Below are 72,089 nucleotides of genomic sequence, written 5' to 3' on the forward strand. Positions count from 1 at the left end.
TGCTTGGTCTTCCTTAGCATTTTGATTTTATAATCTTGAGCTATTTACAGGCTTAGATTTTTGTTTTGCTTATGTAGGCCATCATGGCATTAGAGCCACATTAATCTAATGGTTTCCTTGTTTAATTAATTTCACACATCACCATGAAAAATAAATTATAAAAACAATCTTTTCTGTGAGGAAAGGTGGAATATGAGCTAGATAGTTTCAGACTCACAATAAAAATATTATGGAGACAAATTTGAATAATGGTATTTTTATAAGTGAAACTATTGGTATGTAATTTAGGCATTTGGGTAAATTCTGTCAGGGTAAACTTGAGTCATGATATACAGCGTTTTAGGCAGTGTAAAAGATTTGAGTTTTCTGCCTGTGATGGCAGTGAATGAAGAATTTTACACAGGGACAAAACCGTACGGTTTTACCCTCCCCTTGGATTCCTGTTACCAGTTTCTTTGGATGATTCTTTCCTCACTTAAGACATGCTCTCTCTCATCAGCACAGCAAGAAAGACCAAGCAATAGTCTTCATAACTAAATACACAGAACTCATGAAACTCTCTCCATCTCTCCAGTGGCTCAATTACCAGCCTAGTAGACCTGTTCCTTTAGAAATATGTATCCATTACTTCTTACACATTGATTCCCATACTTCAGCATATCACTTTTCTTTCCTTTTTTTTTTTTTTTTTTTTTTGGCCTTTTTAGGGCTGCACCCTCGGCATATGGAGAGGTTCCCAGGCTAGCGGTTAAATCGGAGCTATAGCCTGCTGGCCAACACCACAGCCACAGCAACGCCAGATCCGAACTGCGTTTGCAACCTATATCACAGCCCATGGCAACGTGGGATCTTAACCCACTGAGCAAGGCCAGGGACTGACCCTGTGTCCTCGTGGATACTAGTCAGGTTCGTTTCCCCTGAGCCATGACAGGAACTCCAGCATATCACTTTCAATTGTTTAAATGGCATGGCTTTTTTAAATGTATGATCTGATCAACTGAAAAATCATTTTAGAATAATTCACAGGTAAGTTCTATTATTGGTATAAATAAGCAGAAAAATTCAGACACAATCAATAAGAGAATTTAGAAATATTTTATCATTGACTTCATAAAATACATTTGACCTTATGTTTACATGTTTATACACTAAATAGAAATTTATAGTGCCTTTTCCATTTAACATTTTGAGTGTAAGCCTTTCTAATGTCATTAAAAATTCTTCCTAAATATTCTTTTAAAGGCTACATATTATTTAATTCAATATATATTGTCACCATATATTTAATAATTCCATTCTATGGGCTAGCTCATTTTCTCTATTATACACAATATTGTAATAAATATATTTGTGGACAAATATAACATTTAAGATCATTTTATTGGAAGCAAAAAGCCAAGTCAAATGGTATAAACAAGTTAAAAATTTTTGATACATGATGCTTAAAGATTTCCCCTAAGTTTTATGACTCTCATGTTTCTCTTATTATACAAGTATCTGTCTCATGTCATCCTTCCCAAAATTCAATATATGAAAAATATAAATTTATTTTATCTTTCATTGCCTACTTTTAACAATGAATATTTTCTACTGTTAAATGTATAATAGCCATTACCATTGACTCTATTGGGAATTATCTGTAGTACTGTACAGATAGTATTATCGGTAGTATTATCTGTAGTTTCTCTCTTTGAAAAACTGTGATCTAGGGTCCCAGATCAAAGCTAGAGTTCCGGAATGCAGACTTAGTGTGGGATAAACCAGTACAATGTAAACTATGTTTCCTAGAGACAAAAAGATACCTAAAAAACAGCTTTTAGGAATGAAGCTTAGGTTAAGTTGTCAGTATAAATCTAAAAGAGGCTAAGCAAAGAATTGTGCGTGTGCTCTTTTGCTTGGAACACTTGTTTTAGGAGAAGCCAACTACAGTGTTGTGAGGTCAGGCAAAAAAAATCCCATGGAGAGGTTCATGTGGAGAGGAACTTAGATCTCCTACCAAAAGCCATATGAATGAAATATCCTAGAAACAGATCCCCCAGCCCCAAACAAGCCTTTAGTTGACTACAACCCTGATCATTATCTTTAATGAAATCTCATAAAGACCTTGAGCCAGAACCACTCAGCTAAGCAGTGCCTGTATTCCTGACTCACAGAAACTGGGAGATAATAAATATAAGTTGTTCTAAGCTGCTTTGGGGATAATTTGTTACACAGTAATAAATATCTATTTCATCTGCTTTATTTTTCTCTATAGCACATTATTGTACTATATATAATTTATTTATTTTGACTGTTGTATAACTTATCATTTGTAGAGCATAAACATCCGGAGGGAGAATTCCATCTGGTTTTCTTACTCATATATATCTTCAGCATCTACAATTACAGTAATAATATCTACAGTAATAATAATATAACGAACATTTATTTGATAAATAAGGTGCCTATTAGGCATCTAAGTAGTGATTTTAAGTAGGCAATTGGTACATAAATACAGAGTTACTGGAGGAAGTTATGGCCTGAGATAAAGTTTTGGGAGTCATCAGCACACTGAGAATGTTCTTGGAAATGGATGATGCCACTTAGCATTGTGGATAGAAAACAGAGGGCTCCCACATCACCCCTCTATAGAACTCCAATGGATAGTAAAAAAGATGACAAGAAAACTTGTCAGAAAGAGCAGCCCATGGGGAAGAGGAAGAAATGATCCATTATCAGAAAGCGACAGCAAATAAAACAGTAATTATAGGATGTCTGCTGTTTGTCAGTTTAGGCGCTTTAAAAACTTTACCTCATCCAATTTTCAAAATAACTCTGTGAGGTAGGTTTCATCGCTCACAATGTAGAGGAGAAGACAATCTTGGAAATTGCACTTGGTCACATTTCCAACAAGTAGTGAAATTGCGAGTTTAATCCAGATCATGTCTCTCCACTACATCATTCTTGGGATTGGCGTTTAACATCTGTCTGTTCTGAATATGTGACAGTGTTTTATCCTTTTTACAATCACATTAAAAAAATTCTTTTCAGGGAGTTCCCATCGTGGTACAGCAGGAACAAATCTGACTAGTATCCATGAGGATGCAGGTTCCTTCCCTGGTGTTGCTGTGAGCTGTGTAGGTTATAGACACGGCTCAGATCCTGCATTGTTGTGGCTGTGGTGTAGGCTGGCAACTGTAGCTCCGATTCTACCCCTAGCCTGAGAACTTCCATATGCCCTAAAAAGAAAAAAAAAAAATCAGTTACTATGATACAATTGCATATAGAAAAATACCAGGCAGCTTGAGCTTATAAGCAAAATGTGAAATGTTACACCTCAAGAAATACCAGGTTTCCAGAGGAACACTTTGAAGACAGTAGCTACTTGACTTTCTCACTTACCTTGGCATATTCTGTGACTTTACCTGCATGCTGGAGTTCACCTGAATAAACACCATAAATTTTATTTGGTGAAGGAGAAAGCTCTAATCATAAGTAACAGTTATATCATACGAAAAGCGTAGTCAAGCATGCTATTTCTTGGATGACTAGCAATTGAAATTATTAATCATTTAATTGATGAATTCACTTCAGAGAAACTTGTGAACAGATCTCCTGCTAATATTGTCCTGAAAGTTTCCATTCATTTTCTCTAATAGAAGAAAAGCAAACTATTATCTTGTCATAATAAAAACTCATCATATTCTAAGATGTCAATAACAGCAAGATCGACTTTTAGTATAAAATGCTATGATATTTTCAACCCAGCAATTTGCAACCAAGCATACTTCAAATGCCTGTGCGTGAGTGATTTTCAAGTGGATGACAGAATGACTAAATATGTTAGCAATATCTCTGCAGTGTTCCCCAAATTTATTTGGCTATCTCTACAGCTGTTCTTGAGCCCATCCAGATATCCTGGTCCAGCTCCCCAAGGAACTAAGATATGCCTCTATTTTGAAAACACAACATATATGCATAGTACATATATAAAATGGAAGAAAGTAAGTCTCTGCTTAAAAATTACATGTAATATTTATATATCATAAATACGTAATATGTATCATATATGTAAAATGCTAAATTCCCAAATTCTATTTCTGATTTGATTTATTTCTAAAAGAGCCTCCTAACAGGTTTCCAGTCACATTCCCTTCAAATTTGCCAAGTACATAGCTGCCAAAATTTGTTTTCAAAAATGTAAATATGGTTATGCCGCAGTATCTACTGAAAACACTTCAACAGTTCCCTTTTGACCTCAGGATAAAATTCGAGTCCCTAATGTGGCATAAACCCTCCATCATGCCTCCCCTGCCTTGTGTTCCAGCTGTCTCTCTCATTATTCTCCACCTTACACTATATGCCCCAACAGTTTCACACTACTAACAATTTTCTACTCAAATGACTCTGTGCTTTTACTCATGCTTCTCCCTCTACCTAGAGCAACTTCTAATTATCTTCCCCTAGCTGACATTTTCTTGTCCTTTAAGATTCAACTCAGGCATCACACCATCCTGGAAGCCTTCCTGAATTTTCCAGACTTGGTGACAGCAAAATACACCTGGCACATCCTGAACACTTTATCTTAGTGATATTGCAACTATTTCTATAGGCATTTATATCCCTTACTAGAGCTTGATCTCCCAGGACTCCTGATAAATAGATTTTTTTTTCTTCTATATCCCATGCCTAGTGTTAGAATTTGGGGTTGTAGCTTTGATGCTATAATAGTAATTCTTATTCTTCCTCCCTTTAGGGAATTTCTGACAGAAGAGCTAACTGCAAAAGTAGCCATTCCATAATAGATAAATGAAGAATAAGCTTTTTTTAATGTAAGATAATTTTTTATTCTTCCAAGTGCAGGGATTATCTGGTAAATGCTGCTGATGTGAAAGGATTAAGCCTTGAACTCTTGGCACGTCAGTTGCTCCACTTCCCCTCACCCAGAAGTGGCCATCATTATGGATGAGAATAATACCTACTTTATCTATTTAGTCACTGGCGAACACAAGGAGCCAGATGATAGCTGAGCCTGCTGAGGTAAACCTTGCCAGGTACTCTAACCAAATATATTCAAAGAGGACAAGAGAGGAAGTAAAATTTAAGACCCTATATTGTACATATAGTAATCCCCTGTTCCAGTAGAATGAATCTGCAGTGAATATCTCAGGCTTTGAACAGTTTAGTAATTCCTCATTCCTTGCAAAGCCTCTAGAAAGAAATACGGTGACATAAAGTGGTCATGTTTTTTCCTTCTTGCTTCCTCTTCCATAATTCTGTTTGTGTGCTTCCCATTAATTAAACATCCTTGTATTTTTATAACAATTTATAATATTCAAAGTTTCACATACATTCTATCATATAATCTTCAACAAAACTCAAGTGTTAAACATTAAAACCTCTTTTTGTAGGTAAGAAATTTGAGGAGAATAAATGTAAAATAATTAGCTCTGGTTAAAAAACTAATTAGCAGCGGAACTAGAAAGTCCCCAGGACTTCTCAATGTGAAACTATGATAGATTCAACCTGGTAATTTTCAACAAAATATGTTTCCAGTGCCATGCATGAGTGATTCTCAACTCTGGTGACAGTAGACTAAACATGTTAGAAATACCTCTGCAGTGTTCCCATATTTCAGGTGTCATTTTTGAGCCCTTCCAGATATCTGGTTCCAGCTGCCCCAGGATCTGTTTTGCCTCTGTTTTGCAAACTCCTCATATGCATAATATAGCTATAGTATGGAAGAAAAAAAATGTAAGTGAAAACAAATAGTCTCTTGAGGGTCTTTATTTATGAGTGCATTTAAGCCAAGAATCCCATGCGCAGTCCAGTTATTTCAACATAGAATTCAGATAAGTTCTTACCTACTGAAGGACTAAAAGTGTGGATCTAAAATGTCATGCACATGAGAGCCTGAGAATTCCTTTTAAAAAAAATCTCAGAAGAGGGAAGTCTCAGTTTCCTAAGGGCTCTGAATCTCATCCTGAGGAAAGAAAAAGTACAAACAGGTTTGGAGTTCAAGGAGAAGAAATCTTGCCACTTTTGCTGACCTTGGGATTTGATTTTAGAAGAGAAGTAAAAGCAGGATCTAGAGGTTCTTTCATGTCATTAATTCTAGCCCACTAGGACATGAAAGAAGCCAGAAACTCAGAGCAGAAGTTCTACCCATAAATAAAAGATATAGTTGAAGTGAGAAACCTCCCATATCAGTGGTGTTTTCAGGGACATGAATTAGCAAGCATGATGTAGGATAATAAGGACCTTCCTCACTTAATAAGAACCGCCATGTCATCTTACAAAAAAGTTAAAAACTTGAAATGCAGACAGTTTCGAAAGTCAGTAAAATGTGTAATGCTGTCCTGATATATTTTCACCAAAAATGAGTAAAAATCTTTTTAACTGTCACTTAAAAGGGATTATTACATTTAGTGGGAAATATGTTTTGTGAAATACCTAATTCTGTAAGATAACAGAGAAATAAGAAGAATGATAAGAAAAGATCTTTAATACCCTCAACCTCAAGTCTTTGATACTCAAATCTGCATGGTCATCATTCTGACATAAAAATATGTTGAAGCTTTTGAGAAACATGTAGACCCATTAAACACAACTGTGAAATGACAATCTTCTAACCTAATTGCAAGACTCTGTCTCCCCTGGAGTCTATATCTGTCATCAAATCTTCGCCCCTCTGCTTGCCAAGTTGTGCTTTTTCCTTTTTCTTCACTTACTGATAGAGATATTTAATAATTTATGGCAAAAAAAGTTTAAAAATCACAAATTGTTATAAAACTAGTGGAAAACTTTATTGACAACTTACATCAAATCGGCAAACTAGGAATCAGAGACAATGGAAGAACCAATCAAATAAATAGTCATAGTTCTTTTTCTGTAGGATAAAATATTACCTACTTATCAGGAAAAATAGACCAGTGGGAAAAAAGCATTAAAAATTGTAAAGGTCCATGGGAATGCAGGGGAGGGAAAGAGAGTTAATTGAAGTTTAGGAGGGTTATACAGAAATGTTTACTTTAAAATTAAACGTTTTAATTAAGCTCCTCTTAAACTTTCCAGAGCTTCAAAGTTATTTGCTAAAAAAGATGTGTGACAGGATCACACACCATAATGTTTTGGTTTTTTTTTTTTTCCCCTCTTTCCTAAAAGAACACTGGGTGTCATTCTCTTCTCCTGCATACTCTAAAACAGGAAAAAATATTCAAAGTTCAAAGGCTTACTTTCAAGGTAGTCTTCCACCTCCCCTGCCCCCCACAGAAACTGTGTAAGGTTGGGTCTGACAGCAGAGAGGAGGGAAAGCAGCCATTTAAACAGGCAAAGGGAGATTCATAGGAAAATCGAGGGGAACATGAGTGGGAGGATGAAGAAGAAACTTCCAGAGCAGCATTTTTTTTTTTTGTCTTTTTGCCATTTCTAGGGCCGCTCCCGCGGCATATGGAGGTTCCCAGGCTAGGGGTCTAATCGGAGCTGCAGCCACCAGCCTACGCCAGGGCCACAGCAACGCGGGGTCCGAGCCGCGTCTGCAACCCACACCACAGCTCACGGCAACGCTGGATCATTAACCCACTGAGCAAGGGCAGGGACCGAACCCGCAACCTCATGGTTCCTAGTCAGATTCGTTAACCACTGCGCCACGAAGGGAACTCCTGGAGCAGCATTTCTTAAGCAGAGTTCTCTGGAAACCTAGGATCCCACAAGAGGTCACTAGGGGTTTCTTGAGTGATTGTGATCAAGTTTTCCATCTTAACAGGACCAGTAACATTGAATGGACTCACAGAACTAGCAGTCCTACTGTAAGCATACCTTTGGCAGGATTCTATTTATTACCTGGTCCCTGTAGGCCTCTACTCTAACAGGGTCTATGATAATACCTTTGAGACTCCGGGTATCACTGCCAACTCAGACCCTGCATCCAGTACCTTTAAAATGTCTGCATATTACTATATCCCTGAATCTATCACCTGAGTAAATGTCTAAGGTATCTTTGGGGGAAACATTATAGTCTATACGTTCCATGGTTTTGCATGGCCTTTCCTTCTGGATATTTTACTGTTTATTCAGTTAAAATGTTCTGAGTCTGAAAACTGACTCAAGTTGAGAATCTTTGCAAAAGAACATGACTTCCAATTAAGGTGGCCCGTCCACAATGTTGAATATGCAATTTTTTTTACTTTTGATGGTATATATTAAGCAACACTCTTATTGACTGCTAATCTGTATTACCACTAGAGAGCCTATACTCTATTAATCATCTTCAAATCTCCTTGGCTGCCCGTCTGAGCTGATCAGTTACTACAGTCAATGCTACCTCCTTGCTGCAACTGAAGGATACTCTTCTCATCCCCATTATTATGAACTGGCCAAGCTTGTGACCATTGACCAGGAATGGAAGTGCACATCCATCCACTGCATTCCTGACAGCTTTGGTGAGTGATGTGTTCTCTAAAGTTTTCCATTAAAACCTCTGATAGATCTTTTAGCCTCACATAATTTTTCTGACCCAATGTGTCCACATGCCTGAGTCTCTCAGTCCCTTTCAACACTGTTAGTCCCACATGCCTCCAATAGATACTTCCCAGGAGGCAACAACTTTCTTGATATAATATACAATTAGAGGGAGTTTTTCATTATAAAAAGAAATGTTTATGTTCTATAACCTAACTGTCCTCTTGTTGCTTTGCTGTTGTTATAGATAAATCAATCCACACAAAACATGAATTGTATAGGTGAAAGGTAGATTGCATTATGATTATGGAGATATTATTGTCTCATGTTATTGTCTCAGTTATTTACTATATCCTTTAAAAATATTTTATTAGTGTCTTCATTTTCCAAAAAATCTTATTGTCCAATGCGGCAATTTTTGAAGACAGATGTGAGAGGAAAGAAGAAGATTCTTGAGTTAGACCTATAGACAATTTCCATATTGTTAGTGATAAAGAATTAGAATCTTCTTGGTTATTTCGCTGCACTAGTACATCAGAGTCAAAAAGAAGTTCTTTCACTGCAGGGGAAGCTACTTATCCATGGATTTTACATGGGCTGATAATGCAAGTTGTATTGATGCATTGAAGGTTGTCTGTGGCAGGCAAGCTAAAATGCCTCAGTGCCTCCGGAAATCTTGGAAAGACACTTAACTACAAATTGCACCCATTTGACAAGAAAAGGTGCTGATTATTTTAAATATCTATTGGAATTTCAAAACAAAGTAAAGCTTTTGTCAAGAAAAGGTCACATTCAGTGGAAAGTCTCAAAATCAAGTTACTAAGCAACAAAACATATCGCCTAGAAGAAAAAAGTTACACAGTGGGTGAGAAACTAGAAATGCCAGCATATAGTGAATGAAATGAGATTCAGTAGGAAAAATTGAAAAGGTTCAACTCTCGAAAATATATGTCAATATAGTGATGATATGTCACATAAGATTGAATAGGTTTTGTATAATGAATTAAAAAACAAGAGCTTTTCTGTCCAGGTTCATGAGTGACAGGATTTCACCAATGTCATCCTATAGCATTTGTAAGATTGGTGAATGATGGAGGAATTCAAGAAAGATTCCACTGTTACAATAACAAAGCAAACAGAGGTCAAGATATATTTAATGTTTTGTTTTCATACTTGGAAAAAAATAAATATATGTCTTCAAGAAATTACATTGGCATTTGTTCCAATGGTGTCTTGTTGATGGTTGGCTCAATGATGGGGTTTATCTCTCTAACGGTTTTTTTTTAAAGGAATCAAATTTATTAACTTCAAAATAACCCATGGCAATTCCTTGTTTATCATTTCTTTTTTATTTTATTATAGTTGATTTACAATATTTCTTCAAGTTCTATTGTACAGCAAAGTGACCCAATCACACACAATTCTCTGTGCTGTACAATAGGGCCCCATTGTCCATCCATTCCAAATATAACAGTTTGCAGCCAGAAAACTCCTAAAATGCCCATCCATCCCATTCCCTCCCACTTCCACCCTGGAAATACCAAGTCTGCTCTCCTTGACCATGGTCTGTTCCTGTACTTTTAGATAGGATCATCTAAAAATGATTCCATATTTTATATTCCACAAATAAGCAATATCACATGATATTTGTTTTTTTTTTTTCTTTCTGGTTTACTTTACTTAATATGAAAATCTCTCATTCCATCCGTGTTGCCACAAATGGCATTACTTTGTCTATTTTATGGCTGAGTAGTATTCCATTGTATGTATGTACCACATCTTAATCCATTCCTCTGTTGATGGACATTTAGGATATTTCCATGTCTTGGCTATTGTAAATAGTTGTGATGAACATAAGGGTGCAATATCTTTTTCAGTGACAGTTTTGTCTGGATATATGCCCAGCAGTAGTTTTAGAACTATAAAATAGTTCTATACTTAGTTTTCTGAGGTACCTCCATACTGTTTTCCATAATGGTTGTACCAATTTACACTCCTACCAACAGTGAAGGAGGGTATCTTTTCCTCCACACCCCCCAGCATCTGTTATTTGTTGACTTTTTAATGACGGCCATTCTGACTGGTGTGAGGTGATACTTCATTGTAGTTTTGATTTGCGTTTCTTTAATAATTAATGAAATTGAGCATTTTTTCATATGCCTGTTAGCCATCCATATGTCTTCTTTGGAGAAATGTCTATTTGGGTCTTCTGCCCATTTTCCATTTTTCAGTTGGGTTGTTTTGTTGTTGTTGTTGAGTTGCATGAGTTGTTTGTATATTTTGGAGATTAGGCCCTTGTCTATTGCATCATTTGCAAAGATTTTCTCCCATTCTGTGGGTTGTCTTTTCATTTTTATAATGGTTTCCTTTGCTGTGCAAAAGCTTTTGAGTTTAATTAGGTCCCATTGGTTTATTTGTGTCTTTATTGTCATTATTCTAGGAGGTGAATCAAAAAAAGATATTGCTGTGATTTAGATGCTAATGTTGTTGCAACACACTGATTTCTTCTGAGAGAAGTGGAGATGAAATGAATTACATTCTGCTTGATGCTGCAGAAATCAGGCTTTATTAAGCAAAGACTAGTTTACTTGAAAATGTTTTAAAAACTGTGAAAATGTGGGCAAAGAGCATATAAATTTCCTCTAAATGCAGAAATATGTTGGCTTAGCAGAGATGAGTTCTCCATATGGTGTTTGAATTAAAATATATATTGTAAGGGTACTAGTATTTTAAAAAATAGTTGCTGGATTTTGCTGAGTACTTTGAAGAGGAGAATGCTACAGAAACTAGCCTACTTAAGAGAGATTTTATTTCATGTGAACTAGTTGAACACAACTGAAAGGTTATTGAATTTAAAAAGGAAGCTGATGCAACCACTTTGGTAAACAGTATGGAGGTTGCTCAAAAAAACTAAATATAGAACTATGATATGATCCAGCAAGCCCATTCTTGGGCATAAATCCAGAAAAAGCCATAATTCAAAAAGATTCATGCACCTCAATGTTCAGTGCAGCACTCTTACAAAAAAGACTTGGAAGTAACCTAAATGTCCATCGACGGAGGCATGGATAAAGAAGATGTTGTATATATATTAATGAATATTACACAGCCATACAAAGAATGAGCTAAAGCCATTTGCAGCAACATGAATGGATCTAGAAACTGTCATAACTAAGTGAATCAGATAGTGAAAGATAAATATCATATGATATCACTTAATATGTGGAATCTAAATGAAAAAAAGGATGAAATGAACTTATTTGCAGAACAGAAACAAACTTACAAACTTTGAAAAACCTGTGTTCACCAAAGGGGACAAGTGGAAGAGGGGAATGGACTGGGGGTTTGGGATTGGCGTATGCACACTGAAGTACATGGAATGATTAACCAACGGGGACAAGCTTTATAGCACAGAGAACTCTATCCAATATTCTGTAATAATCTATGTGGGAAAAGAATCTGAAAGAGAATGGATATGTGTATATGTATGACTGCATCACTTTGCTGTACAGCAGAAATTATCACAGTCTTGTAAATCAATTATACTTCAATAAAACTTTTTTAAAAAGAAACAAATTTTTTTAGAGGGGGTAGAAATTTCATGTTGTAGAGGAAAATTTTTTAATGTTTCCATGGCTGCTGGGGTTTGAGAATGTAGGAAGGGAATCGAGTTGGATTGAAAACCACCCAGGAAAATGCAAGAAATGATGAACTGTTGTTTTCTTTCTGTAACATCTAGTTTTGACCCAGTATGGCCCTTCCTCTGAAATTTCTGCTCAGTCTGAGAACTAGACTTTGAGAGAAGAAAAGTACTTTGTGAGCTGCAGACTGATCTGATACTTAAGATGATATTTTATTTACTTGCCTTACATAAGTTCTAGATTTCTGTTAATAAAGAGCACCTTGCCATTCATTGGAAAGCAATGAACATTATGATGGAGTTTCAAATTTTGACATGTATGATCCAACTTATTCATTTAATTATCATCAAGAGGACAGAAATTATCTGAGTTCTGTTGGAAATACAATTTTTATGTACTTATCTCAGGTTTCATCTAGGATTGAAAAATTGTGCAGTAAAAGTGAAGCACAGATGCCACATTAAATGGTAAAATTATTTTTTGTTTCTAGTTTCAAAAGTAACATATATATATGCCTATAAAAGCGAATAAGAAACAAACACACATATATATAATGATTTCACAACTGCTAGAATTAAAATAAAGCTATAGGATTAAAACTGACATGATCACATGTCACTTATTTTTTTAAAAATTATCAAAGCCTTTCATGAAATTGTGTTAAGGAGATATATTTTATCAGAGTATTTTCTCTTATGGTTTTACTAACTTTACCATGTTCAACATTGATATGGATAAGTTTTCATATTGTAAAAATTAACATCATCTTTACTTAAATTAAATGTACCAAGCCTGCCTTAGAAAGTTAAATCTTATTTTGACTTAAGCAGAGTTATTTAGCACAGGCAAACTATAGCCCACAGGCCATATCTGGCCTGTGTGAAAACATGTTTTCACAAAAAAATTTTATTGAAAGACAATTATATCAATTTCTTTATTATCCATGGCTGCTTTTGCTTTATAATAGCAGATCTGAGTATTTGTACAGAAGCCATAAGACTTGCAAAGCCTAAAATATTTAGCATCTATCCCTTTACATGGAGAGGTTGTTGGCCCTTTTTAACGGAACTTTAATATGTTTGCCTTATGAGTTTTTAAATATTTGAAAATTAAAGAAAAATCTAATCTAGGCTTCAAAATCAGGTTGGATTTATTTTCCCTAGGAAGTTTGGCAATAAAGTCATTCTTGATTTAAACAGAGAAAGGCCTGATTAGCAGTTTATATAATTGATATTTCTGCAAAGACTTTTAAATCTACTTAGATAAATTTTTTTAAAAATCAAGTAAGAAATTTAAGAAAAGAAAGACCAACATTTCTTTATCAACCCTACTGATTTGCATAGAGTTTATTTCCTGCCTGGGGAAGGGGAACTACAAACAAATAGGCTAAGAATTTGGTCAAATAAATAGATCCACAGAAAAATAACATTCTCTATTCAAAACCCTGGCAATTATTGTAGGATTATTGTATCTACTTACTGGTATTCCTAAGATACCATGAACTATTGCTGTAATAATGTTCATACAGGGGTGCCCTGCACTCCACAATTATTTCCATGGTTCCCCTAGAATAAGAAGATTGAGAAAGGCTGCTCCAAAGGTTGTGGAAGTAGAATGTAGGAGACCCAGAGGATAAGCTGTCAATGAGTGGGGTCCCCTGCTGTCGTTCTGAAAGCATCACTGATGGACAATCTGCCCTTCAACTGACAGTGGAACTATCTAAGTTTTCCTCTGACAAGAGCAGAGATGGTGAACACTGGAGATGGACATGTATGGAGATGGATGTGTTTGGAGATGGAGGTTGGAAGAAAGAACATCACCATCCCACCAGAAAAATTCTGACAGAAGCAATTGAGAATGAGCAGCACCTTTAAGAGGAATTCCTCTCTCCCTTTACAGAAAGAAAATAGCATTCTTCTGAGGAGGAGAGGAAATGGGGCAGATCATGAAGTGTAATGAAAGAAACTCCAGATGCTAATTCCTCCCTCTCCCCTCCCCTCCCTGAGGGCAAGGATGAGAAACACAGAGACAAAGAGATAGTGCTGAGAAGATGTAGGAAGATAGAGTGAGTAGGTTCCAGAGCTTCCTCCTGCCATACTTCCTGAGACTGGCCACAGGGGTGGATCATTTGTAATTAATGCACTAGACCCTATGTGACATAGTTTATAAAATAAGTCTCAGGACTATTAGTTCTCTGCATGGGGGTTTTTGAATTAAAATGACCTAAATTCTAATTTCAACACTATTACTTGCTAACTGGGTGAACCTTGGCAATATTCAGGTATCATTAAGTATCAGGATCTTCATTAATCATCCATAAAATGGACATATTAACACCAGCGTCTTAAAGTTGATATGCTTGCAATATTCATATTTAAATTATATATATAAATAAATGTAAATATTATATATATAATATTTAGCATTGTGCCTGTCATATACCTAGAACTCAATAGATGCTAGTTGGGTCCATTTTCTTCTATGTCCACATCTAAAAGTTCATATATGTTGCCTTTAGGATATGTGTTGCCAATATGTCATTAATTTGAAGAGCGGAAAAGAAACTGTTCCACTCTGTACAAAGCACATCATCCACGTACTTAGATCTCCAAGTCAGTGGTGAGGACTCTGTAGATCAGAATTCAGACATGGGTCTATAATCAAGATGTCTTCAAAACTGTGTTCCTTCTAGAGGTTCTCAGGGATAACCTGTTTCCTTTCCTAGTTGCTAGGGGCCACCAGCATTCCCTGACTTCTTGTTCATTCCTCCATCTTCAAAGCACATCACTCTAACCTTTACTCCCATCATCGCATTTCTTTTCTCTGACTTTGATTTTATTGATTCCCTGTTATAAGCAAACTTGTTATTATATTGAACTCATCTGAATAATGGAAGATACTCTCCCCATCTCAAAATCCTTACCTAATCACATCTGGAAAGTCTCTTTTACTCTGTGAATTAACCTATTCATAGATTCCAGAGATTAGGAAATCTTTGAGGGGCATTATTCTATCTACCAAACAGTTCCTAATTTTTTTTATTATTTGGAGTTCTAAAAATCTATCCCTCCATTTGTACTCACCTATCATAGCATCTTTCTTCTAATATCCCATATTAGAATCTCCAAAAATGGCAGTGACTCTTCCCTCTCTTTCCTTCCCAAGTCCAAACTGTAAATCATCTCAAGAATTCTCTCTATTCCATCTGTATCCTTAATTCAGTCTCTTTTAAAACTATTTCCTGGATTATTTGAAAGGCATCCAAGTTCATCTTTATGCCAAAAATTTCTCCCTGCTCCAATCTACTTTGCAAAGTTCTTTCAGAGTTTTAACACAGTTGTGGGTCAGACCTTTGTTTAAAAAACCCAATAGCCACTCATCATATAATAGGACAAAGACCATACAACAGGGCAATTAAAATCCCTTCAAAACATTACTACAAATTTCTTCTCCCTCTGATTCCTTTTGATATATCTTACATAACAGCCACATGGAACTTAGGGAGGTCTGTGACTACCTGACAATGCTTTATTCATTGTATTGCTGGGTGCCCTTAATCTTTTTCCTTACATAGTGAGATTCAAGTCAGCCTGTCATACACCCACCAAGATGCTACCCAAATGCACCCTGTCAGTTCCTTTGAGAATCTTTTCTCTAAAGGCTGTATCCTACCAAATTAGTCATTCCCTGCATATCCACAAGAATCTCTAGGTCTCTTTATTATTGCATCTATGACATTGTGTTTTATTAGTTGTTAGTATTTATCATTTTATACCATTTCTCAAACTATTAGCTTATTGAAGAAGGCAGGGACTGAGCCCATTTTTATTTCTGAGAGAGAGCTTAAAATATAGGCCTAGATCACAGTAGGTGCTCAATAACTTTTTTGTTCTGAGTAAAACTGTGGCTCAGACTAGTTTGTTGCAGAACTGTGGATTAATGACTCCTGGAAATCAATGTAGTAGTACTGATATGCATTTTCGATTTTGCTCGAGATAGACTGTAGTACATAAAAGGAAAGAGAATAATTTTTTATACTTTTTTTTCTTTTTCTTTTGCACTAATGTTTGGAGAGAGAAGATGAGGAAATGGAAGACAAGATATGCATGTTCTAAACAAGCCTATGAGCTATATTGGACTTGGGTAGAAAGAGCAACAATGGGAAGAAGCCAAAAGGGATCAGAAGAAGGAATATTATAAGACTTTGGGAAAGAAGTGTTAATTTAGACGATCTCATAGCAAAATTTCACAAGAGGTAGGTGCCAAGTAATCATTCTACCTATGCCTGTCCATGGGATTAGAGGGTTTGGAGTGGTAAACCATGAAAAATTTCTCTTCTGACCAAGTAATAGAAGAGGGCATGGTACCCAGTAAAATTCCACTTTACAGAGAGTCCTGCAGTCATGTAGATGCACAGGGCCTTCCCTTCAGGGAGTTTTTGGGCCTCAGTTCTTTGGCAAATATATATATCAGAGCAGAAGAATTTGAAATAATTTATTCAGAGATCATATAAACTCCCATTTTGAGACTGCCAGAAATAATTGTATCTCCTCCAGCAGTACTAAGCAAGTTGAGGTTCTGCAGCCATGCAAATTGGAGCTGAGTCATGGGAAACTGAAAAATAAAGTTCATGCAACTTCATACTTATCCAAAGTTAGTGAGGCCTGAGGTCATTCAGGTTAGATAAAAATTTAATGAATGGGTGAATAATAGATGCACGAGGAACTGAAGTCAGTGTTTTTTCACTGTTATCAAAATGAAGGTTTTATTTACAGTTCCAGGTCTATCCTTAGTAGGAAATTATGAACTTATGTCATTTTAGGTCTGTTCCAAATATGAGTTAATTATTTAAAATTTGAATTCAGTGGCTGGCACATAATCAGATTTGATTCCTGAAACTATTATCCTTAGCGAAAATCAACCACAAATCTTTTATTACATTATACAGCAGTTTTTTCATCTGTGGAGCAATAATATCATGAACTCCATATATCCATTACATAGCATAAAGGAAAGCTAGATATGCAATGTGGCTTTTTACTAGGAGATGAAAGAAACTGTATCAAATAAAGCATGATGATCTACTTAGCCTTGCTGTTAACTGAGGGTAAAAACAAAGTAGTTTAGAGTTAAAAAAATATATGGAACATTAATATAGTGTATCTATTCTGTTGTGTAACTGCCTGTGAGATGCTAAGTTGAAATATTGTCTAACATTTTGTCAGTAGGGTAAAAATAACAGCAGATGGGCCAGGCAGAAGGCAGAGCCAAATCATTTTGTATTCTTGCAATGTAGTTTTTTCAGTTTCATTATAGATAGGACTGTGATAGATAATCCTACATCAGAAAACATGTATCAGATATTACTGTAATTATATTATGCATGTATTTCTTTTAGGGCTACCTTTGCAAGTAGGATATTAAAATTAAGATCTTTCCTGGGAGGGAGGGATGAAATTAGGAATCCAAGAGGAATGCAAGAATTATATAAGGATAGTAAAAGTGGAGAGGCTTCTACCAGAAAACTACGTGCTGTGATGCCACTGCCCTGCATTTGATGTTAACTGATTTTACCCATGAAGATGTTTATTAGTTATCATGCACCAACTCTGATCTTGTTCAATTTGTCATCAGGAGCTAAGTGCTATAACCGCAAAGGCGACAGATGTTGGGGATGACAAGCCAAATTATTGGAAACTCAGCCAATAAATTCCCTTCAAAAGTAAATGGCTTGACTTTATAATCTCCTGAATTCATTTATTTCATAAGCAGTCTATGGGTTTACATTGTTGAATTGGAATGCCATCTGTTTCCTGGATGTAGATAACCTTGGTTCCTGCCCCACATGGTAAGTCACAGTTCAACTAGCATCCTCTTGTCATTGTAAACCACTTCTTCCAACTGCGACATTCTCAGTCAGGATCACAACTGTAAGACAGATAACAGTCTCCTAGGAAATCTGCATATTTTATCAGGCCCAACTCCAATCCAAAGCTTTGAATTGCACATTGCCCAGCATGTTTTAAAATGTGTTTATAATGGTAGAGAAGTATGTTTATAAAATATCTTCTGCAAACTTTTATACTGAGATACACTTATTTATTAGTATTTAAGTTATAGTACCTCATAGTGGATTACTATTTGCAAAATATATATTAATTCAATTTAATTAATATATTAATTAATATATTAATTGCAGCAACCCTGAGATCATTATTCATGATTCACAGAGGAGGAAATCAAAATCTTGAGAATTTAACTAATTTAATTATCAATTCTTATTGAGAGCTTTCTGAGTGTTGAACACGAGGCACCAGGATATAGCTATAAGATGCCCACATAGGATCATAGATGTGTACAGGTGAATGGATGTTGCTATGAAAACAAACAAGCAAAGCAGCTCATTACTCTTTTATATTTGTTACCTGAGAATGTGTTTATTGGTTTTGTTTTGTTTTATTTTACTTAAGTTGGTCTTGTGATGGTACACTGGTGAATAAACTTGTTTTCCTGCCAAATCAATCATTATGGGTAGAATGGTTACTTTATATGAGCAGCATGGTGTCATGTTACTCTGGGCCAGATAGTTAATTTCTCCGGGGACATGTTCCTTCACCTGTGAGAAGAGAAGGCTGGAAAAAGTTTCCAAGAGGCCTTTATCAATTGCTTCTGGTAGCTATCTCCCAACCACAAGGGGAATCAGCTTTAAGATGCAAACCTGATGAAGTCATTGAACCTTTGTATCAGTCAATATTTACGCTTGTTCCACCTCTCTGCTTTCTATAATGGGAGTTAAAAAGGGATTTCTGACTAAGCTGATTGAGATGGATATCTCTATTTACAGTTGAAACTATTCATGTATATATCTTTTCTATTTTAAATAGATTATTGCTATATTGCATGTTCTAATATATTCTGGACTTACAAATCTCAAAGGCATCTTCTTTGATCATTTAAAGTGCAAAATTTTATACTAAGCAAAGATGAATAAGATAAGGTCTTTTCTCTAGAGGTGCATACAAGCACAAAAGGGAATAATTGAAATATACTGGTTATCTAAGGTAGAATTACATGTATTATGAACATGTGTAAGTTGCAATGCCTAGTAATCCTACTTATGCCCTATTTTCTCATTCCATTTTTGTTGTTGTTATTTATAATATTTAATAAGTCCAATTCATATTTTAACTGAGCCTGCAAATATTTGGGCAGGAAAGGTCTTTTATTTGCATTGCGTGTAAAACAGGTGAATTCCGAAAACTGTGGATTTCTTCCTTTTTTTTTTCTTTTTTTTCTTCTATGCATTGTAATTCTCTTCTCCACACCTACTCTAATGGATTGAATCATGTCCTCTAAAAATTTATGTATACTCATAACCTAAGAATGTAATGTTATTTGGAAATAGAAACTTTGCAGTTACGATTGATGTAAGGACTAAGGAGATCATACAGTATTAGGGTAGGGTGTCCTTTAAAGGACAGAAAAGAACACAAAGATACACAGAGAGGAAAATGCAGAGTCAGTCTCTGGAGGTGGAGATTAAAGTTATGTATCCACAAGCAAAAGAACACCAGAGGCTGGAAGAGGCAAAGAAGGATTCTGCCCTAGAGCCTTCAGAGGGAGTGTGGTCCTGCTGGCACTATGATTTTAGACTTTCAGTCTCCAGAACTATGAAAGTATAAATTTCTGTTGTTTATTATACCAAGTTTATCATAATATGTTATGAAGCTCTAGAAAACTAATACAACAGCCGTTCTGTCTGTTTCATGTTACAGTTTGGTTTTAGCTGTGCTTTGGGATATGAGTGGGCTCTATGTTCACCTTAGACAACGTACTTGAAAAAAACTTGGTTTCTCACTGCTTAAATAGAAAACACTATTGAGAAATGGTGATCTATAGAGAGTATAACAGTTGCCAGAAAAAGTGAATTATCTGAGGTGGCCAGCAAACAGCAGGAAGGACTGGGGTATGTTTAGGTGTGAGAGGTGATTTTCTATTATATACCAGATGTTATGTTAAGAGACTGATTCTACCTAAATCTTTTATTTTAGCAGGCAATCACCCTGTTTACAATTATCACACAGGTCCTGGCCTACTTTTGTGGGCTGTGGTTCCAATGATGACATTTTCAGATGCTTTACAGTGTGATTTTGGTTGGCTGAGTTGATTTGACACCTCTGAGGTCCCCTACTGGTCCCTCTTGGTATTCTTCTAGGGGAAGGAGCTTCCCCTCATGCCCCTAGGTTTGAGGATAAGAGCCGAGGCCCACAGAGCACTCTCATAGCAGCCAGTGTTATGGCAGGTTCCCCATCACCAGTATCCCCTGGACACCTGTATAGCTCTCATTGGGTGAGGGGAGTCTTGGCCCTGGGAAGAAGAGACTTGTTTGTCCCAGCCACTTTTTGTGTAAAACCCTTGGCCAGTGTCACCAAGCTGCTGGGTGTCTCTTGGTGAGAGAAGGAAGTTTCAGGCCCAGTGGGGAAAAAAGAACTTCCCTGGCCACCTATTTCAGCTGGACTCCCAGTGGATTCATCCTTTGTGGATGCTGCCTGTTCTGTGATATCTACTGGACTCCATCAATCTGGGTGAGGAATGAGCCTTGCTGGACTGTGTTCCTTTGCCACTTCAAGAGTTTGAAAGGCCAGGCATGGGTTGCCTTCTTCACTTGGGTGGGAGATATAAGAAGCCCTGTTGCTCTGCAGTTCCTCCAGTCCTGGGTTCCCTAACCAGTTCACCTTCCTCTTTCCATCTTCCAGAATTTCCTTTAGGTTGCCTTTTGCATCGTTTCCAGATTTATAGTTCTACTTAGTGGGAAGAAGCAGGCAGAAATGCTTGTTATTTGTTGGTTTGTTTGCTTTTTTAAGCTTTTAGACCTAAACCTTCTACTTCCCTTAAGGGTAAACAGCAAGGAATGGTGTCAAATTCCCAGTCTTTAATTTAGAAAATTAAAACTACCAAAAAAAGGTAATGGTTAAGTTTTAAGACAGAAAAATATGGTAGAATTATGATTGAGTTATTGTTTCTCACCTAAAAATAAATTTTTTAAAATGAAAAATCTCTTGGGTGTGGAGGGAAGATGAGTTGAAGAATGTCCAGAGATGGTGATGAAGGAAGTCTCCAAGACAAAGCCCAGAACATGCCTTCAGCTGGCATCACGAGAGATGGTACAGGAGTCCCACAAGATGTTTGGGGGCCCAGTAATAGAGGAGAACTACATAATTCTCCACAAAAATAAGTAATCATAGTAAAAGTGGGGCTCATGGAGTTCTCGTTGTGGTTCAGAGCATTAAGAACCTTACGTACTCTCTGTGAAGATGCAGGTTTAATCCCTGGCCTCTCTCAGTGGGTTAAGGATCTGGCATTGCTGCAAGCTGCAGCATAGTTTGCAGATGCAGCTCAGATCTCATGTTGCCATGGCTGTGGTGTAGGCCTGTAGCTGCAGCTCCAGTTTGACCCCTGGCCCGAAACTTCCATATGCCACAGGTGTAGCCATGAAAAGAAACAAAATTTTAAAATTAAAAAAATAAAAATAAAGCTAGGACTCTAAGAGACATAGAAGGAGTTCCCCATGTCACATAGGCACAGTAGAGCTGGAGCTGATGATCTGGGACTTCAGGGACCTTAAGTGCCTGAAGCAGCCCTGATGATTTCCCATGAGCGGAGGGAAGGGAGGAAGAGAAGGGAGGACCCACCCCTTCTCCAAGCCTCTGAGATAGACAGGTAGCCTTAGACCCTCCATCCTATGATAGAGGTTTCCCAGATACAGAGTGTTCAGCCCAACTGCAAACATGAACACTGGTGTCAGCATCACTAGATGTAGGGATCATAATGGCTGAAGGCCTCTAGGACTCTGCATTTCAATGGATATGGGTCAGTATTTCATATTAACTTCTCCTGATATCCTGATGCCATGTATCTACCTCTCCCTACACCTGACATCCCCCCTGCATTGAGACACAATCATAGGAAAAAGGGAAAGGGAAAAAATTATCAATTTGGTGGAATAAGAATAACACTTAAGTGACTAAATAAAACCCAATTTTACTGATTTCATTTAGAATTGCTCCCTGCCATCAAGTTAAACAGTAGCTTAAAATAGAAATTAAATATAATTACAGCCATAATTATAGACCTCACACCTGATTCTCCTATTTTGATGTCCAAAGTCTTTAGACTTCCTAATTGTATTATTGTACAACAAAATGTATACAGAGTACAAATACATTAGTTATAATAAAATAAATATATTTGTATTTGCTATAGATAGTCTTACCCAAGTATACATTGTGTAGCATACAGAAAGTAACTGAATCTCTGTATATTCCCTGAAAACACATATCCTATACAATTTTCCAATGTGTGATAATCATACACATAGTCTACAAGCAATTTCTTGCCCAAACACACACCTGTGTTCCTCACTTTCCGAGGTGATATAATTGCAAACAGAACTTTAAGAAATCCATACACAGTAGATTTTCTAAAATGGAAAAAAAAATGGAAACAACCTAAACATTTAAATATAGAGGAATAATCTAGTAAATTATGAAACTGTGAATTGTCAAGTTACTAAAAGTCAGAATTTCAAAAAATATTTAACAGTGAGAAAAATACTCAGGTTACTGGCAATATTATAGAATGTTAAACATATATATAATATGCTCTGCAAAGCCATGAACTGCCACTTATCAGTGTGAGAATATTTATACATTACTTGTTTAGGTCAAGAACATTTGTTCGGAGTTCCCATCGTGGCGCAGTGGTTAACAAATCCGACTAGGAACCATGAGGTTGCGGGTTCGGTCCCTGCCCTTGCTCAGTGGGTTAACGATCCGGCGTTGCCCTGAGCTGTGGTGTAGGTTGCAGACGCGGCTCGGATCCCGCGTTGCTGTGGCTCTGGCGTAGGCCGGTGGCTACAGCTCCGATTCAACCCCTAGCCTGGGAACCTCCATATGCCGCGGGAGCAGCCCAAGAAATAACAACAATAACAACAACAACAACAACAACAACAACAAAAAAAGACAAAAAAGACAAAAAAAAAAAAAAAAAGAACATTTGTTCTTCATCCATACATAAAAGTCACCTCTCCATTGATTATCAGTCAGAATGAATCAAAATCACCCTCCTTTGTGCCTCATCTGTGTTCTGCCTTTAGGTTTCATTACACCTGTGGCATTGTCTTAGTTCTAATCTTGCTGTGTTCTACTTGTCTTTGTATCACCAACTGCTAGCACTAAGATTATCCCATATTAGCTGCTCAGTCCTTGTTTGTTGAATGCATAAAAGAGAGACAGGGACCTGATTTTAGATCACATGTTCAATATGAGTTTCTTGGTTTATTGAGGGGTTTACACCTTAAGTGGGAATTGTTGACATTGATAAACACTAAAAAAAGAAAGACACTAAGGAAAAGGAAAACTGACATTGCTTTCAGAAGTCGCACGCAAATTTATTGAACATTCATAAAACGAAAGCCTCAGAAAATGCCATGGAAGCTCTGAATATGTATTTGAAGGAGGATGTCTTTCCTTCTTGGATTCTGTCAAGAGGTCAATTGATTAATTAGAGAGCTGTCACACCAGCAATTTATCTCAAAACTAGACTGCTCTTATCAGCAAATTGTTTGGTTAGTATTAAAGACACAAGGCTGTATTTCACTTGAATTATTTTTCCTTTGTTACTTTTATGGAGGGGAAAAAATTAGTCAAAACAAATGGAAAACTTTCTAACACCAAATGCCTTTTTATTACTGTTACTTATCAGGAATTCAAATTAGGCTTTCATTAATATTTCACCTCAAAACTCTAATTGTCAGTCTGAACCGTGATTAAAATGATCCACATAATCTGAGACTTAGTTCTTATTCTCAATATGTAGTACTTTTAGCTATTTTTAAAACTATTTGTGGTGACTGCTAGTTTAAGTTTCTGCTAATAATGGAACCACATTACAAAATCTCGTTTGAGTCCAGTATTTGTCATGAATCTGACCAAAGAACTCTAAAGAACAATCTTGCATTAGGCAGGATTAAGGGGTTCTTTAGATTGGGTTTATAGAAAGCTGACAAAGCAATAAGGGTTAATATGTTTTCCCTCCTCCACCTTTCCCAAATCCATGTCATGAAAATTAAGTCTGCTTAATTGTAGCTTGCCGATAGCGTGAACCAGCCACACTTTCAAATCTTCAGGAGAAATCTGAAGTAGAAGAACCAATAACCTGGGACATTCAGAGCTAGAATTTATTTCTGCTCATTTTATGCCTGCTAAATTACTCTTTAAAATTACCTCCGAAGAATGAGACTCAGTAACGCCTACATTTGAATACAGCTTGAGCCTCCGGACAGATGTCCTATTGCAATCTCACTAAATGTTTTATTTGGAACTTATCAGCTGTGAATGGCCTTGCCTCTTAGTTCCCTGCTGCCTCCAGGAAAGTAATAGTTTTGTAGACTGGGACATCAGCCATTATTTAACCCAGCAGTTCTCATTAGAAGTAATATCACCTTTCAGGGAGCATCTAGAAATTTGTGGGTACAATTTTTTGGTTGTTGTAATTAGTAGGGATCTGACTGTATATAGTGGGTGGGAGTCAGAGATGCTCCATGCCCTTTAATGTGTGGGACACCTGCCCAAAATGAACACTTACCTCACATCCTATGTGATTGCAAATATCCCTCAAAGACCAGTGGTTCTCAAACTATCCTACATAAGAATTACCTAGAGGCCTTGTTAAAGCAAAGAGTGCTGGTCCTCACTCTCAGATTTTTGATTATCTGGGCCTAGGATGGGGCCAGATAATTTGCATTTCTAAAAGTTCCTAGGAGGTTATAATATTGCTGGTTCAGAGACATTTTGAAAACTATAGTTCTAGATAGTTATATAGTTATGTAGGTGGAAAATCTATTCATAGTTTTCTTTTTTTTTATTATTACTCAAGTGAATTTATCACATCTGTAGTTGTACATTGATCATCACAATCCAGTTTCACAGGATTTCCATCCCACAACCCAAGCACATCCCCCCACACCCCCAAACTGTCTCCTCCAGAGACCATAAATTTTTCAATGTCTGTGAGTCAGCATCTCTTCTGCAAAGAAGTTCGGTCTGTCCTTTTTACAGATTCCACATGTGAGTGAAAGCATTGGACGTTGGTGTCTCATTGTATGGCTGACTTCACTTAGCATGGTAGTTTCTAGGTCCATCCATGTTGCTAAGAATGCTGGTATTTCGTTCATTTTAATGGCTGAGTAATATTCCATTGTGTATATGTACCACTTCTTCTTGATCTACTCCTCTGTCGATGGACACTTAGGTTGTTTCCATGTCTTGGCTATTGAAAGTAGTGCTGCAATGAACATTGGAGTACATGTGTCTTTGGGAGTCGTGGTTTTCTCTGGATAGATGCCCAGGAGTGGGATTGCTGGATCAGATGGTAGTTCTATGTTTAGTTTTCTGAGGAATCTCCATACTGATTTCCATAGTGGTTGCACCAATTTACAATCCCACCAACAGTGTACTAGGGTTCCTTTTTCTCCACACCCTCTCTAGCACTTATTGTTTGTAGACTTTTGGATGATGGCCATTCTGGCTGGTGTAAGGTGGTATATTTATAGTTTTCTGAGTCAGAAAACTAGATCCATTTTACATATAAGAATCTATTTTTGCATTATTTTAATATACACTGACTATTCTAGTACTGCAACTACCACATAATTTAAGAGATTAAAACTTCATTGTAATGAACCTTTAACAAGTGTTGTTTCATATTTTCAAAACTCTTATCACCAGAAATTAGTCATTACCAGTACAAGCGCCAGCACCAATACTACACACCCCTATCTGCCGAATTTATAACTTTCACAAGTAAATTTGTAACAGAGGAGATTTAAACTTCTTTTGATAGCCTTAGAACCAACTATTATTAAATTAGTAAAGAGATTTCTCTGTGTTTCAGTAATGTTAAGTTGTTTGAAAATATTTGTATATACCCTATTACTATAAGGTTTAAAAATTATATATTGAAATTGTTAATGTGTTTGAGTATGTTAGTTGGCTTTCAGTCTTATTAGTCTAATTGTCCTCAGAGATCTGTCATGCATCTCTTCATCTTCTTTATTAGTGTTTATTATTCCATTCTGTCCTCTATGCCCCATCACAGGCCAAAGGATACCATTTCTAAAATTTTTAAAGTATTAGAAGCACATAGAAAGATTTTTAAAAGAGTGTATTTTTTTCTATTACCGCCTTTTCCCATGTCATAAGATAAAGAATTATTTTGACTTTACACTAAAAGATAAAGCCCATTTCATTTGCAATTATTATATACTCCCTCTTTGTATATATTTCTCCATCTCTAATTTGTCTTAGCCTGTTAACCTGTTTTCTGTTAATGTAATTTCTCTCTTTTCCCTTTCATATACAAATAAGTCTGACCTATTTTCTTGACTTTAACTTCTTTTTCTTACTTAAATGTGCATGCCTATCTCTCCTTTTATTTTTCTATACTTTTTCTACAGAATGACTTCTGATCACCTGGTAGATACCCAGTGTTTAGACAAATCCAAACATTCATTGTACGTAAATTCAATTCTTTTTTTTTTTTTTTTTGGTCTTTTTGTCTTTTCTAGGGCTGCACCCAGGGCGTATGGAGGTTCCCAGGCTAGGGGTCTAGTCAGAGCTACAGCTGCCGGCCTATGCTAGAGGCACAGCAACAGCAGGACCGAGCCACGTCTGCGACCCACACCACAGCTCGTGGCAACACTGGATCCTTAACCCACTGAGTAAGGCCAGGGATCAAACCCACAACCACATGGTTCCTAGTCAGATTTGTTTCCTCTGCGCCACGATGGGAACTCCAGCAAATTCAATTTTATGACCACTTCATTATGTCCTTCTATGGAGATGTACCTGAACATTTGCCTGTTGAAATACACATAATATTATATTAGAAATTAATTTTCTTAAAAATGATCTTTATTTAAAGATAGATCATATTATCTACCTTCCTGGTAATTTTATCTGTAGTACGTTCTATTGTATGTGAACTTCATTTCAGGATAATAAAGAAGGTATTAGAGGGAGTTCCTGCTGTGTGCAGTGGGTTGAGAATCCCGTTGCAGTGGTTCAGGTCACTGCAGAGGTGTGTGTTCAATCCTGACCCAGCATAATGGGTTAAAGATCCAGCGCCGCTGTGGTTGCAACATAGGGTGCAGTTGCAGCTGGGATTTCAGTCCTGGCCCAGGAACTTCCATATGCTACAGGTGTGGCCATAAAAAAATAATAAAGAAGGTATTAAAAATATTTGTTATAAAAGGGAATATTGGCTGTAATAAAGCTGAGAACATTGAGCTACTCCAAGCTCTTCAGTTATTTTTGTGGAAATGTATTTCACAGGGAAAAACAAATATGTTTACCTGAGAACCTACAGCTATTTAAAATCTGAGTTTACCAATTCCAAATCCGATGATCCTGCAACTAGAATAAAAATAATGCAGTTGTTTTGTGCTTTTCCTTATTTCAATGCATAAGGCAATAAGTTGAGTACAGAGATTTATGTAATTTCTGATCAGGGATCGTAAGAGCAACTGAATCTTCTTCATGGCTTCAGGTATAATATTTCTGTGGAAAATTTTACGTATTGGTTTGCTCCATCTCAAATCTATAAATCCACAGGTTCTTGTTTGAGCCAAGGAAATTGTGTTGTAGATGATCCCTTTTTCATTATAGCGTACCTTTCCTCAGACTTCAGATGCTAAGAAATTGGTTCAGGCAGCATTTTGAAAGGATACATTTCCCGGGAAAAGGCACAGGAATGGAGGCCATCATCTTCAACTGACAGAAAAGAGTGGTGAGCTCAGAAAGGCTGAGAACTTAATCAATACTGAATCAGACTAAGCACAATGAAGTACCAGATTATTAGATAGCAGCCTTCAAAAAGTGCAATACTTACACTCCAGGAGCACCTGGGTGCTGTGAAAGCTTGGCTCAGCATTTATTAAGCACTCCCATTGCACACATTGTGGACTGCTAGAGTTGGTCAAAAGTTTACTACCACAGGCTGCAATCATTGAATATGTCTTTGTATGTGACCTGGAGAAATGAATCATTTCCAGCAGCTTATATATTTTAAACTTATTACCTTAGCCTTCCTCAGAATCAATGCCACTGCACTGGTTTTATTGCTGTTATTGTTGTTATTATTGCTTTATGGTTATAGTTTTTTGTTGTTTGTTGTTTATGTTGCTCTCTCAGCCACAGGGTCATTATAAGAGTGCTGCTATGAAATTAGTGCAAGAAAAAGCTTTAAGCAGTCTAAAGAACCACAGATTTTTTCTTCTCTCTGATGACAAGAAATGTATAACACATCCAGATTCTGCTTTCACCTTTTTTTGTCAGAAAACTCAGTCCAATCTGCAATACAACTATAGGAAATATTTGGGCCCTCATTGTAGGCATATTTGTCTTTTCTTTCTCATTCCTCTAATTTTTTTCTATTTTATTCTGATTTTATTGAATTATTGTTGTAGTCAATTACATTAAGTCCTTTATTGAATAATGTTAGAGAGTGGACAAATAGATTTGAATAAATAGGGTCATAGTGTTTGACACATAGGCAACTACTTTGATTTCAATTAGGTGAGATTTTGTTTCCTTTTCAAAGTTTCTAAGATGCCTGGAACCTGAGAAACAGGTATGCTTTCTTAGGAAGAGTGAATGCCTGAGAGTATTTGATTGGAACATTCAGAAAACATAACGAGAGTAACAATAGAATTTATATCTAATGAAAAATACTCTAGAATAAAATTACAATAACAAAGATTGTGGCTCTGAAACTTTGTAACTCCATTAAGGAGAGCAAAGGGTGTCATGAGAGAAAGTAACAGGATTATTAGTGTGACTAACTTTGGAGGACATTCCAGGCAGAGAATAGAAGTCTCAAGGTGGGAGAGCACTTGATGCATTTGAAGAATAGACAAAATCAGGTGGCAGACGTATAGTGAGCCAGAGTAAAAGTCATATAGGATTAGGTTGATGACCTGGGCGCTGGGAGGGTTTAAGTAAGACAGTGGCATAATATTATTTGCATTTTTTAAAACATTACTTTGGCTTCTGTGTAGAGAATAAACTGTGTATTGAGACAAGGAAGGTGAGCAAGAGAGAAACATATAGGAGACTGCAGCAGCACTCCAAGTGAGAGAGGATGATGTCAAGGCCTGAGATAGTATCTGCAAAGGGCGGGGGTGGGGGGGGCGTGCATTATGAAGATAGAATTGACATGTCATGGGAATAGAATGAATATAGGATAAGAGAATAGAATGTCTAAAAAAGATTCTCTGGGTTTTGGTGTGAACATCTGGATGGACTGTAATATTTAATTTGATGGAAGGATGGAGGACATTGAGGTATTGGGGTAGGAAAAGTGGTGATAGATTTTATTTGGGGCATACTAATGTGCCTAAGAAAAGATGCCATGCAATTCATTAGCTACATCAGCCTGAGGTTCAGCTATGAAGTAGATATTCATTCTGGAGTCAGTGACATGTACATGGTTTTTAAGGTCATAGTACTGAATGCTTTTACCTAGGGAGAGAGTGTAGAAAAAGGAAATTTAGAATTTAGCCCCATCTTTTCCTCCCCTTACCCCTCACCCCTAGGAACAAGCTAAGGTGAAAAAAATGAAAAGAAACTTGTGCCCATCAGGTCCTCGGATTATGATTGAGGAGGTGATAATTATCCCCATTATTCACCTGTCAGTTATACAAATTATATTAATTGATTCTGTGATGGATTTGCTTGATAACTGGTTTTAATCTTAGAAAACCTTATCTCATGGGGATTTTTCATAGTTTTAGTTTTGCTGTGTTTTTGCTTTTGCTTTTTTTTTTTTTTTGCATTCCATTCCCTATTCATTTCAGCAGGGAATATACCAAATACTTGTAATTCTAATTTTCCCATTATTGCCATTGTTGTCTTTGAACAAAATGAACAAAGACCATGAGTTGGAAAAAAATAGCAGGAGAAATGAGTCATAATAATACAAAGGAAATCCAAAGAAAATAGATTTATATGATGTTTTTAATATTTATAGAATGTGTTCACCAATGCTTTTCCTACAGCAAATATTTGGGATAGTGTTATCTGATATGTCCCAATATCCCAAGTATCATGTATACGCTGGAGATAGGGATAAGCCTTCAATGCAATGAGCTTACATGGTATTATAATACACTGTACTTTGTCTTTCAGAATAGCACACACTTTTTTAAGCTCTATTTAATGGCTATAGCAATTAAGGCTAATTTGTCCTACAACACACAAAAATTGGAAGAAAAACTATAAAATTTTATGTAATAGCTGGGTTTAAGAATTGAGTTATTGGGTGAATATATATTGCACACAATAACTCAAATATAGCTATTACATAAATATGTGTGTATATATTTAAAAAGCAGAATCTGGAGTTGTTTTATAGAATAAACCCCTATTTTTATACAATTAAACAGATTTCTTAGTTGAAGCCCGAGTCATTACAAACTAAAATCCATAACCATTCCAAAGTAAGTCCAGAAAAATGAGGCACACAGTGCTTTCAATCTATTCTAAATATAACAGAAGAGTTTGATTTACGGCTTCAAAAAATGTTAAATGAGACTTTACACCAAATTAATTATTGAGGAAAGAAAATGAATGACTTTTTTGAAAATTGAGAGGCCGCATCATAAAATTCTATTCTATAAAGAGGTCCCTGTACAAGGTTTAGTACATCACCTGACTGTGAGGTTGAAGTCGTCTTTTAATAGAGATGCAAAACAGGAATCTGGCTGGTTCTAGGATAATGGCTAAGTGTTCAGTAGGGATGGATGTTAAGTACTTTGGTTTATTACATTCTGTTTATTGCATTTTGAATACCTTAAAAGGACAATTTAATGCAGCTGAAATTAAAAGTGTATTTTCTGCCAGCCACTTTTTAGTGAAAACCTGTGAGATATGACCAGAGATCAAAGGCTAAGTCTTTATTATAATATGGAAAGTAGAATGAATTTCTAAAAATGAAAGGGCAGCTCCCAGCTGTGAAGAGTTTTATGTTTTTAACAGACTTTTTACTTCTCAGCCATCACTCATATTTAAGGTTTCCCCACTTTGGTACAGACCCTTGAGGCAGAGAGTTTTAAATCATAAACTTAAGAAAACATTGATTTGTTGCAACTTTTGAAGGCATAAATATAAACTTTGTGTGACCTTATCCAGGATAGGCAAACATTGGTCAATCATGGAACATTGACTCACTGGAGGGTAAAAACCTTCAATAGAATATCATGGCCAAGAAAAAAATGTCATGTGATGTGTTGTTTTTTACATTTGTTTGTAGGAGAAAAACATATAAAATGTTATATTTTCTGGCTTAAAATATAAGAACAGGAAATAAAACCTGTATCTTTTAACTTTCACTGTTACGGGGTGATTCAACCAAAAAAGTACATTTATTACTTTATTGATATTTAACAGAATGGGAAGAAGCAGAGGCAAAAGAAAAAAAAAAGATGAGTTAAATAAGGGGTGAAAGTGGAAATAGAGGAGAGAATCCAAATGAGAAGCAGGGACCACATGCTGAAAAACACAGAACAAGTTTATCTTTAGGATTAGGTTTTGCTAAAGATAGCATTAAATGCCAAAGTAACAGTGCTTGAAGAAAGTAGGTAGTCGTTTCTCTCACATAAAAGCTTATGTAGGCAGGAGAGCCCTAGCCACAACCACTGGTGATTCTGGCTCATTCACTCATAGTTCCCAGGCCACCGTTAATATGGTCCCATAACTCCAGGATGGCTGCCCACAGGCTCCTCCATCAGGTCAATATCCTAACCATTCTCAGGGAGTAAGGGACAAAGAAAAACACACCTTCTTCCATCCATCAAGGTTTCCTGGAGTTCTACATTTTGCTTAGTCATATGGCTAAACCTGGATGTAAAGGAGTCCAGGAAATGTAAACATTATTTCAATTTTAAAATTGGATTTTCTGAGAGTTCCCTGGTGACCTTGCAAAGGATTTGGCTTTGTCAGTGTTGTGGCTGGGGTTCTATCCCTGGCCCCTGAACTTCCACCATGCTGAAGACCTCAAAAAAAAATTTTTTTTAGAGTTTCTGTTACTAAATAAAAAGGAAAGAATGGATATTTCTATGGACAGTTAATACTCATTTATACCATAATCCATCATTTATTCATTTTGTCTGGGATCACATGAATTAGATTTTTTTGAAATTGTAACAAACTAATATTTCCCAATTCTTCTGAATAGTCACATTTTTCTGTCTCCATGTTTAATCCTTAAATAATATTTTAGAAGTCAATCTGTATTTTTCTATGAAATTTTGAAGTTTTTCTTCCAATGTGAAAAAGAACTATCTGAGGTTTTTTTTTTTTTTCTTTTTTTTTCAGTTTTATTGGAGTATAGTTGACTTACAATGTTGTGCTAGTTTCAGGTGTACAGCAAAGTGAATCAGTTTTTCCCAAATAGGTTATTGTGAACTAGTGAGTAGTATTCCCTGAGCTAAGCCATGTGTTCTTATTAAGCATGTACTTTAGACAGCAGTGTATATAAATTATTCCCATCCTCCCAATTCCTCCCTCACTCCATGGTTTCCTCTTTGGCAACCATAGATTGCTTTTTAAATCTGTTAGTTTGTTTCTTCTTTATAAATAAGTTCTTTTGTATCATTTTTATTAGATTTCATATATAAGTGATATATATTTGTCTTTCTTCCTCTAACTTACTCCACTCAGTAGGATAATCTCTGGGTCCATCCATGTTGCTGCAAATGACATTATTTCATTCTTTATTATGGTTGAATAATATTCCATGGTATATATGCAACATATCTTCTTTATCCATTCCTCTGTTGATGGATATTTAGGTTGCTTCCATGTCTTGGCTATTGTAAGTATTGCTGCAATGAACATCAGGGTATATGTGTCTTTTTGAATTACATTTTTATGGATATATACCCATGAATGGGATTGCTGGATCATATGGTAGTTCTGTATTTTTAAGGAACTTCCATACTGTCCTCCATAGTTGTTGTACTAGTTTACATTCCCACCAACAGTGTAGGAGGGTTCCATTTTCTCCACCTCCTCTCCAGGATGTATTGTTTGTAGACTTTTTGATGATGGCCATTCTGATCAGTGTGAGGTGATCACTCATTGTAGTTTTGATTTGCATTTCTCTAATAATGCATAATGTTGAATATCTTTTCATTGAGAATTTAAATTTTATTTTGAGGCTTTTACAATATTCAGTCAATTTATTATGTTCATATCATTATTTTCTTTCTTGCACAATTCTAATTTATAATCAGAGTCTTTTGGTATGATTAGTTAAGGCATCCAAATTTAATGTTCTTTCAATAAAGACAAATTGTTAAATTTAATTAAATTGTTATTCTTTTATAAGGCATTTCAAGTAAAAATATAAAGAAGAAAACATCATTTTAAATCCACAAGCCCCTATCTAGAATTAAAGAGCTAAAGCCCTTCCTCCTATTGGGAATGACTCTAAAATAATATGTGTCAAAGAATAAATACACTACGAATTTCATTTATGTAGTATTTACCAATATTGAAATGCATAATCAAATTCTGATAAATAGGATGCTACATGACTTCCAAGGCTAGGTCATAAAAGTTGATATAATTTATACCTGCTCTGTCTCTCTCCCAGGACATGAAGGTTTGTAACCCTGGGTTGCCATGTAAGAGTCCAGCTACTCACAATGCCACACTGGAGAGACTCAGGAGAGATGACATAGAGATAGAGCAAGATGCTCAAGAAGGCCATCTTTGTTGTGGCAGAGACATAGTAGCTACATATAACCATCTTCTCTTCCAGAAACAGGTATTATCTAAGATGGAACCATATGTGACAGTTTATTAAATCCATCCATTTGGCAGCTATTTCTGCTGATTAACCTGATTATAATAAATTCAGTCATGATCTGGGATCCATATCTGGAAAACTTGATCATATGAGGTCAAAAACTAAAGACTTGAATATCACAGGTAGTATATTTTTCTTCAAAAAATAAAATTACAAAGCATTTTCTTCAACAAACAAAGACTTTTTGAGGTTCTGTGACTTAATTATTTATAACAAAGTCCTTGTTTTTAGAAGTATAAGAAACATGGCATATGGAGGAGATTTAAAACCACTGGAAATAATAAAGTGTAGTTCCAAAGCCCTTTCTTTCTTTTTCGGGGGGGGGTGCACCCACGGTATATGGAAGTCCCCAGTGTCCCTGGGTAGGAGTCACATTAGAGCTGCAGCTGCCAGCCTACACCACAGCCACAGCAACACTGGATCCTCAACCCACTTCCCCACGGATACTAGTTGGGTTCATTACCACTGAGCCACAGTGGGAATTCCCAGAAGCCATTTCATAGATATTTTATACAAACTCCATGGGATTAAAGGAAGATTTTATTTCTATTCTAGGATGAATAAACAGAGCTTCAGCGAAGTTCAGTGTTATATCTGCTCAAGCACCACTTCATCTACAACCACCCTAAGACAGGTCTCATTATGAGTAGTTACAGTACTATGTTCCTCTTCCTCACAGTGCTTATAATATTTACAACTTGTATTTATTTATGTGATTAGTTAGATATTAAATTTCTTTTTCACAAGATTGTACATTTCACTGGACCGTGGACTGTGTTTTATTTTACTCACCATTGTAATCTCTAGTACTTCCCACATATCTAGATTAGTTTAGGTATTCCATAATATTTTATGAATGAATTAATGGCGTTATACTCTCTATTACTGTTGAAAATCATCCAAAGACCACCAAGCCTTTGAAGTGAATCTGAACTTCAAAATATATGGCTCTTCAATTTTTTATTTCTTTATATATATATTTTTTATACTGCACAGCATGGTGAACCAGTTACATATATATATATATATATATATATATATATATTCTTTTTTTTCACATTACATGTTCCATCATAATTGACTAGACAGACTTCCCAGTGCTACACAGCAGGATCCTATTGCTAATCCATCCTGAAGGCAAAATTCTACATCTGCTTACTCTAAGCTCCCAGTCCCTCCCTCCCCCTCCCCTTCCCCCGTGGCAACCACAAGTCTGTTCTCCAACTCCATGATTTTCTTTTCGGTGGAAAGGTTCATTTGTGCCATGTATGAGATTCCAGATATAAGTGATATCATACGGTATTTGTCTTTTTCTTTCTGACTTACTTCACTCAGAATGAGAGTCTCTAGTTCCATGCAAGTTGCTGCAAATGGCATTATTTTGTTGTTTTTATGGCTAAGTAGTATTCCATTGTGTATATATACCACATCTTCCCTATCCAATCATCTATCAGTGGACATTTGGGTTGATTCCATGTCTTGGCTATTACAAATAGCACTGCAATGAACATGCGGGTGCGTTGTGTTTTTTTAAGTAGAATTTTGTCTGGATATATGCCTAAGAGTGGGATTTCGGGGTCATATGGTAGTTCTGTGTATAATTTTCTAAGGCACCTCCATACTGTTCTCCATAGTGGTTGTACCAGCTTACACTCCCACCAAGTTCAGGAGGGTTCCCTTTTCTACACCCCCCCAAGCATTTGTTATTTGTGGACTTATTAATAATGGCCATTCTAACTGGTGTGAGGTGGTATCTCATGGTAGTTTTGATTTCAAATGTTTTAAAATGTCTTATCTCAGAGCTATACATGGTGAAACTCATGCATTCTCACCAGATTTTTTAGATGCTCTCCCACTGAGATAGAATTCAAAATTTTAAACTCAGTCACCAGGAAGAAACATTCACTAACAAATCATAAAGGTAAAGATTTGTTTCAAAGAAAATCATTTAATGTATTCAATTATTCATGTATTTTTTAACAAATATGTTTTTGTACCTCCTGTATATATATATGTGTATATATATATATATATATATATATACACACACACACACAAATATATATATATATACATATATATATATATATATTTTTTTTTTTTTGTCTTTTTGCCATTTCTTGGGCCGCTCCAGCGGCACATGGAGGTTCCCAGGCTAGGGGTTGAATCAGAGCTATAGCTGCCGGCCTATGCCTGAGCCACAGCAACGCAGGATCCGAGCCGCGTCTGCGGCCCACACCACAGCTCACAGCAACGCCGGATCGTTAACCCACTGAGCAAGGGCAGGGATTGAACCCGCAACCTCATGGTTCCTAGTCAGATTCGTTAACCACTGCGCCATGATGGGAACTCCCCCTCCTGTATATTTAAAACCACATTAAGTGCTATAGAAGATAGAAAATTAAACATCATATGCAATCCTTACCTCGGGGTCCGTATAATCAATTTTAAGAGACTGGAAAAACATATGTCACTTTTGAAATGTAAGATGTTAACAGATGATTAAATTCCAAAAGTATTGTGCAGGGAATTCGTCCTTTTAGGCATTCATTAAAGAGTGAAGTTGTTAGATGTAGTTTCATGCAAAAGGGAAACAAGAAACAGAATAAATCGTGGAATAATTGTGGAAACTACAGGTATGGCTGAGAAAAGTAATGGGTGGATGGCAGTGCATTTAGGAGAGGGAATTAGGTGACAGTGATGGAGAGGTAGGCAAAGACAAGATCATGAAGATCCTTATGTTCACTTAATCTTGAAATCTCTTGGTATCCATGGCATAATGCTTCCATTGGTAAGTCGTCTTGGAAGTAATGTAGGTGATAGAATGGGATATATTAGGTTGGTAATAGCTTACAGGAGACAAGGAGATAAGCTACATGAGTATTCTAGATAATATAGCTATTCTGTTATTTAACAGAATATAGAAGTTACACGTCTCAGTTGTTGGGTGAATGCCATGAGTCAGAATGGAGTAAAGTAAAATATATAAATATAATGTAAATCGTAAGATTCTTGTTTTAGAAATCGAGAAGAAGATGGTGCCATTTATTGAAAAACAAGAAAGAACTATAGAGCGTGAAAATTTATGACAGTGGCTAAATTGTTTGGTTTAGATATTTATGAAACCAGGTAGTAGTGGAAATGCAAGGGTAGATATCCATGTGGCTGTTGAAATAAAAAAAATAATAATAAAATAGGGGAAAATGTAAATAGACCACACAAGATTAGAGACTGGTACAAAGTGGAATAAGAAGAGTAAAGATACAATTTGAACATCATCAGCACATAGAAAGTATCCAATGGCAACTTTAGATTAAGTCACACAGGGTCAACATGTAGTTTCAGAAGAACAGAAAGATGAGGACAGAGTTGGAAAATACTAAGAGTTATGGCTTGAACAGAACTAGAGAGAAATGAGAAGAATTAACCCAGATATGTGAAGAATAACTAGTGAGACTAATGACATCAAACCCAAGGGAGGGCAGTGTGTGTAAAAGAGAAACAGTTAACAGTGTCAGGTGCTGCTGACAGTTAAAATAATGGAAGAATGGACAATAAAAAGTTGGATTTGACAATTAGGCAATTATTGGTACTGACTGAGTGACGGATGCAACAGATAGATTTCAGTGGGTTGAAGTGGAACTGGCAGGTGAGGAAGCCAATCCTTCAATAAGAAGAGATGAAGTTTCAAAAAGTTTGGCTAAAAAGGCAAGGTGAGATATAATCTAGTGAGGACTGTGTGGCAATAGGAGGGTCTTTTTAGGAGAAATAAACTGGTGGAAAAGAAACAAGAGCAATATAGGGTGCAAATAATGAGGTAGAAAAGAGGAGCATCCTCTGTTTTGGTGCTGGCAGAGTTAATATTAAAAATATTTACCGCAGGAGTTCCCATTGTGGCTCAACAGAAACAAATCTGAGTAGTATCCATGAGGATTCAGTTTCCATCCCTCGCCTCACTCAGTGGATTAAGGATCTGGCATTGCTGTGAGCTGTGGTGCAGGGAACAGATGTGGCTCAGATCTGGTGTTGCTGTGGCTGTGGTGTAAGCCAATGGCTGATTCGATCCCTAGCCTGGAAACCTCCATATGCCAAGGGTGCAGCCCTAAAAAAAATATATAGAACTACCAAATGACCCAGCAATCCCACTCCTGGTTATCTATCTGGACAGAACTTCCACTGAAAAAGATACACGCACCCACATGTTCATTGCAGCACTATCCATAATAGTCAAGACATAGAATCAACCTAAATGTCCACTGACAGATGATTGGATCGGGAAGATGTGGTGTATATATACACAATGGAATGCTACTCAGCCATAAAAAGAACAAAATAATGCCATTTGCAGCAACATGCATGGAACTAGAGACTCTCATCCTGAGTGAAGTAAGTCAGAAAGAGAAAGACAAATACCATATGATATCACTTATATCTGGAATCTCATATATGGCACAAATGAACCTGTCTACATAAAAGAAACAAACTCATGGACTTGGAGAACAGATTTGTGGTAGCCAAGGGGGAGGGAGAAGGAATGGGATGAACTTGGAGTTTGGGGTCAGTAGATGCAAACTATTGCATTTGGAGTGAAAAGCAATGAGATCCTAGTGTATAGCACAGGGAACTGTATCTAGTCACTTGTGATGGAACATGATGGAGGATAATGTGAGAAAAAGAATGTGCATCATTTATTTCATTGGCACCAAAATTTTTATTTCTAGCATCCTACTCTAAGACAAACACTTCTTGACTTTTTAGCAATTTCCTTCTCTGCTGTGACTCCAAGATTATTTGACTACATCAGGACCTTAAATACATTAATTCTACTATTCTTTCAGTATTCATTTTCCTAACACTTGTCCTCACTTTCTTTTTACTCAGCTTAAATGCCATGGTCCAGTGTTAAAATAATCCTCTTGCATATATCTGCATTTTATTTCTCCTCCTCTTCCTCTGAAGAACTTACAGTGTAAAACCCCTACTCCTATTAATCAAAATGTACCTACTTCTTCCTTTGTACTTGAGCAGCTAAAGTATTGGGATAAAAAGCACAATCATGCCAACTTGTCACACTTTAATTCAAAATACCATACCAGATTTATACCATTGCTGGACAAACCTACATTTCCCTAGTTCAATTATTCTCCCACTCTATATTTTTTCCTTTTTTTATTTTTATTTTTAATGGCCACACCTGTGGCATATGGATGTTCCCAGGATTGAAGTCAAATCAGAGCTGCGGCTGCAGGCCTATGCCACAGCCACAGCAACAAGTGATTCAAGCCACACCTGTGACTTATCCCACAGCTTGTAGCAATGCTGGATCCTTAACCCACTGAGCGAGGGCAAAGATTGACCCCATATCCTCAAAGAGACTATGTTCTGTCCTTAACCCACTGAGCCACAATGGGAACTCCTCCCACTCTATATTCTAAACATTTTCCATACTTCCTTCTCTCTCTGCTCAAGCTTTCTCCTTCTCACTTTCAGCTGATACTCTTACTTCTCACTTCATTGATACCACAACATATGCAGCCAAAACTGCATCAAGTCAAATTAGCCTTGAACATTTCCTGAAAGTTTCCACATTGGAGACTGAAACATCCCCTCTTAAGTCTCTTACAACCAGTTTTCCCTCTGGCATTGAAACTTTCCTTGGTTTGATGTAACATAAAATATATAGCCTACACTCACAGTCTGTATTGTACCAAAAAATAAAATTCTTGTCTTTAGAAATTCTAATCATCCATTCTACAACTAGAGGCTCACTCTAGCAGAGCTATTTGGAAAATAATTTCAGGTGTGAAGTGATCATATTCACCTCTTCTAGCTCACTCTCACTCTGGAGCATGAACTCATAGAATGAAAGGATGTGAAAAATATTATTTCTGTAGCTTTTTAATCTCTTATGTTTTGGAGACTGGGAGCTTCTGGGTGTGAAATGTTAATTCACATGCAGATGTAGGCTGTGACACCACTGAAAAATAGGATGCATTTTCTGTCTTTTGTTAAATTTGGTAGTCTATTTAAAATGCTTAGTTAGCACAGTGCCTGGCATATAGTAAACAATAAATGTTAGCTATTATTAGTAATAGTGTCAATATTCAGGATTTTATGTTACAGCCAATTGGTGAGGACATATGAATATGAAGATAAATGGTGGCGTATGATAAATATTAAATAACAATTATAGGTGCTTAGAGCAGAGTGATCACTATCAGATGCTTCCTTGATGATTAGATGTGAAATGTTATGCATAAAATTACATGAGCTTACAAGAAGAAAACTAGCAGCTGGGAACCAACAGTTAGATAAGGCACAGGACAACACTGACGATAATTTCCAGATGACTTCCAGAAAAATAAGCCACAAAAATCAAAGTTTACATGCATATGCTTTATGGTTTCTGGGAAATATTTACCTTCATCCTCTATCTCATTTAATTTAATTAATGGAAAGACCGGTATTCCTGTCTTCATTTTCCTAATGGAGAAACTGTCCATTTGGAGAGTTTGTGACTTGCCTAGCCTCCTTCCACTCGGTAGTAGAGCCTTCACAAGAGCTACATAGTGGTCCTTTCAGCTCTAAATTCAGGGCCTTAGTCGTTGTATCCATCCTATTTAGCCTCCAACAATAATTCAAAGAGAATAAAATGTGTTGTGATAGTAAGTGTCAGGCTTAATATATTGCTTAAAGCACTTTGTTGAGTTGACGAAGTCCATTTAAAAAGAATGAGAAAATCTTTAAAAGTTGTGCAACCATCAATACTGTTATCCCATTAACTAGACACACTGATATTATCTTAATTCAAATATTTGTAAGCAGAAAAGAGATGCTCATTTTTATTCACAATGCCTTTCCTATCCCATCTGGCACAAGCAATTTCCTTTTGTGTGCTTTTAAACTGTGTTATAAAGAAATTAATTTTACCCTGTGGGCTTTCACTATGAATCTCACAACTTTCATTCTGGTTATTTCTCAATTTCATCATCAGTAACAAATTGTTCTTGTGGGGGGAATTGTGCTTGTCTATTTTTCTAGTTTAGCCCATCAGATTTCTCATTAGGTCTTGCCACTAACAAATGCCTTTGTTTTCTTTCCAAAGTTGTCATAATTCTTTCATCCTAAAAACACAGTTTACATTGGTATATTTGTATTAATTAGAAAATTACCTTTTCAAATTAGTTTATAATGAGAGTTATGTTTACTGACAGTTAAGTGGTAAATAGTAAATAAAGAAGAGTCAGTTCAACTAAATGCATGCAGTAATGATTAAAAAATCATACATATCTTGTAATTGTTGAATCACATATTTCTTACAGAGTTTTCTTGATGACTTCAATAAGTGATTTGAAAAATAACCTCGCCTTCCTAAAGGTCGGTGGTCTTTGGAAGATGAAAGACAAAAATAATAGAAAACTGCTATCACTTGTATTAATTTTTTCTTGATTTACTACTCTAAGTTGGACTCAGATTTGACATCAGGAATATAAAGTTAGACAAGGCATAACTCCTGGCTTCAAATAGGTCAGTTTAAACTGACATATCAACAACTACCAGTTATTCAACATTTTTTGAATAATGACCTGTCAAGGTTTTTTACAAAGTACTATTTTCTTATATAAATCTCATATCAAACCTGGAAGGAAATGACTTTATACAGAATGTGAAATTCACAGAACATTCTTATTAAAGATGATAGATCTAGGAAGTCACAGGTTGATTCAGGATGTGAACTAATTCCGTCTCCTCTTTGTCTCCTTCTCTCACTACAGTGAAATAAGAGCCATAGTTGTGATGGAACAATCATGCTACAGAAGCACAGAAGAATTGCTGCCTTGCGTTTTTTGGTCAGGGCTGCTCAGAAAGACCTGACCTTGAATGTTAGTTAAAGAACCCAACATTCACTGAGCTCACCCCTTTTCTAATACACAATGTCGCTAGAACATCCTAGAGGCAATGTTTCCATGGCATCCTTCTGCCCAAGATGCTGAGGCTTTTTGGTCAAAGCTTCCAGAAGTCATTCTGCTCTAAGTCTAGAGCCATGATGACTTAAACTCCCCCTGCAGAATCATAGATAATCTTTAGTACAGATAAACAGGTATTTTTTTAAGCATTAATTTTGTTCCGGACACTGAAGCAGGAGATAGGGATAAATAGAATATTAACACATGTTGTCCACCCTCAGAAATTCTAAGGGATAATATACTATAAGCACATTTTTGATGAAGATGGAGAGTACAGTAGAAATTTATTTGGAGATAAATAGCAAAAAATAAAAAGTTTGTTTTCTTTATTATAAATGTCCAAAGACCAAACATTCTCAGATGTGCAAGTATGTTCTACTATGGGTGGCATGAGGTGGAGTTTGGGAGGGAGAGCTAAGTAAAGAATATTTAGCATTTAAAACAATGTCTAAAAATATTTATTAAAAATGGAATTAGAGTGTCATCTCTCCAAAGTACAGACTGAGGTAGACAGAACAGATTTAAAGCCGAGTTTAATTTTATCAGTTTCAAATGGCGATGCCACATCATTTACCTACTTCTCTTAGACTCAATTTCTTTTGTTTTTGTTGTTGTTTTTGTTTGTTAATTGAAGTATAGTTGATTTACAGCGTTATGTTATTTTCTGTTCTACTGCTAAGTGACTCTTGTTTTATATATATGTGTGTGTGTGTATACACACATATGTATATATACATTCTTTTTCATATTTTCTTCTGTTGTGGTTTATTGCAGGCTATTGAATGTAGCTCCTCGTGCTGTACAATAGGATCTTACTTTTTATCCATTCTACATTTAATAGTTTGTATCTGCAAATCCCAAACTCCCAATCCAACCTTCCCTCACTCCCCTCCCTTGGCAACCACAAGTCTGTTGTCTACATCTGTGTAGACTCAATTTCCTCAACAACAACAACAAAAAAAACAATGTGAGTAATGACATCTATTTTTCTTGCTGTATACATGATTCTATAATGAGATCATGTGTGTTGAGTGCTTAGTACAGTATCTAACCTATTATTGAAGGAGAATGTATACATGTAAATTTATAATTCATATATAAATTTTCAGAACATGTAATTTCCTTTCAAAGATTCTGGCTTCTGTAGGCTATAGGATATGAGGCTGTTTTGACAGTTATTTTAGATAAATAGATCCAGTATCTATTTGTGAAGAGGGATTAGGACATCATAAATGCTAGTTTTTGTCATCCTATGATTGACGAAATATCAGATAATGCTGCTTTTTGTGTTTTTTTAATCATAGGGTTGATATAAATTCTTTGAGCTGTAGACCTCACACATTCAATATAAACCTATGCTTACATGGTTTAGACCAGCATGCTCTTATATGCTGATGTGAGTTGATCATAGTTGTTCTGCAGAGGCCTGTGGCACTGTGATATTGTAGGTTTCTCATAGCAGGATCTATGACTTTTATCTTTGAGTCTTTAGTGCCTGACACAGAGCAGGTGCTCAGCGTGTACTAGTTGAAGAGAAATTGATAACTTTTACCCATTTAAGCATGATAAATTTCATTTTTTAACATATGTATATACAGGATATGACTTCAGTTTCTAATCACAATATAACTGTGAGAACTGAGAAAAATCCACGATTGGAGAATTTGGTATAATTAGTATCACTTTAAATTCATGAATACTGGGACCACAAGCCTCTAATAGATACTCACTTACACCCCACAACCCTGCTGTCTTTCTCGAGGAAGCTTATTTGTCCGTTATCTACTCAGTAACTAACTTTTCATTACTCTTCACACCTCCATCCTCTTCATTATTGTGACTTTGCCTCATAATTCACAGATAAAATAGAACCAAATTTGGGAAGCCCCTCTCCTTTCTTCACTAAATCAACAACCTACCTGACTTTGTCCCTGACTTCATCTACCTGTCAGAAGCAATGGAGACAGTACCTCCCTCCTCAAGAGATGAATGATGCAGTCAATCCTTCACATGCACTCCATATACATATTCCTTTGCCACTCACCTTTTTAGGGGCTTTGCTTCCTGCTTACTCTTCCTCTCCCCTGCATTATCCATCTCTCCTTCTATGCTGAATTATTCCTACTGACATGCAAAGATTGTCCACCATCACCCATCTTTAAACAGTATTTCCTTACCTCCTGTTTCCCTTTTCCTTGCCTTTTCTGCTCCCTTTATAGCCAAACTTCTCACAAGAGTTGTCAACACAAGCTGTCTACACTTCTTCTCCCAGCTGTTCATTTTTCACTTCTCTGATGCTTAGCTTCTGTCCCCACCATGTCTCTAAAACTATTCTTGTCAATATCTCCAGTGATGCCCATGCTTTCTGCTCTTACTGGTCCTCTGACAGTGGACCATTCCTTCATAGAATACTCTTAATTTTTTTTGATCCATAATACCACTTTATCCTGACTTTTCTCTCTGCAAACTCCTCTGTCTCTTTGATCTTCCACCATTCTATAATCTTCTCTTCTCTCTACACTCTTTCACTAGGAGATCTCATCCATTCCTATAACTTTAAATATCACATATGTACCAACACCTCCCCCATATATATCTGTAGCCCAAACATCTCTTCTCATTTCTGACCCCATGAATCTAAATCCATTTACCATATAGAAAGCAAAATACATGTTTTCTCCTTTAAGATTTATTCTTTTTTATACCTTGCCTATATCAGTAAATGGCATAAATTTAAATGTTATTTTAATGCCTCCTTCTTGTTCATCTTTTACATTCAGTACATCACTGAATACTTTTATATCTTGAAAATTTATCCCTTCTTCTCCTTCTTGCCTGCTACCATCTTGCATCAAGTCACTATCATCTGCTGTCTGCCATAAACCTCCTACTGAGGTGCTGTGCTTTCTTATTTTCCCCCTAGTCCCCAATGCATTCTTCACACATCAGCTAGTGATATTTCATAAAAATCCACTCAGTTTATGAGACTCCTCTGCTTAAAACCCTTCTATGTAATTTGATTTTTTATAGAATGAATATAAATCACTTATGATGGCCTACAAAGAACACTATGATCTTATTTATATGTATCAGCTCGTTTTTGGTTATTCCTTGCCTTGCTTGCTACACTTCTTTTCAATCCATAAAATCAACAAACTCATTCCTGCTACAGGAGTTCTCTCCCTGGAATGCCTTCTTCCCAGTGTCTTTCTACCAGGGCTCTCAGGAACTCTTATCTAATGTTATCTACCTCCTGAGACTGAAAAAAAGGGGAAAAGAGGACTTGCTAAATTCAAGCAAGTAAACTAAATCTATTCCAACAGTTGTTTATAAACTAGTGAGTTTTATTCTGTGATTGCAAACTTATGATTAAGTTTTAAAATGAAGCTATGAGATTTCCTGTTGTATCTGTCTATATGTCTTTGTGTACATAGATATGATATCTTTGTGTATATAGATATGATATATTTCTTCCTTCAGATGTTATTGCCAGAATTAATTTGTAAAAGGGCTTAATTTAATAGGCTTAAAGGAAGTTAAACAATTATATAAATTCTTAGAATATAAAACAAACTAACCGAAATGAATTTCAGAGTCATGTGATCTGGAATGTCACATCGGAGAATATGCATAGAATAAGATATGACCAGATAGCTTACTTGTGATTGATTTCTATTCTTATAGCATTGTGGTCATAAAAAAACAATTGGTATGATTTGAATTTTCTTAAGCTTACTGAGGCCTGATTTGTAGCCCAAGATGTGATCTATCCTGGAGAATGTGTCATGTACACTTGAGAAGAACATATATTCTGCTGCTTTTGAATGGAATGTTCTATAAATATCAATTAGGTCCATCTGGTCTAATGTGTCATTTAGGGCCTCTGTTTCTTTATTGAGTTATCTATTAATGTAAGTGGGGTGTTAGAGTCCCCCACAATTACTGTGTTACTGTTTTCTCCTTTTAAGGCTGTTAGTTACCTTATGTATTGACTTGCTGCTATGTTGGGTGTATGTATATTTACAATTGTTATATATTCTCCTTGGACGATCTCTTGGACGTTAGGTAGTATCCTTTGTCTCTTGTAACAGTTTTTACTTTAAATTATATTTTGTATGATATGAGTATTGCATGGAATATCTTCTTCCATCCCCTTACTTTCAGTCTGTATGTGTTCCTAGATCTGAAGTGGACCTCTTGTAGACAGCATATATATGGATCCTGTTTTTGTATCCGTTTCGCTAATCTATGTCTTCTGTTGGAGAATTTCATCCATTTATATTCAAGGTAATTATCAATAGGCATGTACTTACTGCCATTTTCTTAATTGTTTTGGATTTGTTATTGTTGAACTTTTTCTTCTCTTCCTCTTTTTGACCTTCTCTTGTGATTTGATGACAATCTTTATGTTGTATTTTGATTACTTTTTCTTTTTTATGAGTGTGTCTGTTGTAGCTTTTTGGTTTGTGGTTTCCACAAGGTTTTGATGGAGCATTCTATATATATGCAAAATTGTTTTAAGTTGCTAGTCTCTTAATTGCAAATGCATTTTCAAAATTGTGCACTAGTCATCTCCTTTTCTAACAGCTGTTGGTTTTGACATATTTGCCTATGGATAATTTCCCACTTTTATTTTATGTTTGCTTTTGCTGGTGAGCTTTCCCATTGTAATTTTCTTATTTCTAGTTGTGACCTTTTCTCTTCAACCTAGAGAAGTTCCTTTAGCATTTGTTTTAAAGCTGGTTTGGTGGTTCTGACCATACAGCTTTAAGGCACTAAAGTAAACTTTATGGAACCTTAAAGCCCCTTGGAAAAACAACATCATACCTTACTTACAGGATTCTCAGCAGCCTTATCAGATCAGATGCCTCATGACCCACAACCAGGAGATTATGTACACTGGGAAAAAAAGTCATTTAAAGGACTCTCTCTAAACTAGATGGAGGAGCACTTACCAGGTACTTTTAAGTAGCTCATGTACAGCCAAACTAAAGGGAATTGATTCTTGACTTCATACTTCCCACTTAAAAAGGACCCCTGCAGTGGAATGGTCTATAGAGAGTATATCTAGCCTCAAATTCACTTTAAAACAACCTTAAACAGAGGAGAAACTACACCCACCCCAGGATCAGAAAAAGATGACATCAAAAGTAGACAGCTATCCCAAGATTCTGGACCTGATGTGTATGGTTATTTATAGTGTTTTCTTGATTTCTTGGACTTCTGCACATAAATCAGATATTTTTCTATCATAGGCACAAATGCTATGGAGAGTTTAAAAATTAATCCAGTCATTGGGTTTATAGTCAGTCATTGGGTTTATGGTCTGAGTTACCGTGATGGATTTCTCCTCTCCAAAATTCTGATTGGATGACCCTTAGGAAATTTATTCTAGAAGAAAAAATTATGGTCCTGTTTGGGCCACTATTGATATTACTAAATGGGACTCCTTCACCTGACTAGTCAATCATACCAGTTCTGACCATGGCCATAAATATGAATTTTATTTAAAGGTTACTCAAGATCAACAGAACAATGAGCTAAATTTTAGTCATAAAATATGATTTCCTAATTATTATGAGGGACCTTCCCTCAGTTATGGGATGGGTTTATGTGGCTAACTAGGCTATGGTTTTTTTAGGTTTAAAGTCCCTTATGTTGAGAATAGTTCAATAATTCTAAAGGCTGCCTAATAAGACTGGGAAATTAGGCCGAATGTCTTATGAACAGTGTCATATAGAATTACCCTTAAAGACTCTGATTTGTAGAGAATAGACTGGGCCATGCAATCCAGGATATCCTGGGCTATACCTAATGGAATTTCTTGGCTTAAGTTCTTACTTATGACCTTATTAATGCTATCAATATATTACTTATATTGTGCATATTTTACAAGATTATCGTTTCTTATATTACCCAACACGTGACTGTGTCACCAATAAAAATAATGATATCTAAGCAATTTGAAATGATTGACCAAGATCAAATGATTGTAATAGTGTAACTCTCCATAAGGGAAGGAGCAGCAAGTGGGAATTACTTCCCTGACCATAACTGACTAGTACGACAGGTGGTCCAGAGACATTTGTATCTACTATTAACTGAGTCTAGTCCAGTAATAATACATTGAGTAATCTATCAATGAAATCCTTGCCTTGACCTAGTGCTATGGGACCAATTGGTCATGAAATAAATGCCTCCTGAACTTTGGTCAAATTTTTTACCAACAGGGGGAACTGTGAACAAAAGGAAGGTCACTTGCCATCTAATTCTACAATGATTAAGTCATTAGCCACTGCAGTTGCTGACCTATAGTACAAAACAAGCTGAAGATAGATACGTTAGAGGACAAATTTTTATGCACCCAGATTTTTGCCTCTAAACTTACAGCTTTTATGTTGTACTTTTTCCTCCATTGACATGACACAGAATTTTGCATATGCAGAAAATACTTTTTAAATTGAAGTTCTGAAAACGTTTTTTTATCTCCGGAATGCTAAGTAATACTTTCTTATAATTTGCAAGGCACCACACTCAAATCACTGTCCAGTCCTCAAATTACTATTTTAAAATAAACAATAGAAAAAAGGAATATTTAATGAGTAGCATGTTTTTGATTGGCAAACATATACTGCAAATAATGCAGTACTTCTTTTGCACACATCTACCTTAGGTAACTAGTTGACTAAAGTAATTATATTGTTAACAGGGTATTTCTACAATATATTCAAACACTTTAAAAATATAAATGTAAGTTTTCCTTATATGATCTGAATATTTTATTAAAAGGAATAGGGGGAAATACAGAAACATGTATCAGTTAATGGTTATAATTCATATACAGATGAAATGCCTCTGATTTAGCATGTTATATATATTTCAAACAGACTTGAAATTCTGTTTCTGTTCCAGTTTCTTTATCTTAAAGAACTTAGCAAGAGAGTGAAAGGTAGGGAGGGGAGGGGAACGACTTGCAGTAATTGAGTGCCTAATGTATGTCAGGTACTATGTTACAATCTTTGGGTGTATTTTCTTATCTTATCCTATAACGATCTTACAAGGCAGGTAATTTTAGTCTCCCATTTACTAATGAGAAATTGGAGGCACAGAATAGTGCTCACAAATGTAGTTATTAAGTGATAGAGGCAGGATTTGGAATGCAGGTAATTGGTTAACCAAACCCAGGTTACTTTTACCAAATATATTGGTAACTTAATATTCTGAATTAAATGTCAAAAGCTATGTTTAATAAAATAGAGTTTTAAAAGCTGTAGACTGAGGAACTGACAAACTAGTGGAAGCAAATGCCCATAAATAATACAATATTTAAAAAATCCAATAAGACCATAAGGAATTCAGAATTGAAATGCTAAACTATCTGAATTTAGACTTCCCTAAAGGAATTGGATGTGGACAATTTATTTACAAAGTGAGCATAGAGAGAACGGTGAGGCAGTGCTGAGAGTGAGACAGGGAAAGGCAAGACACCGATAAATGGTGCATTTATAAAATAGTGTGGGTAGCTGATACTTGGTCCCATTGAGAGCCTCTCATGAGTTATCTGGGATGCTCTTCAAAACTGGTCTGGTGCACTCTACAAGCAGATGGGGAAGCTCCGATAGTTACCGACCCGTTCCCATCTCTTTATAGTTTGAAGATTATCCCTGGAGAGTGTAAAGTCCCTAGAACTTCAGGACTTCATTGCACTCCAAGCACTGGCACTGGAGAAAGTCCTAAGAGAAGCAGAGATGCAAGCCCTTGAGATGGGAACTTGTCAGGTGCACAGGCACAGGACCAGTCCACAACTCAGGGGAGATGGGTTAAGTAACCACACAGACAGCCTCATGTGAGAATATAAAGAAGAGAATATTTAAGGCATATTGAGGGAATCAGGGTGATATCACAGAGATGACATTTGAACAGGACATTGAAGAATGGATAGAATCTAACTCAGCTAGGTATGGTAAGAAGTGAGGAATAAAAGCAGCTAGTAGAGTTAAGTTTCACTCAGTTTCAGTCTACCCTGACCACCTAGTTTAAAACTGCAACCCATCCTTCCCACAATTCTGATCCCCCTTATTTGATCTACTGATTTTCCATAGGAATCATTAACACACTACACAATTCTATTCTCATGTTTGTTGTATTTGCTGTTTACTGTCCATACTACTCCCTTCACAAGGATGCAAGTTCCAGGAGTGCAGGAATGTTTGTCTATCTTTTTACACATGTATCCTAAGTGCTTAGAACAGTGCCCAGAATTTCAGAGTAGTTTAATAAATATTTGTTGAATGAAAGAATGAACTTGATTATTCAGGTCTTGAGTTACTGGATGGCTATCTCTAAGTTTAGTGAAGATGGAGTAAGCAAAAAAGAGAAAGAAGTATGAGGAAAGAATTCATGAATCCAGGTTGGAATCCAGTTGAATCAGAGGTACCTATGAGAGACATCCCAGTCATGTCAATACCCTGAGAAAGGAAGAAGCCCAGGAATTGATGCTTGGTTGGTATTCTGTGTCTTTGCTGTTTAACGATATTCAGCATCATATATTTGGTACATTTTCAAGGATCTTTTTTTCTCATGGAAACATCTATAGTATTATTATACTCTGGCAGACATAATAATCTCACATTTTTCTGGCATCATCTATCCTCAAGGGTCTCTAGAATTTTGTGCTAAAAAGTTATTTCTCCTATAGTTTGCATTTACTTCTTTAAACTGAGAGCATCTGTCACAGGAGCTGGCTCTGCTTGGCAGCCTCCACTCACTCAGTTGTGCTCTTACCATCCCTACTAAACTCAAGAATCTGATTTCCCTAGGACTCACTCTTCTGCCCTAATATATCATAGGACTCTTCTCTGACCTCATATGCAGAATGAGATTAAGAGAAACAAAGTCTTTAAAGGTGAATGCCGTCCTCTAACTTTGTCATAGGCAGTCTTAAAATCAAAATTACTTCCTGGCCAGAACTGATGCTTTTGCTAGTTCTTAGATAATCAGCCAAAAATGATAAGTGTTCATGTGATAGCCAATGTCTGTTTCTGACATGTAAGTTTACACCTCTTGTGCCCTGACAAAATGAAATTCACATGTATGGATTACCACAATTTGGAAATTTTCTTAATTGTGTTAAAGTTTACCTTTGTACTAATGATGAAGAAACAGTTTGTTAAGCAAATTAATAGAGGAAAACCATTGTGAACGGAATGCTTAAAGTTTGTAACTAATTCAGAGAAGAGATTACTTTCAAGCAACCTCAAGTGTTTTAAAAGCATCATTTACATTTATATGTAATACCTAAGATGTTAGGCTAATTGCACTTGTTTTTTATTCATTGAGCCTGTTTCCCAAAGTGTTCTCCTAAACTACATTCTCATATTCTCTCATCTAGCTTCCTTGAAAGTAAAACAAGTAGGTTTCTTAAATATTCAGTAATTTAGATTCTTCCTTAAATCTCCTTCCACCCAATCAATGTGGTTTGCCAACAGTGAATTCACCAGCCATGAAGCAACATAGTCAGATTAAAATGTCAAAAGCCTAATGGTTTAAGTTTCAACATGAATAAATTCCAAGTCTTATTGTTTGAAAAGAAAAAAAAATAAGCACTGAGTGGATATTATTTGACCAGATGCTAAGAGCTCCGTTATGAACTATAGCACAGCAATGGAGTAGGTGATGGGAGGGGCAGAGCCACCTAAAGCAATCCTTTCAAGGAAACTTGTACCTTTAGATGATGCAGGAACAAAGGGAAAATGACTTTCTCAATGTGTCTCATTGTCTGACCACCGATGTTTCCATTGCTTGTTTTACACTGCAAACTCAAATCTTTTTTATCTCAATAATTACAGTGCTGAAAGGCATCTCTTCTGAATATTCTCTGCCTCTGTTCCTCCCTTCAATTATGATTCTGTCTCTATGTCAGCCATAAGTGCTCCATATTTATCTTCTCTTACGAGATTGTGTGAAGAAAGAACTGAAAAATATGTCTTAGTGTTTGTCCCAGTAATTACTGTTACGCTTTTAGGTTTTGTGTTTTAACTCTGCAATGTAATTGTATGTAACATTACCATTTGATTTATAGGTTCAGTTAGTGAGTTTTTCTAAGAATATTTGTTCATACTGATTTTTTTCTTAACTCACATTTTTTTTTTTTTAATTCTACAAAAGAAAAATTGTTGCAAGCCAAAGACAGATGGGAAATAGGCCTACTGAGGACAATTATTGACTGGCACAATGGGGTGAAATTAGAGGAGTATGAATGGGTCAGGCTTACACAGGGCTGATCATCTGTGTCTATGCCAAAATTAGCTCCAGCATTTCCTGAATAAATGAGGAAGGAAATTTATTTGATTATGCTTGGCTTAAACTCTCTTCTGTACTGTCACATCCACCTCTGAGACCCTTGCACTGACTGGCCTGGAGACGCTCTGGTTCTGTTTTTCCAGGAAAAATATTTCTTGTCTCCTACAGGATGTGGAGGAAAGGTTCGGTACCTGAAACATCAGACTTGCTTGGACAACCTGGAGCAATAACTGGTCATCATATACATTGTCAAATCATTTTCTCATTTTTTATTTACTCCATTCACTTTATCTCCCCCAAGCTTTTGTAACTAATGCTTCTAATTCTTTAGGCCTTTCCAGGATGCTATGGCAAACAAAAAGAAATCATCTTGATTCTCCTAGTATTGCTATCTATCTGAAAGCTCTTAAACTTAAAATTGTTTATTCTGTTAAATCATATGCTATTCCACTACCCATTTCCAAGGTCATATGTTCTAGCTCAGAGTTACAGACATTATCTAGAGTAATTGTTTCAAGGTGCTGCTGTGTCTTCTTTCAGTTTGTGGGTGCAAGGAAAGGGGATTGAAACCTGAAGTTGTACATTCTTTCTTGAGAACATCTGAAGTGAATTAAAACAGGAGTGGGGGGAATGGCATTGCAGGAATAGGCAACCATATGGTTTCTGAGAGCTCCCGTAAAGTGTATATGTGGTAGGCAGAAGAATGACTACCTCCCCGCAAAAGTGTTCATATCTTAACCTCCAGAATCTGTGAATGTGATAAGTTACATGGCAAAAGGGACTTTGCATATATGATTAAATAAGATCTTCAGATGAGGAGAGGATCTTGAGTTATCCAGCTGGGTCCAATCTAAATACAAGCGTTTTTAAAAGGAAAAGAAGGAGGAAGGAGAGTGAAGGTCAGAGAGGATGAGCAAAAGCAGAGGGCAGAGAAGAGCAAGATGTGAAGAGACCACACTGCTGGCTTTGAATTCAGGGGAATGGGCCACAAACCAAGGAATGCAGATGGCCTCTAGAAGCGAGAAAAGTGGAAGAAATGGATCCCCCCTAAATCCTTGGGAAGGAATGTGCCCTGCCAATCCATTTTGGACCTCTGACCCTCAGAATTGTAAGAGAACAAATCTGTCTTATTTTAAACCACTAAGTTTCTAGTAATAGGAATAGCAAGAGGAAACTAATCCTGTGTATACAATATACATGTACATACACATACGTCTGTGTGTGTGTGAATGGAAAACTATAGGGAAGAAAATGTGAGTGTGTAGTCAAGTGGAAGACAGTGAAGAGTCGAGTATGTCAAGGTAAAGAATTTAAATTTTATATTGAATGATAGTGACAATTTGGGTGGAGGATAAACTGGAGGAGTCAAAACCAGAATCAAGTAAGTAGATTTGAAGGTTTTCTCTGTAATCCAGTCAATAAATTCTATGTTCATTAGCTAAAATAGTCATTAGGAATGGAGAAAAGTAATAAACTGAAGATACATTAAGGAAGTATAATGTCTGATAAGATATAGAATACTAAATCAAAAGCAGGATTCTACATGACTTATTCATTCTGTGATTAGGAGGATGCTTTTATTTTATTATTTTTAATGAAAATAAAGAGTGGAAGAGAAGGATTTGATTTGGTAAAGATAGGAGCAGAATCCTAGATATTCTATGTCTGAGGTGCCTGTAAGGCTTATAAGTAAAAAATACTCAGTAGCAGTTGAATACATGGTAATGGATTAGGCTTTTCAACATCAGAAGATGTATAATAAATGATAAAGAGGAAGAGATTATATGAAGAATAATTTAGAGAAACTTCCTACCTACTTTAACCTCATTTATACCCATGACTTTACAAACTAATGATTCTGAATATAGAGCTCTAGCTCTAGTCCTTACAATCTATCTGAGCTGAATCCCTACTCATCAATTTTCTAGACAATATTATATTGACATTTAAAGACATATTAAGTCTTATCCTTTATCTATCCTGTTTAATAGGGCTACCAGTTCTTGGTTTCCCAAGTAGAAACCTCAAGTCATCTTCAACAATTCCTGCTCTCTCATTATAGCAAATGAATCACCAATTCCTTTCAATTTTACTTCTCAAATATCTCTGGAACCTATTCTATCCACTCTACCCTCACTGCCATTTCTTTGGTACAGAAATGTAACAACTTTTCACTCCTTAATTTTCTTTTCTTCAGTCCATCCTTTGCACTGGCATAGAAGAGATATGATATCCAACACAGCTTCAGCATCAGGTCCCCATAGAATATTTTTCAGGCAGGAAAAAGTCACCATGCAGTGAACATTCTGAGGTATGATCATGAGCTCTATGTGTGGATACTGAAAAAATAGGTATTGAATGCCCAATAACTGTATTTGCAAAAAAATGTAAAAGAATGGATTGAGATGGTAATGCATTTTTTGTTTAAACATGGGAAGTACATGTGAATGTATGGGAGTTTGATCTAAGCTCACCTAAGTGGACATCACTTTTCATCTCATGCTATACATCCAGAAGTTAGACATAGTGCATACATATAATTATTTGATCTCCATATGACTAGTCATTTATTTTGTGTTCATTTTAGAAGCGTAACCTAACACATTCTATGATTTTGTATACTAATTCCTATGCCCATAATGGCAACACAGCAATTATTTTTAAAATGGACAGTAATATCCAAACAAAGGATAGATGGAGCTAAATGAAAAGGGAAGAGAACATCACACCCTTTTAAAATCCAAGTTTCAAAATGCGTCATCTCCATGGCACATTCTGAATGTCAATAGTCCATACTGTGATTTCATTACTTGGCCCTAACCTGGAACTCAATATTTGTTTCTCAACAAAGTGTTACTTGTCAATTATTTTATTTTCATGTAAGTCATTGGACATAGACCTTCTTGTTCATAGATTGTAAATAACAATAAACAACTAGTATACCAAAAGGCTTAAGTTTCTTATAAGTTAGCAGTACAATCCAACAAATGTTCATTATCCACAGTCATTTTTCTTCATGACCATTCCTTTGGGTCTATTCTAGAATTTATGCTGATAATGAGTTTTTGAATACTAATTTTATATGACACAGGATCATATTTGAAGGCTTTTTATCAAATAACTGGAGATGTAATCTTAAATACACCTCATCAATATGGCTGTCTTTAATCTCTGGTGATAAATAGTGACAAATGAGGCTTAGTTTTTGACTTGTGTAGCTGCTTCTGAAACAGAGTGGGTGTTTTAATGGAGCTTTTAAGTGGATAATAGGCATGCAGTGAGCATGCTGAGGTATGATAATGAACTCTTCGTATGGATGTAGGACTATATTTTTCACTGTGTTTCTGCACAAGAAAGTATTTGCAATTTATAAAAGAATCAGAAATCTATTTACATGGCCACTGGGATGTGTGCTGAATTTCCTTATGCATTTAAATATCCCTATTTTCACACCCACTACAACCATTATTTAGTTTGCAGATTCATTAAACTGTGTAATGTGTTCTTATTAACTGCCAAAGAAATCATGTCAAATTAGGTGTGGATTTTTATTACTTAAAAAAATAGCAAACAATAATGCAATATGCTCAAAATGTTTGAATCAAAACAGGTATAATGAGAAAAAAAAACTTTGGATAAAACCTTTCATCCAAGCCTTCAAATTAATGCATTTAATGTTAATGTACATGAGTTACAGGAAAGCACTAGCTCTGATTTGGGGATTTGTTTCATGAAACCATGTCTAGATTCTCTAGTTGCTGAAATGTGACAGACCACATAAATGACTACAAACAGAATACAAGGAGCCATGGAATCCTGAAAAAGCAGCAGAAAATCCTACTCTTGCAAATCTCAGTATGATTAGTATAAAATAAACATAGAGTAAGCAAGGGTGAAAGCAAAAGCTATGGTCAGGTGCTATGACAATAAAATATTGATTTCCTAATAAAAAATGAGCAATTGATTTCCTGCAAATAAGACAATGTGAAAGCAAACACATAAGAATTTTATAATGACTTAAATTTCCTATGATATATACCCTATAGAGTGTAAGAATATAATCTGATAGAAATAGCACAGACTTTGTTGCAGACAAGTCTAGATCCTTGTCCTGTCAATGGATAGTTCCTGGCTATACAATTGTGGGCAAATTACATGGCATCTTTATTTTTTGGTTTTCTTCTTATTAAAATGTGGCAGGAGGTATACTTTTGACTCAACTCATTGAGCTGACTTCTATTCATAACCATATGGAGTGAAGATATGTTTTCTTTTCTTTTTTCTTTGTTTTTCTTTTTAGGGCCACACCTGCAGCATATGGAAGTCCTCAGGCTAGGGGTTAAATGAGAGCTACAGCTGCTGGCCTACACCATAGCCACAGCAGTGCCACATCTGAGCCGCATTTGTGACCAATGCTACAGCTTATGGAAATGCTGGATCCTTAACCTGCTGAGCAAGGCCAGGGATCGAACCCGAATCCTCATTGGTAATAATAGGGTTCTTAACCTGCTGAGCCACAACAGGAACTCCTGGAGTGAAGATATTCTGAATAGACTTCTAATACTGGACAACTAGATACTCTATGTATGTATATACTCTTTAAAGTATTACTGGACTCATGAAATTAGAAAATTTAGTATCCTTCCAAAAAAATTTGTAAGTGGAGCTAAAACCAAATGTTTGACCCTGATGATGTCTGAACCACCCTTGGGGCCCTTATTTTCTTTTTCTTGAAGCACAGGACATGTTCACAACCAGATAAATGGTTCTATGGTCCAGTCCTGTAGGGCCTAAGAAATCAATCAACCTTCCTTCATTTCACTCCACTTTCTCTCTCCTCTTTGATGCAAACTGGCAGTGTCTTTGCTGCTATAATTCCATCTCTATTCCTGGCCTCTGTTGAGATGGCTGATTATATCCATGGCTCATACCCACACCTAAGTCATTCAGACACACCCTTGGTGTTCTTATTTTTTGTAATATGAACCGGCTGAGAATTTTCTAAATCTCCAAGTAGTGTTCCTTTTTGCTAGTAAAACAATTCCATGTTCAATATGTCTCTCTCCTATCATATTTTACTATAAGTAGCTGGGAGGAACCAAGTTGCTCCTTCAACATTTTGCCTAGAAATCTCCTCAGTTAGAAGTCCAATTTCATTGCTGATAAATTCTATCTTCCAGAAAACACTAGAACAGAAACATAATTCAGCCAAGCTTTTTGCTACTTTATAACAGGGATTGCCTTTGGCCTTTACCATCCGTATTTCTACCAGTAATTCTGTACATGATTACTAATGAATTTTTATAAGAAGATGGAAGCTTTTTTGACAGGTCTCTTCTTTCTATTCTGAGCCTTCACCAGATTGCCTTAAAAATCCTTTTATAGCAATATTGTGCTTTTCTAGTATGTATCTCAAAACTCTTCCAGCCTCTCTTCAATATCTAGTTCTGAAGCCACTTCCATATTTTTAGGTATTTGTTAGAGTGAAACTGATATCCTAATTCTTGGTACAATTTCTCTCTTAGCTCTGGCTCCTATTACTGGAGCTCTACATCCATGACCTCATTCAAAACTATTTACTTCCTTAAGGCTCCACCTCTAAATACCACCATATTGGGGACTAAGATTCAACATATGAATTTTGGGGAGACACAAACATTCAATCCATAGCACCACTGTGGCACCCTACCAAAAATTTTATTAAATTGTACTGTTATTGCGTGTTCACTTATCTGCCTCTTTTTATGACTGTATAACAAGATCTTTGCTATTTTATTGGTTGTATTCTATGCATCTAGCACAGTGACCAAAGGACTCAAATAAATATTTGTTGAATGGCAGAAGGAATTACTATGTAGAACAGATTTTTTTCTCTTTGTAATAGAATGTTCTCAATTTATTAATACCGCTCTAAAGAGTAGCAAATGCAATTTTATTACTTAAAACGAATCCAGTGAATTCACAGTACTTTCCATTAATTTATAGCTTGTCATATCTTTTTTCTTAGAAGCAAAAAAAAAAGAGAGAACTTCCTATTGGTTTATAGGTCAAATCAGGTAATATGTCTTTCAGAAGTTAGTGCTGGCATTCAGATCAAAAATCTCCTAAAAATCACCATTCAGTACATAAAAAATGATTCCTTAAAATGCTCAATATTATGATGATTCTTTCTGTGATTTGAATAGAAAAAAGAACTCTATGTTTTTATAAAGAATTATTTAACTTAGTGGGAAATATGAATGGTATAATTAGCTAAAATCCATGTAGCCATTATTATTGAAAAAAGAAAGCATTCTCATTTTTTCAGAAGTTACCCAAAAGATATTGAAAATATCATTTTCCAGAATTCATTTTTTCCTTTATACTTGTTTAAGATGTTTTGATGTGTTTAAGAAATAGTAATTGTTTTACCATACATTTCATTTTTTTTTGTTTTGTTTTGTTTTGTTTTTGTTTTTTTTTTTGCCATTTCTTGGGCCGATCCCGCAGCATATGGGAGGTTCCAGGCTAGGGGTCTATCTGAGCTGTAGCCGCCGGCCTACGCTAGAGCCACAGCAACGCGGAATCTGAGCCGCGTCTGCAACCTACACCACAGTTAACCCACTGAGCAAGGGCAGAGGTGGAACCTCAACCCCATGGTTCCCAGTTGGATTTGTTAACAACTGCGCCACGACCGGAACTCCCATTACCATACATTTTAAACTCTACCCAATGCAGACTATATAACTTCAAGCCTATTATTTTCATAGCATTTATTTCAGATTGATATCAGTTTACTGCTTAAGAACATTTAGTTGAATCTGCTGAATAAAGAAGATGAAGCATTTCTTGAAATAAGAAATTATTCTGATATTGATAAACTGTAAAGAATTAACTTATAGGTGCTTCCAAGGTCTGACATAGGAGTAATCAGTTCCATTTTATTAATTTCTAAGTCTGTCTTCTTGTAGCATGAGGCATTAACCAATAATGGAAAAGATGCATTTTAAAAAAATCTCTTGCAATCCACCTTACTAACAAATCTTTTATTTACTTTTTATGCTCTCTTGATCATAAGGAAACAAATTTTATGTGTTTGAAATTTCAGTGTACACATTAATGTTTTCTCACTTGACAGTATGTTATAGACATCTTTACATGTTGCTATTCTTCACAATAATACATTTTAAATGGATGGTTTATAGTATACAAATTGATATTCTGCTACTTATTGAACCATTTTTTAGTTTTAGACACTAAGTCCTTCCAATTTTTCACTATTATAATTAAGTTATCAGTGAGTACTTTTGTAAGTGATTTTTCCTTTTTTCCTTAAAATAATATATAGTCTCAACAATAGCAACAATAAGTAAGTCTAAAAACTGAAAATTTTCAAACTTTTTGTTATTCGGTTTTCAAAAATCACCCCAATTTTTTACTTGGGACAGTATATATTAATGCAGTAGTTTTTTATATGTAGCATCTAAAATATGACACAAATTGGACCTATTTACAAAACAGAAACAGACTCACAGACATAAAGAACAGACTTGTGATTGCCAAGGGAGACGGGAGAGGGAGTAGGATGGACTTGGAGTGTGGGGTTAGTAGATGCAAATTTTTACATTTAGAATGGATAAGCAATGAGGTCCTACTGTATAGCACAGGAAACTCTATCCAATCTCTTGGGATAGCCCATGATGGAATATAATATAAGAAAAGGAATGTATATATGTGTGTATGACTGGATCACTTTGCTGTACAGCAGAAATTGGCACAACACTCTAAATCAACTACAATTTTTAAAATGTAGAAAAATGCAGTAGTTTCAATATGAACTCACATGCACATATATGCTAATTTAATATTCATAAAAAGATATATTATTTGGTTTTACTTCTTTAATAGAGTCACATTAAACTTTGTTCCCTACTTGATAATTGATATGTGGCCTCATTATCCCCTTACAGATTGCCACTTCCTGATAAAATAAGGACTCTTAAGACAATGACAAGGTTATACGGGAGGCTAATAATCCTCTGAGGGGAAAATGATCCTACCCCTCTTTTAGCCCCTTCCCAATTTGCTGGTTCATTCTTTAACCATGTCTTACAAGGATTTGTATTATACTTTATTCTTAGCAACAAAACTCACTAACTCAAATTTTCTAATGTTGGAACATGATATATATCATTCCACATTTCATCTTGTAGAGGAAATAGGGATACTGAATAAAATAGGGGGATAGGTAGGTGCAACTGGTATAATTACTTGATAGGATTGGTGTTTCTATTTGACATATTATCTAAGAAATAATATAAGTAAAATATGAGTAATCCCTGCACTTGAGTGTCACAGAGCTTATTCATGATTGTCTCACTTAAAGTCACTATTAACATTTTATTCATTAAATAAAATGAATACTCATTAAATGTTATTCGTAAATAACATTATTTATAATAAAAGGGAGACTTTTAAAACATATTAAATGTTAATTATGTTAAAAAAATAGCTACTATGTATCAAGTGTTTATTATGTGCCCGGCATTTCTTTACATCTAATTTTGCCAATAATCTTATAAAATAGACATCCATTAGCTCCATTCTATAAGTTAAGAAACTAATATTCAGAGAGTTTAAGTATCTTGTCTGGGTCTGTACAGTAAATGGCTAAGGGGAATTTCACATTCAGTGTTTTCTCTCTTCACTTATACTGAGTCATTTAAAGCAGTAAATATATTTTCTTATTAAAACTGTGATTCTATATTATAAATTATACTTTAATATTAGTATATTTGAAGACATGAATAAATTACAGTCCATTAATCAAAACTCTCAACCAATTACTATTTCTGCTTATCAGCCAAGAAATATTTCTTTCCAGATAAATTTTTACCTGAATTTTAAAAACCCAATATGAATAAAAATCACTTTTGGGCCCTTATCTCCCAATGTTCTGTACTTCCTGGATAACAGGATTATTTGCCATTCTTTGAACATGATTTTTAGCTTCTTTTGAAAACCTTCTTCTCCAGCTAATAGGGACCTAATCCAAAGGATATTTTCCTTATGACAGATTTCTTAATTACTTCAAAGTAATTACTACCTGTTTGGAATAATTATATAACTTTGTTCTGTGCTCTTTTACTTCCTTATTTTTATTCCACACAGTGTATGGTAAGAACATGAGCTTTGAAGTTGTACAGGTGTGTACATAACTTGTCTAAATTTTGTCACTTTTCTAAAGATTGCTGTGTCAGTTAGCTATTGCTATGTAACAAATCATCCCAAACTCAGTGTCTTAAAACAATAAAGATTTCTTGCGCTTTAGTCTGTGAGTAAATGAGGTAGTTCCTCTGGTCTTGTCTGGGCTTACTTATACATCTGCAATGAGACTTGTATCAAGGAGGCAGCTTTACCAATCTTGGCTGGGCTCTTTCATGTAATTGGAGGATGGCTGGTGATGAATGAAAGAGGAAGTCTCAGGACAACTAGACTCCACATAATTTTTCATCCTTCAATTAAGTAGCCTGAGCTTTCTTCACATGGCAGCAAGAGTTCCAAGAGAAAGCAACTGGGTGTGTTAGAGCCTAAGATCAAAAATGATAGTCATTTCTACCACATTCTCTTGGCCAGAAACTAAAATCATAAGCAATGTTCAGATTCAATTGATGGGAAATAGAGCCCATGTCTTGAAGGGAGGAGTTGCCAAAATCAGCATAAGGAAATATCTACATTTCAGAGCTCTTATGCAATAAGATATTTGATTAAAAAGCACTTAGTAAATGCTTTGAATGTATATATGAATAAATATGTTCAATGCATTCTAAATTATGTGTTCCTTACACATTTTGGCCTGCCATATCCTGCACATAATAAGTCCATAAAATAAATATGAGTGGAAATAAAAATGAGTGAATTATAGGAGTATATAATTTAGAAGATATCCTAAAAACGTATTTTAATAATGGTTTAATAAAATATGCAATTAAATAAATTATTGCCTCAAATCATATGTAAATCAAGTTCTGAAATAGATAGCAAAATAAAAGTTGATGCTAAAAGCCATGACAACTTTAACCATTTTTCTTCAAACTCCTGTTTCCTAATTTATATTTTTATGTCATATAAAAAGTGGAAATTTTAAAAGGAGGTATTTGATCACTTTCAATACATAATTTGTTCAGGACCATTATTTTTAGCAATAGATTTTCTTTTATGGGAGCAAAATGGAGTATATAAATTCTGCATCGCATGCTGGGAGAAAATCGGTATGGCTACAAACTTCTCATGCTTCAAGGATTTTTACTATAATAGAAATCTACAGGAACATAACACCTTCGAACTTCACTGCCTCAATGTGTCTTAGACAGACATGGTGAGAATGCATTCCCATGAGTTTTACTTGCTGAGATAAAGCACACATTGTGTTTAGTAGCCAAACAAATTTGCTGACTTATTTACAATTTTAGAGACTACCTTTTCTTGTAAAAGAGCTTTGAAACAATAATTTGGAAAAAAAAACAGTATTTCCAAGAGAAAATTGAATATGCATGAGTTTATATATGAAGTCAAACTCAGGGCTGAGAGTTGAATCTTGTAAAAATGAATATACTATCTCTCACTCAATAAGAAAATACAATCCCTTATGATAATGAAACCCATAATATCCCTAATTAATCTTCTCTTACAGATTCATTTTTCATGCCTGAGGAGGCACTTCCAATGATTCTTACATTCAATTGACATTTTACCTATTATACATATCAAAGGCAATTTTCATACATATAAAAAAATCCCCCAAAATCCCCAAATCTGAATCTGCTATATACAATATTTAAGCTTTTTATTGTCTTTTCTTAGGTCTAATTATATCCCTTTATTCCTCCTTTTAATTTTCAGTTTACAGAGGAGTGAGGGCATGATTCTGTAGCTGGAGAACAGTGGCTCTGCTTCCTCTTCCTTCCTTCCCCCCCCTTTTTTTTTTGGTTGGAGATGGGGGAAGGGAGTGGAGCTGATGGAGAGTTTGGGCTTGGTAGATACAAACTATTACATAATGGATAAGCAGTGTGATCATACTGCACAGCACAAGGAACTATATCCAGTCTCTTGGGATAGAGCATGATAGAAGATAGTATGAGAAGAATGTATATACATGTATGACAGGTTCACTATGCAGCACAGCAGAAATTGACATGAGTTTAAGTCAACTATACTCCATTTAAGCTTTTAAAATTAGTGTTTCAAAATTATTAAGTAGTTCAAAAAACTCAGACAATAGAAAAATACATGCTCAGCATTTGGATTTATCATATTCTCACACTATTCCATATTTGCTTTAGTTATAGATAGGGTTCTGTCTAAATTTTTTTCTTATTTCCATTAAGTTCATTCCTTCCCAAAGCTAATCAACTCTAATTAACTCAATAATTGTCATTTGTAGTTGGGTATTCTAATATTTCTTATTTGTATTTATCACTAAGCAATACATACTATGATTTTGTAGACTTTTAAATTATGCAGGTGGTATCATATTACAGCTAATTTTTTCTTTTAATTTTTTTAATTGTTATTTCCCCAATACAATTTTTTCTCCTTAATGTACAGCATGGTGACCCTGTTACACATAACGTGTATACATTCTTTTTTCTCCCATTATCATGCTCCATCATAGGTGACTAGACAGAGTTCTCAGTGCTACACAGCAGGATCTCATTGATAATCCATTCCAAAAGGAATAGTTTGCATCCATTAACCTAAAGCTCCCAAACCACTCCCTCTCTCTCCCCCTTGGCAACCACAAGTCTATTCTCCAAGTCCATGATTTTCTTTTCTGTGGAGATGTTCATTTGTGCTGGATATTAGATTCCAGTTATAAGTGGTATCATATGCTATTTGTCTTTATCTTTCTGACTGACTTCACTCAGTATTAGAGTCTCTAGTTCCATCCATGTTGCTGCAAATGGCATTATTTTGTTCTTTTTATGGCTGAGTAGTATTCCATTGTGTATATATACCACATCTTCCTAATCCAATCATCTGTCGATGGACATTTGGGTTGTTTCCATGTCCTGGTTACTGTGAACACTGCTGCAATGAGCATGCAGGTGCATGTGTATTTTTCAAGGAAATTTTTGTCTGGATATATGCCCAAGAGTGGGATTGCTGGGTCATATGGTTGTTCTATGTATAGTTTTCTAAGGTACCTCCATACTGTTCTCCATAGTGGCAGTACCAGCTTACATTCCCACCAACAGTGCAGGAGGGTTCCCTTTTCTCCAAAACCCCTTCAGCATTTGCTATTTGTGGACTTCTTAGTAATGGCCATTCTGACTGGCGTGAGGTGGTATCTTGTGGTAGTTTTGATTTGCATTTCTCTAATAATCAGGGATGTTCAGCATTGTTTCAAGTGCTTGTTGGCCATCTGTATATCTTCCTTGGAGAAATGCCTCTTCAGGTCTTTTGCCCATTTTTCCATTGGGTTGTTGGCTTTTTTACTGTTGCATTGTATAAGTTGCTTGTATATTCTAGAGATTAAGCCCTTGTCCATTGCATCATTTGAAACTATTTTCTCCCATTCTGTAAGTTGTCTTTTTGTTTTCTTTTTGGTTTCCTTTGCAGTGCAAAAGCTTGTCAGTTTGCTTAGGTCCCACTGTTTTGTTTTGTTTTGTTTTGTTTTTTGCTTTTATTTCTGTCGCTTTGGCAGACTGACCTGAGAAAATATTCATAACGTTGATGTCAGAGAATATTTGCCTATGTTCTCTTCCAGGAGTTTGATGGTGTCTTGTCTTATATTTAAGTCTTTCAGGCATTTTGAGTTTATGTTTGTGCATGGTGGGAGGGTGTGTTCCAGTTTCATTGATTTACATGCAGCTGTCCAGGTTTCCCAGCAATGCTTGCTGAATAGACTTTCTTTTTCCCATTTTATGTTCTTGCCTCCTTTGCCAAAGATTAATTAACCATTAGTGCCTGGGTTTATTTCTGGGTTCTCTATTCTGTTCCATTGGTCTGTCTGACTGTTTTGTTCCTAGCACCACACTGTCTTGATGACTATAGCTTTGTAATATTGCCTGAAGTCTGGGAGAGTTATGTATCCTACTTGGTTTTTGTTATTCAGAATTGCTTTGGCAATTCTGGATCTTTTGTGATTCCATATAAATTTTTGGATTGTTTGTTCTAGTTCTGTGAAAAATGTCATGGGTAATTTGATAGGGATTGCATTGAATCTGTAGATTGCTTTGGGTAGTATGGCCATTTTTTACAATATTAATTTTTCCAACCCAGGAGCATGGAATATCTTTCCATTTCTTTACGTCTTCCTTAATTTCCTTGGTTAATGGTTTAGAGTTCTCAGCGTATAAGTCTTTTACCTCCTTGGTCAGGTGTGTTCCCAGGTATTTGATTTTTGGGGGTGCAATTTTAAAAGGTATTGTAATTCTGTCCTCCTTTTCTAATATTTCATTGTTAGTATACAGAAATGTGACTGATTTCTGGATGTTAATCTTATATCCTGCTACTTTGCTGAATTTATTAATCAGTTCAAGTAGTTTTGGGGTTAAGTCCTTAGGGTTTTCTATATATAGTATCATGTCATCTGCATACAGTGACAGTTTTACCTCTTCTCTTCCTTTTTTTTTAAATGTTTTGTTTTATTTCACTTTATGTTTGTGAGCTTTATCCTTGTTAATATACGTATTGCTCTGGTATATTTATTTTGACTGAATTGTTTTTGTAGCATTCTATTTTATTCCTATTGTCACACATTTTATTTATTCTCCTGCTAATGGACACTGCAGTTGTTTCTAATATTCCCCCTTTTCAAACAATGCTACTAGAAATTTTTGGATCTATCTCCTTTTGTGCACGTGAGTTTCTCTGCTAGAAAAGGAGCTGCTGGGTTGTAGAGGATATATTCCTTCAACTCTGCTAGATATTACCAGTCAACAATTCATTTGCTATGGAATGTTCCCTTTCTCTGCATTTTTCTTTTTATCATAAGTTTGTGCTTTTTTTGTTTTCACATAATGACATGTGATGATGATTCAAGGAAAAGGAACTATGATTCATTTTCTCTCTTAACTCAGATCTTAGTGATGTACTCAACTATGGTAACTGCCAGACTCCTCATCAAGATCATGGATTGTGATTAGACAGAAGGAGGACCCTATCATTTCTCCAACATGGTTTTCACCAAGAAAGATGTTTATTTTGCAAGAGGAAGAAATCAAGAGTGTTGAGAATTCACACATCTCTCTGCTCCCACATGGAGGGAGCAGATTGGTTGATTGGTTAAAGGCTGACCATACAAAAAAGCATACAGATCTCACAGGGCAAGGCTCAGGGTATTTTGTAGCCTGGGAATCAGTAGTTTCTTAACCTTCTAATCCCAAATTCTCCTAGAAAGCCTTATATTAAGGAACTCTTTTTGTCTTTGGAATGAGGCACCTTTTGTATGTCTTGTGTTGCAGTCCAGGAGCCACCAAATTTTGCCCTCCTCCCTCCATCCCTCAGCAAGTGATAAGCCTATTTGCCCACTCTTCAAATTTTGATCTTCCCAGGTAGCATCAAATTTGTACATTAACATCTTTAATCCCAGTAGCCTCACTTATTACAGGGGAGGCAACTGGGAATCAGGGAGGGAAAACATTTTCTCAGCACAGACACAAAGAGGCAAACAACGGATTGTAACCCATCCTTCTGCTTTTTAGCAAAATGTTCTTTCTACTATACCATTCTTCCAAAATGATTCCCTTTAGTTTCTCCAGTTTTTCCTCTGAGATTTCATTGGCATTTGCTAAACAAAATTGAGTTTTGTAATGTATTCCTGGAAATAATATTATGTAAACATGAACTTTAGTCTCAATATTATACAGGTCCTCTGCATGCAATATTTTATCCCCTGTCGAGTCTTACAGCCACAGAATTTCAAAACAGGAAGGGATCCTTAAAAAGTTAGTTCAACATTACCAATTTCCAGATAAGACAAGGATGAAAAATTAAGTATAAAGAAGTTATTTGCCCATGGTCACACTGCTAGAAAGTGGCACTGTCACTATTATACTAACTTTTTCTAATTGTAACTACAAAATCATCTTAAATGGAAATAACTTCTATTAAAATACAGTGTCTGTTTCTCCAATCTAAGTATCCAATAAGAGGAGAATAGACAAACAAATTATGGTATTTGCCTAATACCACAATAATTACCACAATACTCTTGGGTTTGGTTTCAATTTGGGCATTACTGCATGTGTGACATTGGCCAAATTACTTAATCTCCTTGACTCCTCAGTTTCCCCATCTATAAATATAAGGAGATAGTTTTGAGGGTTAGACATAATATGTAAGAAAACTGAGGACAGTTTCTGCCAATAATCAGTACTTGATAAAGCATTTCTATTATTCTGTCTAAATAAGTGAAAACATAGATTGTGCTTCATTATAAAAGGAAAGATGTTTTTATATTTTAAATATATTATAATCTACTATATATGCATATATAGTTGTATATTCATACACCCTAATATATATGTGTTTTTCTCTCTCCTTTTTAAAACAAGGATCTATCGGATCAATCAGAAACTATGAGCTATGTTGACCATAATTTTATCTTTGGAACTGGCATCCTGCTGGACCACACACAAAAGCAAGTCATATCTTGGAACAGTTGGTTCAGTAGAAGCATTTAGAACACACACCCAGCCTCACTTTGGCCTTGAGCAGTTAGATTCCTATGTGCATTATACTCAGAAAAAAAGTTACAAGGTATGCAAAATAAGACCTTAGAAATATATTAAAAATTGTGTATTAATATTAGACATATGTAGGTAATGTACAAGCATATATTTAAAATGGGAGAAAATATTTAAGACTATTACCAAGTACTTTTCTATATTTTCTGGATTCCCACTATGAATTATAGTACTTTTCTAATCAGAAAATTAATAAAAGAGAAATAAAGGGATGTCTTTTCCCCTGCATGAATTATTTATGTATGAACCATGATACATTATTAATTGAAGACAAAGACAAATCTTTGGGTGTCCAACTTAGGCTGATTTAATATATTACAATATTAAATTACAAATTAGGCCATCCCTCTGTGTTTTTGTCTATGCTGTGCTTTTCTCCAATAGCCTGTATCCCTTTTCTCCTTTCACCTCCAAAACTCTATCATCACCCTAAAGAAAAAAACCTAAACATATCACCAGAAACAACTTGTTTCTCCTCCTGAATTGATTTTATTAATTACTCACTAACAATTTACTGCTCCTATTTTTGTGACCCATTGTAGCTTGAATATATATTTGTCATAAACCTGAAGCAATTTTTTTGCATCTTTCCAAGTCTATGTCTAGACCTTGGGATTATAGACTAATTCATATAGACTAATTCATCTGTCTTGCCTCATTACTTAGCACAATAGGTGTTCTGTGCATATTTGTTAAGGAAGGAGAAAGAGAAGCAAGGAAAGAAGGATAGACTCTGATAAACTGGATCCGGGCTGTGATAAGGGACAATAGGGTTTTAGCAAGATAATTTTTTTAGGAGTGGGAGAAATTAGTCTGAAAAGATGTGGGCCCCTTTCAGTGTTAAGTTTTATTTGTATTCATTCTAACCCAGCTAGGATTTGTGTCTGTGTTCAGAGAGAATAAAAAAGGGCTGTGTGTCAATTGAAAAGTCTGTTTCACTAAACTCAGTAATCATTTGGGACCCAAATAACTTTGCTGTGGAACACTTCTTTTTACAATTGAACATAACATACTTCACAAGTGCAGAGGTGCTTGCATATTGGCAGCAGTAATACTGGCTCATGCCATCATAGATCACTGGGCACAGGGCCGTTAAAATAAGGGCAAAACAGTTTTGAAGCAGCAGCTGGGAAATCCCTATTATACTAGCAACTTTGGCTGTGATATCAGCAAATCTTGAGAGTGGCTGGGTTTTTAATAAATAGTGGTAGTAGAAATGGTCTGATTCTAAAGCCAGGGAGAACTATCTTTGTTTAGTGCAGATGCAGAAATGGGTCCTTTTAGAGCAGCATTTCTGTAGAATTGTTGAGGCTGGTGTTGTTGGAATCTTGAATCAGTGAACAGAACATAATTGACTTCATAATGCCTTCACAAATTCAGTCATCATATGTTTGCCTAGTGCCTTACCTCAGTGTAAGTGCCACGCACACACTAGGGGACAAAACATGAATTTTCTGACCTCATGAGCTAAAATCTTAGGAGGAGGAGGAGACAGGAAATAAGCAAGTAGATGAGTAAATAAGTAATGTGATTTTAGCATTCATACCAAAGATAGGAAAGAAACGAATCAAGGATGACTTCTAGGTTTTGGAGAATGAAGTATGCCATTTATCAAACTGTAGCACTTCTTTTGATTTTTTCAGTGAGCAGAATCAAGTGTTTAGTTTTGAACAAGGAAATTTTGAGATGCTGACTCGATATTAATGGAGATGTTGATTAAGCAGTGGAATATAGTTTTCACACACACCAGTGAATCTCTACTGCAACAAGCATCGATTTAGGGATAGGAGCATTAATGGTACAGCCTGGAGCAATAAATACATGCAGGATGACAGCAAGTGGATGCCTGGACTGATTCATAATCCATTTTTCCCCATCTCTTGAGTGTTGCAACATATGTTTGAAGATGGTTATTCTGAAAGGAAAGGAACTAAAATTTTTGAAGGAGCATGTGGAAGCTTGATGAAAGCAAGATTTGAGTTCTAATGTTCATGTGATCTCATTGATATCTGAAAATTAGTAAGAGATGACATGTTCCCATAATATATGCACATGCAAAATGCTATATAATTTTTGAACAAAGCAGCCTGATGTGAGTATTTACTTTCTCTGTAGAATTCACTGTTAACATGCGTTAATGTCAACAGACTAATAGTGTTTTACCAATGGAGATGGCGTGATACAATGGGAAGTTACTGAATTTGGAACTCAAGTGAGCTAATCTTCCTTCAGTGAAGAACTTGTTACTGCAGCAAAGAGTCCTATTGGCAGACAATCCACAGCTGTTATCATCTTCAGGGACTGCTTCAACATTTTCTGAGTTCATACTTCTTTGAGTGGCCCACACCCAATGTGAAGAGCCTACGTGGGGAGACCACAGAGAGAACTTTGCTCAAGAAGCCCTAGCTGCTCTTAACTGGATGTTAGCGATCTCCCCAGCCCAGGCATCACACATGTGAGCCAAGCTTTAGAGGTGACTTCAGCCTCAGCCATCACTTGATTGCAACTGCTTGAGATACCCCAAGTGAGGACTACTAGCTGACCCTAGACAACTCTCAGGTGAGCAAAGAAATGACGGCTATTGTTTTAAATTAGTGTTTTGGGGTGATTTGTTCACAGCTACAAACTGCAACTATGATTAAATTATTTTATTTCTTTCACCCTCAGTTTCTCTGTCTATAGCATGGGAATCATTTTATTAAAACTTCCTAAACCTAACTCATGAGCATGTTGTGGAAATAACTTTAATAGTATATGTAAACTTGCTTTATAAGCTCTGAGAGTCATTAGAGGAGCAATTTATTATAATTATCCCAATAATTCATCATTAACTTGGAAGAGAGTATACAGAATATCAAAAAAGCAGGGCTCCTAATTTCAAGGAGCAACAGTATCACCTTTCAATTCACAATCATTTGTCCTAAGAACATAAATATTTGTGGCGTTATCTGTGACATTTTTTAAATTATAAATAAAAGGTTCTGGAATGGGAGGGGACATGGAAATCAAGAAGGGGATTTAAAAGCATTAATGTAACATTTACTTTTGCTTATCTAGCCCTTCTGTGTACCTCAGATCAGGGGTATTTTCTTTCTCTTTTTTCTTTATTGCCTTTTTTGTCCTTTTAGCGCCACACCTGCAGCATATGGAGGTTCCCAGGCTAGGGGTCTCATTGAAGCTGTAGCCTCCTGCTGGCCTAAGCCACAGCAAAGCCAGATCCGAGCCGTGCCTGTGACCTACACCACAGCTCACCGCAACGTCGGGTCCTTAACCCACTGAGCAAGGCCAGGGATCAAACCCCCATCATCGTGGATACTACTCAGGTTCGTTTCCTCTATCCCACAATGGGAACTCCATAGATATGTGTTTTTAAAGAAACAGATCCAGAGATTTTTTTTTTTTTTTTTGTAGTTGTGCCCTAAGAGTAACCATCACAGCACTTTGTAAATAGAAGTTATCTAATTCGTGTTTATAAAATAAACTCTAACAATGCAAATATAATTTGAAAGATCATAAAGGATCAATGATTACTTATTACTAAGATTCTTTTTATTTAATTGAAAATCCAACTACCAGTTTTAAACTGATATTTCCTTTCTTTTTTTGATTTTCTAGATTCCAAGATTTCCCCCTAGTCATTTTTACAGCCTACCAAATAGTCCAAGTCGCCCCATATCCCACATTACTCTCCAGGCACATTTGAAGTTATATTTCCTGAGCCCCTTTTAATACGTAATTGTGGTGAATTGTGAGTGTGAGTAATATGTGTCACTTTGGATGGAGCATTTTTAGTTCTGGTTCTAGACCCTTCCAGAGCTCTTATTCCCTCTATCAGGGATGTACAAGACTCTAGATCACTGGACTGGCTTACCTACTGACTATGAAATGTCTACTCCCCCTGCACCAATTATGTATCACAATCAAGAAATAAACCATCATTGCTTTTTAGGCCTTTGGTCATCCCCCCCCCAAGCCCCCACCCTACTGTGTAACTTTGTGATATAGCCTTACTGGTAGAGCCCCTAACACTTAGTGACCAGAGCTGATTGATAGGTTTGGCAAAGCTTGAGAACAGAGGA

This window comes from Sus scrofa, chromosome 1 (genome assembly GCF_000003025.6).
Source record: "Sus scrofa isolate TJ Tabasco breed Duroc chromosome 1, Sscrofa11.1, whole genome shotgun sequence".
Taxonomy (NCBI): Eukaryota; Metazoa; Chordata; class Mammalia; order Artiodactyla; family Suidae; genus Sus; species Sus scrofa.